The 60,948-nt window shown below is 42.5% G+C and overlaps 4 protein-coding genes across 4 annotated transcripts; all 4 read left to right on the top strand.

Moving 5' to 3' along the window:
- Positions 1 to 3,058: 3,058 nt before the first annotated feature.
- Positions 3,059 to 6,494, top strand: LOC130137808 (loganic acid O-methyltransferase-like). Its single transcript, XM_056310086.1, has 3 exons — positions 3,059 to 3,160; positions 4,752 to 5,423; positions 6,084 to 6,494. Exons 1-3 carry the CDS (start codon positions 3,068 to 3,070, stop codon positions 6,441 to 6,443), a joined length of 1,125 nt encoding a protein of 374 aa, XP_056166061.1. The 5' UTR covers positions 3,059 to 3,067; the 3' UTR covers positions 6,444 to 6,494.
- A 13,053-nt stretch (positions 6,495 to 19,547) lies between these two features.
- LOC130137826 (loganic acid O-methyltransferase-like) lies at positions 19,548 to 22,981 on the top strand. Its single transcript, XM_056310153.1, has 3 exons — positions 19,548 to 19,652; positions 21,238 to 21,909; positions 22,568 to 22,981. Exons 1-3 carry the CDS (start codon positions 19,560 to 19,562, stop codon positions 22,925 to 22,927), a joined length of 1,125 nt encoding a protein of 374 aa, XP_056166128.1. The 5' UTR covers positions 19,548 to 19,559; the 3' UTR covers positions 22,928 to 22,981.
- Positions 22,982 to 26,440: 3,459 nt separating this feature from the next.
- On the top strand, positions 26,441 to 27,239 carry LOC130137844 (uncharacterized). Its single transcript, XM_056310327.1, has 2 exons — positions 26,441 to 26,536; positions 26,636 to 27,239. The coding sequence occupies exons 1-2, from the start codon at positions 26,441 to 26,443 to the stop codon at positions 27,104 to 27,106; spliced, it is 567 nt and encodes a 188-aa protein (XP_056166302.1). The 3' UTR covers positions 27,107 to 27,239.
- Positions 27,240 to 27,489: 250 nt separating this feature from the next.
- LOC130137706 (uncharacterized) lies at positions 27,490 to 28,246 on the top strand. Its single transcript, XM_056309637.1, has 2 exons — positions 27,490 to 28,016; positions 28,099 to 28,246. Exons 1-2 carry the CDS (start codon positions 27,490 to 27,492, stop codon positions 28,244 to 28,246), a joined length of 675 nt encoding a protein of 224 aa, XP_056165612.1.
- The last annotated feature ends 32,702 nt before the right edge of the window (positions 28,247 to 60,948 follow it).

Here is a 60,948-nt window from a genome sequence, read left to right as displayed (position 1 = left end):
GGAACAATGGTTGCTCCTGGAACTGGAGGTGCGGTGCATATTTCAAGGGAATCGTTCGAGGCTAACCCACAGGTTTACTTTGCTGGTCTCCATGAGACCTCCAAGGGTAAGAAATGAGAGAGCTTGTTGATGAGATGATCTGAAGTAAGATGTAGGAGTGGTGGATCAAGTTTGAAATTAAATAAAGACTTTTATCTTTTAATTAAGTCTCTCTCTCTCTCTCTCTCTCTCTCTCTCTCTCTCTCTCTCTCTCTCTCTCTCTCTCTAGTATATGGTTCATCAAGTTTGTTATTTGCAATTGTATGTTTCATTTTCTTTTGCGGAATTAGATGCAATGTAGGTAGTGGGATTGTATCATCGGTTTGAACCGGAGTTTTGGGCCTTTTCTTCAATGCTACGAAATCAATTCTAACATTGAGCAAAAGAAAGCAAATTTAATCCTTCGAATTTCGTAAGCAAAATCCTTTTAACAATATTCCTAAGAATTGGATGGCCGGTGGCCCTAGTGATTATGAAATACAAATATTAGCGGTATGGATACCTTCTGCTCTTCTAATTCTCGTATTTCACTTCAACGAAGACTTGTCCGGGTTATGTAACTTGGGAATAGTCAATTCCGGTTGAGATGGATGGTGATTATCCTTTTACGGAGTCCTTTATAGATTAAACAATAATATCTAGAGCAAATAGCTCGTAAAAACCTAATTTTTTTGTTGATGCAGAGAAAAAGGTTATTTCTGCTTAGAGAAAGGCATTTTCAGAATTTTGAAAATTTAGCAAGAGTAAAATTGGAAAAATAAAAAATGTATCGACATTCCGAAAATGCTAAAGCCCAAAATTGCTATAAATCTATGTTGGCCTACGAGACTTAAATTGGAAATGCATTGCATTTCCCCAAATCTCCTTAAGGACCTTTAGAGACCCACAGGCCTTTGGGAAAGCCATTCCCAAACGCAGCTGATATCGGTGAACAGAATGCTGTTTGACTTTATTCTTAAGAATTGGATGGCTTAGTGATTATAGGATACACTAATACACACCTCCTGTTCGATTTCACTTGACCGAGGACTTGTCCTGGTTACGTGACTTGGCAATGGTCAAATCTGGTCGATATTAACGATGATCAGCCCTTGTTATGTGGAGTCGTTATTTAAAGATCAAACAATTTTATGAAGAGCAAAAAGCTGACTTTCTTTTGGATATACATTGGATTACTAAAATGATGTTAAGTATTTTTGTGCATGGCTAGCCTGAGCTTTACTTCTGAGTTGGTAATCTCACTTGCTAAATATGGTAAGATCTGATGCACGTTTCACGTTCTTACCTTGGCTTTTGATGTCCCCCTACCAAATCCGCCTCCAAAGTAAACTCAAAATGTCCTCAAATTAATGATTCTTTTAGTTAAGATTTTGACCAGATACGAAATAATCGGTGCTCGATCTAGTGGTACTTTTATGAGGATTCTATTTATCGTTGTAGAATTCCTATTTGTGATCATGTAGTTCCTCTTCGGGTGGCTGTAAGACGGACGACCGCCTATAGATGGTAGGGTAGGGTGAGTGAACAAATGCCGTGCATTTAAACTATTTACATATCTCCTCGATCATTAAGTAAACCAATATGTTTAACTTCTCGCACATGATTAACCAAAGTTATCGATCACAAAAGGACTCTTAAGATCGGCGGGAAAAGTGTCAGGAAAGTCTTAAACCTTTTGCATTGGTGCTAATTGAGTCTTAAACTTTTTTTTTATGCCAATTGTATCCTAAACCTTTTGTTTTTATGCCAATTCAATCATTCCGGCTAATTTTGGCCGGATTTTGCTGACGTGGACGCCAGCTGGCCGTCGGCGCTGACGTATACAACTTTTAATAATATTTTAATATTTTTTCCTTTTTTTTTCCCTCCCCTCCCTCTTCCTCCAGCCTCGCTGGCCGGCCGCGAGGGCGAAGGGCGTGATCTCGCCACCTCTGGCGAGGGCCGGGCGAGTCTCGCCCAGCCATGGCAAGGCTCCAACCCTCGCCAAAGGCCGTGAGGGCAAAGGCTGTGACCTCGCCACCTCTAGCGAGGGCCGGGCGAGCCTCGCCCAACCATGGCAAGGCTCACCTTCACCATCGCTGGCGAGGGCAAGCCTCGCCAGTGGCCAGTGTGGCTCGCCAAAGGCCGGTGAGGTGGCCTCTGGCTCTGACCGGTCGCCAGGAAGAGGGAGGGGAGGGAGAAAAAAAGGAAAAAACTAAATAAAAATTCAAAAAATATTAAAATATTATTAAAAGTTGTATACGTCAACACCGTCGGCCGGCGTCCACATCAACAAAATCCAACCAAAATTAGCCGGAGGGACTGAATTGGCACAAAAATAAAAAGTTAAGGACTCAATCGGCATTAATGCAAAAGGTTTAGGACTTTTTTAGCACTTTTTGGTCGAAATATCATTCACTTACTAAAATTATGAATTTTTATGGCTAGATCATGTGGTGTGCCATTTCCAATTACTTCTTTGCAATTCAAAATCGAGAAATTACACTCGCCAATTTCCTAGGTCTCTCCGACCCCAAAAAAAAATTCCTAGGAGTCCAAAGGGACACGGCTATTTTGCGTGACCATTGTTAGAGAGGACACTTCGGTCAAAAGGCCATATTTGCCCTTGCACTGCTCCCCGAGTATTGTCACCTCATATCCCACCGTCCGTGCCCAAGATCGCCCGATGCAGTTGTGAAAATCCACGCCGGATCGACACATGTCACTTCCTCGCCCTATCCACGAAGGTATTCACCATCATACCAACTCACACTTTCGGAAAAAATATTGAGTAGGCCTATCTTATCACGAAAGTCGTGTGTTATGTCATTCATTAATCGCGACGTGTCCAATGATAAATCACTTGTCAAATTTTTTCTCTTAAATCTCTCTCCTCCGTTACCCCCCTCTCTCTCTAAGCTCGCTCTTTGCAACAACATCTTTGCAACAACACTAGCCTCTCTCTCTTTCCTCCTCTTCTTATTGCTCCTCTCTCTCCTTCGCCCTTCGGCCCTCTTCCTCACCTACACGTCCCAGAGAGAGAGAGAGAATGGAGGATGAGAGGACGATTAGCATCTCTGAATCAATGGCCATGAACGGAGGGAACGGACCTCATAGTTATGCCCAGAACTCCTCCTATCAGGTATTTCCTATCCAAGATGAATATAATTTATAATGTCTGTAGATCGTTTTGTTCGTGTCACTTTTTATAATTCTTAAAGCGTCACACGGTAGATTGAATTCCGTTAAAAAGTTTTAGCCCGCTTAACGTTTCTCTTATTTATTCTACTAGCTGTGAAAAGAATACAAACTCTTGTTTAAATGTTGCATCGACTGAAGAACTAGAACAGAAAGCTCGAGTATAAACTGCTTTCATTGACAAAGCGCTTCTATATGCGTCCCAACATAGTACTAATTTGATGATATATCTTTCAAGGGGTAGATGATCATTTTCCACTGCCTAAAGATATGGATGCACTGGCGAGAGGCTGAGGCCGGCAACCGGCGACCGGCGAGAGGCTGAGGCCGGCGAGGGCCAGCCTCGCCGTCGCCGGGCGAGCTCAACCTCTCCCGGCGACGGCGAGTTCTCGCCCGATCTGGGCGGCCTCGCCGTCGCCGGGCGAGGCCTCCCTCGGTCATGGCGAGGTCGGCCTCGCCCGGCGACGGCGAGGCCGCCTAGATCTGGCGAGGTGGACCTCGCCGTCGCCGGGCGAGGTCGAGTCTCGCCATGGCCGGGCAAGGTCGAGCTCGCCAAGCGACGGGGAGGTCTCGCCAGATCGAGGCCCACCTCGCCGGCCTCAGCCTCTAGCCGGTCGCCGGTCGCCGGACCGGCAGCCGGGGAAGAAGATAGGCGAAAAAAAAAAGAAAGTGAAAAAAATAAACATTAAATTCGAAAAATAATAATAAAATATTAAAAATTACCACGTTAGCGCCGGCCGGCCAAAAGTGACCGGATGAACTGAATTGACACAATTACAAAAGGTTTAGGACTGAGTTAGCCTAAAAAAAAGGTTTAGGACTGAATTGGCACAATTGCAAAAGGTTTAGGACTTTTTTGGTAATTTTCCCGAGATAACTAGCTTAAACTTTAGGTGGAATAGACAAATGATTTTTTTAGTACGATAATATGGTTCACTAAAATGTTCCTAAATATTTTATTATAATTTGGTTCACCAACCTCAAAATTCCCTTGATCTCATAATTTCGTGCGAGTTTCATTATCAGATTGTCCTATCTCAGCCTTTCTTTAACATCCACTTTGGCTCTCTCTTCTTTTGTCCACTTCTACTCACTATTATCTCAGAATTTATAACCTTTATTTGGCGAATTTTCTCTCTTATCGCGCAAGTTTGCTAGATTTTGAGATGCTACTCGGGCTTGCAAATTTAGTGTTTTCCGATATTCATGTCATCGCCTGGTTCTGCTGCATCAAACGCTATCACTGTCATAAAATCATTTGCAAAGACTCAACTTGATCCATCAAGTAAGGCAAACCTTAAAAGGTGTACTCAAGCGGTGACTAATTATGGGGTGGACCTCCACTTATCAATCACTTCATGAGGTAGTGCATGTGTTAGATGTTAAGTGAATCATTGCATCTCGTACATTGTTAGAGTGGCTGGACAATCGACGATCCATCTACAAAACATATGGATGTGTTTTGGAAGAGTCTTGATTGGACATATGGAAATAAGTATTGCAAAAGTAATCGCCAATATTGCCCTATTCTACAGAAAGGAGTCGCTGCAGCAGCCATGAGAATGATCAAGGAAGCTTTACCCACAACCCTTGATCTCAATCACCTCTCTTCATCCTCTCCAAACCCCATCATCAGAATAGCAGACTTTGGTTGCTCCACAGGACTCACATCCATTCAAGCCATTGAAACCATAATACAGTGCCTCTTAGACCTCACCAAACCCATCAAACAACCTCAATTTCGTACCATCGAGTTCCAAGCCATCTTCAACGACCTCCCCACCAATGACTTCAACATGCTTTTCGCCAACCTCCAGCCCGAGAGGCAGCGGTACTACACCATGGCGGCCCCGGGGTCGTTCCATGGCCGTCTCCTCCCGACCGCATCCCTACACTTTGCGTACTCATCCTGCGCGCTCCACTGGCTGTCCTGCGTTCCGCAAGAGATATTGGACAAGTCTTGCCGTGCTTGGAATGGAGAGAGAATTTACTATGTGAGCTCGCCCGCCGAGGTCATCGGGGCTTACTCCGCTCAGTTCGGGAGAGACCTGGAAGCGTTTCTCAGTGCGAGAGCGGAGGAGATGGTCAGTGGAGGATTGATATTTATGGTCGTGCCTGGTGAGCCGGATTTTGTTCATGATTCTCAGACCACCATCGGGTCAGGGCTCGAGCTGCTAGGTTCTTGCCTTGTGGACATGGCCAATACGGTACGTAATTGCATGCATGGGGTAACACTTGATGTATAAGATCGTACGCAAGAATAAGATTAGAGAGATTGCAATTATGCATTTCAGGACGATTAACAAAATTTGGCGATGCTAATTATACCAAACTTCGCTTTACTAATGCTTGTTTCATGAAGGATAGCGGTAGCGTGTTTAGCTTGGATGTACTAATTATTCCAACTTAGTACATTCACAAGAGTCATTTCAGAGGAGATCTCCTTAAATAAGTAACCATGTGGTTCAATAGATCATTTTGGAGTGTAAAATTTTGAAAGTGGCAATACTTTGTCTACAAATACATGCTACAAAGAATGCAATGACTTTCATGAAAAATAACTTCTCCAAGTGAAAACCATGGAGTGTGACATATTGTTGGTTGTTTCCGCTGTCTATCCCAAGATGAAAAAAATAATTTTTATTTCGATGATGTTAATATTTGTTGGATTTGTGCAGTTGAAATCTATTTATGAAACGATTAAACATCAGTTTGAAACATGGTGAGATACTGACATTGCACGTGAAAATTATAAAAAAAAAAATTAAAAATGGGGAAAATCACTATTTGGCTGGCGAAAACCACTATTTGGTTCTAAGAACTAAGCAGGGTTATTATCACTTTGAAAATGAATTTTGGGGACGCAGGGGATCATAAGCAAGGCCAAAGTAGAGAGCTTCAACTTGCCAATGTATTTCCCATCAGAAAAGGAGCTGAAACAAGTGGTCAGTCGAAACAGATTCTTCCACATCGAGAGGATTCAGACCCTGAGCCACCCCAAAATGCAAGTCGCTTTTTCCACCCCTGAATTGCTCTCCCTAGGCTTAAGAGCCGCATTTGAGGGATTATTGCTCCATCATTTCGGCGATGAACTGATCATCGACGACTTGTTCCACCGGTACTCACTGAAAGTGGCGAAATCTCCCTTTTTCCTGAAGCCAGAAAGCCATGAATCCATCACATTCTTTGTGGTCCTCAAGCGTAAAAAGTCTGAAGAGGATATGTAGTGATTCCACTGGTACAAACTGTTCGTTGTTTCATGGTGTGAAAATGCCTAGGATAAATTTTCTGGAAGAGGGAATTGACTAGGAGCAGATATCTGAGTTCAAGTCAACGAGGCCGTTAACTGGATGTCCCCAACTCAAACAAGTTTGTGCTGAATCCTTCATGTAGTGTGCTTCTTTTTCATATCGGAGTGAATATAACTAATCACAGTACTGTACTGTAATGGTTTTTGTTAAAACTCTGTCGATTCACATTTGCTTGCTCTATCTTAAAGAACACGCTATATATGCTCATTGTCTAATCATTGCTGGAATGTTTAGTTGTTCAACCTTCTCTGTCAAGATATCATGTCTTGATACCGCGAGATCTGCAAATATTAGGTAATTCTAGTTCTAGAGGGTTGCATTTTTTTGGTGCTCGAGAAGCAAGGGAAACCATCAATTCCATATAAAAACAAAAAAGGCAAGATTGAGACCATACAATGTAGTCAAAATGGACGGCCTATTACATTTCAGACTACAGAAATAAATTACCCGGGGAGTGTCTTAAGCTTTTCAATGCTGCTAAGATCCCGACGGCAATGGCCGGATCTCGATGAGGGCTCGACGGTGGTGAAGAGATGGACTACGGAGAGAGAGAGAGATTGTGCCGTGAGTGAGTTCTTGGAGAGCAAGGGTCCAATCCGCAAGTTGTTGGGGGTGATGTCGACGGAGGTGAGTCATGGGCGGATGTGGTTGACAATGGGGGCAGGCTGTTGGATGTCGATCGTTTTACATGGCACGTCCAGCGCTGACATAGATATTTTTTAATAATATATTAATAACTTTTTGAGTTTAATGGTATTTTCCTTTTCTTTACTTGTTTTTTTGGATTGAGGGCTGGCGACCCTCACCAGTATTGGACGCCTTCACTGGCCACTAGGCGAGGGCTAACGACCCACGTTGTGGCTGGCCCCAAGCCCTTGCTGGCCAAAGTGAAGGCGCACGAACCCTTGACCAGGGTCCGTTGAGGGCTACCAAGCCCTCGCCTGGAGAAAGGCATTTTCAAAAATTTCGAAAATTTAGCAAGAGTAAAATTGGAAAAATAAAAAATGTATCGACATTTCGAAAATGCTAAAGCCCAAACCAATGTTTTGTGGAGTCGTTATTTAAAGATCAAACAATTTATGAAGAGCAAAAAGCTCACTTTCTTTTGGATATACATTCGATTACTAAAATGATGTTAAGTATTTTTGTGCATGGCTAGCCTGAGCTTTACTTCTGAGTCGGTAACCTCACTTGCTAAATATGGTAAAATCTGATGCACGTTTCACGTTCTTACCTTGGCTTTTGATGTCCCCCTACCAAATCCGCCTCCAAAAGTAAACTCAAAATGTCCTCAAATTAATGATTCTTTTAGTTGAGATTTTGCCCAGATACGAAATAATCGGTGCTCGATCTAGTGGTACTTTTATGAGGATTCTATTTATCGTTGTAGAATTCCTATTTGTGATCATGTAGTTGCTCTTCGGGTGGCTGTAAGACGGACTGCCGCCTATAGATGGTAGGGTAGGGTGAGTGAACAAAATGCCGTGCATTTAAACTATTTATATATCTCCTCGATCATTAAGTAAACCAATATGTTTAACTTCTCGCATGTGATTAACCAAAGTTATCGATCTCAAAAGGACTCTTAAGATCGGCGGGAAAAGTGTCAGGAAAGTCCTAAACCTTTTGCATTGTTGCCAATTGAGTCATAAACATTTTTTTTTATGCCAATTGTATCCTAAATCTTTTATTTTTATGCCAATCATTCCGCCGCCACCGACGAGACTAGGCCGAGGCTAGAAGAAGTGGAGGGGTTCCCCCTGGCGGAGTACAAGCACAGGCTGGCCGTGTGCAGGTCAAGGAGGCCTCCGTTGGAGACCATAAAGGAGTAGGCCGTTCTATCAAGGTGAAGAAGCATATGGAGAGATTTTACCTTAGTCTGCTGCTCTGATGCAACTTTTTGGCTTAGCTAGAGGAAGGAAATTTACTCAAGTGGGACTTGGAGATCAATCTCTCTCCATGTACATATAAAATTTTCAACTTTTATCCTTTTGGGTGTGCAGTGAATCGCATTGGCTGTACGCACAAAGAGCAAAGGGAAAGACATTAGGATGTTTTCGCGTGTTATAGTTGAACAGTTGAACTCTTATCTAATCAAATGATTATCATTCCCACTCGGTTACTTGTTTGCTGAAGATTCTTCTCATTCCAACTGTCTGTTTTGTTCGGCGAATGTTATTCTAACTTGTCTTTATTGTCTAAACACAAGAAAAAGAAGAGATTCCATTTTGTAATCTTTCTTTATCTTTTATTCTTTTTGGGGTTCTAGTTAGCATCTTTGATAATGAAATCCGAGACTTTTACGAGAACGGAAGACAGCGGAAAAGTATGAGTATGAGAGAGTTGTCCAAAGTTGACCGTAAAAGGAAGCTTCGGTTAAGACCACGCGGGGGCCGGCTGTCCGCGGACGCTACCCGGAGGAAGCCCCACTTGCTTTGCTTGGGGCTTTGACTAGGACTGAGTAGGAACACGTTTTGGAAAAAAATTTTGGAGTCCGAAAAGTACCGAAACAACCCCAATATGCACCGACGGATGAGCTGTGGTTTACGGGGGTGAAGTGTCACTCGAACCCACGCTGTTAACTGACCGGTGAGAATTAGTGGGATTGAAGCTACAGCGTCATCATTTGCGGGAATCAAAATATTTGCAAGATCAGGCTCACAGTCGAGCTCCCTTATGCCTTTGCACTCGAGGGCCAATCTCCGTCTGGCCAAGGAAAACTTTTGCACGCCTCCGTTACTTTTTGGGAGGCCTACGCTGCTTCTTCTATCACCCAAATAGAAATCTTTAGAGGCTGTCAAAACCCTATACTTATTTGTTACCAAATTAATTAATCGAACGAGGATGAATTTTTTTTTTCTTTGAATCATCCTATCGACGGGGCTTCGTGGGTCAAATTTATTGTTACGACCTTCATGATCGATGGGCTTGTTTAAGCATTCTGTTGGGTGAGCCTTATGGGTTAATTGTATTGTTATAGCTTGATTTGGGCCATTCGTTTCTTTATGTTTAGGCTTAGATTTTGGGCCGACGTCTGACGTAGCTAGCAATGATCATCTAGAGGAGGGTGAATAGGTGATCTAAAACTTTTGATCAATTTTTAAAGCGAAAACAAATGATCAAGATTAAAATCTGAAAGACATTTAGATTTTGAGCAGACTTTATAGACGATGTGCTAGTGTGCAGTATAAAAGATAGAACAAGAGTTTAGGGATAGAGAAACTGCACACAAGAAATTATAGTGGTTCGGCTTAGATCAAACCTACATCCACTCTCCCACGCTGACAGCTTACCGGCTGGATTTCACTATGTGATAAAAAAATGATTACAAGTTCTGAGTAATATCACTCGGTGAATGATAGAACTCTCTATTTCACACAATCACTCTTACAAAATATCCCTCAAGATTTCAGTGTTTGCTCAGGAACGACAAGTAGTAGAATCGGAGTATGCTTAGACTTAGACTTGTTGATTCTTGATTTCGTTCATTACCTTCTACTCCTCGTTAATCTTTTTTTATACTCCTTCACTTCCAAACTAGCCGTTGGACAGTCTTTAGAGGATCATCTTCTAATCTTCAACTTGAACAGATTTGCATAAAATTGATTGAGTAGCCGTTAATTGACAAAAATCTGAATCCCGCTGAATTTGGTCGCCCATACAATTAAAATCTTGGTTTCCATAAGTAGAGCTTTATCTGTTGTGAGATATATACACACACACACACCTGCCTTAATATTTGATTGTCAATCAATTATATCATTTTAAGATTGAGTCAATCAAAATTTTCCTTCTGTGAAATTCACGCCAAATCACTAGCCGTTATGTTCGTTCCGAATAATTTCTAGTTCTTGCTTCACATTTAGAACTTAAGTCAGTGTGCATCTTAAGTAAGGTTTGATCCTTTTAAAAATAGAGTCTGAAGTTCTTCATCTACTTAATGTATCGTCTGAGTGACTTTTTCAGTAAAGTCTGAATTTCTCGTTCTGAAAGCCGTAAAGTTTGAAATTTTCCTTCTTGTCCTTGTAAAGTCTGAGCGTCTAGAAAGTTTAGTTCTCTCGAAATAACTATTTCCAGAATATATCTACCTGAATCAAAATACTTCAGAGCACGCGTCAGACTTACAATATTAACATGGATAGTTTTGTCAACTTTAAAATCTATTAGGAAGTTTCCTCAATAGCGTCAACAGGTGGTAAGGGTCGAATTTTGAAAAGTGGCCAAAAATATGTCAAAAAAGTGAATTTCGAGGCCGAAAACAGCCTCCCCTCGATCTCTGGATGAGCTTTTGAAATTGTTCTTACAAGTTTCGTAACTTTTAATCTAGATCAAAAGTTATAATCCTTGAAGTTGAGGTGCGAGATATTCATTTGTTCGAATGTAATTTGTAGATTCGAAGGCAGTAACATGTTAATGACATTAGAAATATAATAACAAGTATGGTAGTTTTTTTTTTGGTAAGGTTAATAACAAGTATGGTAGTTTTTCATTTCTGATAAGAAAAATAAAAGTTTGAGACCCGAACCGGAACGGTATATTTTGATCCGAACCGCTCTTTGAATGGCCCAGTCTTTGTCATGCTGAAAAACACCTCGAGGTCCGGCTAGTGTTCAGTCCTAACGTCACAATCATATATTCACGGATTTGCCTAACAAAGTTACCTTGACAAATATTCACTTATATCTCATTAATAGGAAGCATTACATTCTCGCCAATTTATTTACATGCTTGTTAATTTAAGTTGCCTTCGCACTATTTCCCAAACTCGAACGAATATAAAATGTAAGTATACATATCTACATGTAAGTTGATTCTATTTTTGAAATCTAACCGAGAACGAACAGATACGAGATGAGCCAATTTCCGCAACCCTTTCAATTTACTAAGCAAATCACCTCATAATCGCAAAATTTGACCGACCATTTATTAAGGTTTGCTCGTATTTTCCAGATCTCAAGCTCCGCTTCTTGTTCTCAAAGAAACATGCAAAAAAAGAGAATGAAAATCTTTGCTCTCAATGAAGTTGTCTTTATTCGTTGGTGTTTCTTGATATATACCTATTGTGAAATGCTAAGCAAACTACTAAACCTTCTAAAAATGTTTTTATATTCCTTATAAGTTATTTTAACTGAGAAAATAGTTTGTATTTGACAAGTTATGCGAATCAGTATAACCGTCATTCTACAATAAACAAGTCGATTATGTACCTAATATACTGTTGTTATAGATTATTTGAAAAGATAAATTATTACAGTCATATTGCACAACTATCAATCAAATTATGCATGAAAAGCGAGTTCAGTGGCTAGTTGGATATATGATCTTTCAAAATTCTCATGCGGAAAAGTTGAAGAATGTAATTGAAAAAATGACGTACTTTACATAGAGGATAAAAATTAAGCCGACGAGTTTCAATGCAAGATATACCACGCCAAATCTCGATAATAAGCATACTGCTTAAAAGAAAAACCAGTCATCTCGAATGAATGAGGCCATGTATGCAGAGCAAGATACATCGATATGAGCATTTTGGAAGACGTGCTATTTTTCACATAACGTAATGTTCTACGAATTTGCTGGATTTATGAATGAAATGAATCAAGAGACTCATCTTCTGCATCACCGCATTTGTTCTCGGACGACAGCATCATCATCATCATCATCTCCCCTGACATTTCACTCTCGTCGACGCTCCTCTGTTGTCCTGTATGAGATTAGGTATCTGTTCAGATACATCAACTCCAGCAGATCCACGGACGAGCGAAACCCTCTTGGCTAAGCAAGTAGGCATGCATGAAAAGGGAACAAATGGTCGGTAATTTGAACGTCACATCGCGTTCTTCGAGCTCGTTCTAAATGACACTCTTAAAGTCTCGCGGATAACCCCACACAGATGGTTGCTTAATTAATGTTGTTTAGCAGATTCTCATGACTCGGTAACATGCGTACGTAGTTAATTACTCCCGTTTTTCTGTTCTCTGCTCCTGTAAATCCTCTTATTCCTATCCTCCATGCACGCATGCGTAGAGCTTTCATGACGGTGGAATGTTCGAGGATGACCCAACAAACACAGAAATCACAGTCACGAAATTACTAACCGCGGCTCTATAAATAGCGGCTCATGCGCTTGGCCTCTTCACTCATTCACATATAGCCTCTCTTTAGAACCCACAGAAGATCCCAACTAGCTAGTCATCACCCGATAGAAGAAGAAGACATGGGCGGCAAAGGAGGCGGAGGCGGTGGCGGCAAGGGCGGCGGCGGGGGTGGCGGAAAGGGCGGTGGTGGTAGCGGAGGAGGAGCGAGAGGTGGTGGCGGGGCTGGGAAAGGAGGCGGCGGCAGCCGCGGCATGATGGTGGCGCCGGGAAGTGGGGGTTCGGAGCATATTTCGAGGGGTTGGTTCGAGAGTAACCCGCAGGGTTACTTCGCTGGTCTCCACGACAGCTCCAAGGGGAACAAATGAGAGAGATTACGATGATCAGTTGACTAAAGTTTGATCTAGGAGTGTTGAAACAAGTTTGAATATAATAAATCAACACCTTTATCTCTTTATCAAGTCTCGCTCTCTCTCTGAGTTACAGGGTTCTTCATCAAGCTTTCTATTAGCGATTGAACCTGAGTTTTTGGTCATGATCATAAATCTTACGAAATTAATTTAAACTTTTTTACCTAATCAAGTGAATTTAGTAGATGATTATCGTTTGTTATAGGGTGTATTTCTTTAAAGATTGAACAATATGAAGAGGAAAAAATTTACAGAAAGCTGATTTTCTTAGGATTATTAAGAATGATTTATTGAGAATAAAAAAACAGTTGACAAACTGTTCGGTTTCGAATTGTTCAACAAGTGCCCTTTGAACACTTAACTAATAGAGTTCGCTTTTCTTTAAAGGCGGGTTAGGTCCACAAATTATGTCCGTCCTCAAGGCTCGGTCCAAAATGAGCCCGTTCAAAGATCACCTTCAATTAAAAAGTGTTTTGTTAATCCATGCCTATGTTGGCATACGATTAAAATTTCTTAATAACGAAATTAAAACACCTTCTAGTGACTTGGCAAATATTATTATGTATATTGGCTGTTAAAATCTTATCTTTCCATTACCAAACCGGTCAACCTAAAAGGATGAATTTCTATACTTGACTATACGTATTTATATTTCTAATACTATTTATACACATTATAAGGATGCTAGTTTTTCTATAGAGAGACTGGTGAGTATCAGATAGGCCATGTACCTTTTTGGATCGATCGCTGCCTCGATGAGACTGCCATTACCTTGCCGTGCGCCTGTACGTGTGTGCATGTGCGCGTGAGAGAGATATTTAGTGGGCATTTTTGTTTTGAAAGATTTTAAAATGAGAAACAATGTAAATAAATGACATTTTCTGTTTAGTTTCCATCCTGGTGATGCTTTCAAGAATGGGGCCATGGCTAGTAATCTGAAAAGGGGATTGAAAAAGTTTAGGCTTGGACCTCACAAGCGGTATGCGAATCGCTGTAACTATGATTCTACAATAATGTAATTGATCAAGTATCGAATATACTGTTGCGGTCGATTGTTTCATAACATAGATTATTATAAGTCATATTAAACGACTATAATAAAATTCCGCATGAAGAGCGAGTTTAGTGGCTAGCTGGATAATGACCTCTCAAATTCTATTGCGCAAAAGTTGAAGAACCAAATCGAGAAAGCGGGCGTACTTTATATTAGAGGATAAGAATTAAACCGACGAGTTTCGAGGCAAAATATATCATGCCAAACCTCAATAACAAGCCTACTGCTTACAATAAAAACCTTTTATCTTGAATGAGCGTGGGCATGTGTACAAAGCAAGATATATCGATATGAACAATATAAGACACGCTATTTTTCCATGTTTCACTTTCTTTTGAGGAACGAGATGCAATGTAGTGTAGTTAGTGGGATTGCATTATCGGTTTGAACCTGAGTTTTTGGGTATCGTCTTCACTCCTACGAAATCAATTCTATATTTTAACCAAAAGTAAGTAAATTTAATCCTTCGATTTTCCTTCGCAAAATCATTTCAACTATAGTAATTTGACGAAGACTTGTCCTTGTTATTTGCTCTTCATATTATTATTTATTCTTTAAAGAACAACACTACGTAGAAAACCATCATTAAGCTCAACCAGGTTTAACTATTGCCAAGTCAAATAACAAGGACAAGTCTTCGTTAAAGTGTAGGTATCGATATCGCCGATCAGTGTGTTTCACAACAACTAGTAATTTGTGCGTAGGCGACTGGAAAACCGGGTACATGCGCTAGAGTCCTGTGTATGGCTTTGATAGACCTCGATCCGAGCGCTGGAAGTCAATGCAATGGCACTTGGATCCCAAGTGTGGCCTTGATAGACCTGAGCGTGGGCACCGTGCTCCCGGACCTAGCCTCGATGGATCTGGGCATGGCATTTGTGGACACAAGCCCGGGTGTTGGGGATCCGTGCTCGAGTACTGGGATCTCAGGCTTGGGTGCCGTGGCATTGGGCCCAGGCACCGAGTTTTTTGGCCCTACCTCAATGGACCCGAGCGTGAGAGCTGGGGGCCCGGGCTTAGCCTCGATGGACTTGGGCACGAGCGTTGTGGATTTAGGCACGGGCACTAGAGTCCTAGGCCTGGCATCGATGGATCGAGGCCCAAGCGCCGGAGACCTAGTCCTGGATGTCGGGGACCCATGAACCAGCATTGGGGTTTTCGTGCTCAAACGTAAAGTTTCGGGTCTAAGCGCTGATATCTAGTCATATTTTAGAAAATGATTTCCAATTTTATAAAAATCATTTTCCTAAATTTAAGCATGGGTTTTTCATTGACTAGAAAAACATTTTCCATTAGCTCATTTTTCTAAGTGAACCAAAGGCTGAAACATGTTTTCCCAGAAAATATTTTTCGCGAAACAAATAGAGCCTTAGTTTCCGTCCTCATGATGCTTCCAAGGAGGGGCCATGGCTAGTAATCTGAAAAGGGGCCTGGAATAGACCCACGTCGGGATTTTGGGCTCATTTAATTTTTCTGATATGGGCCTTTGGGCAATTAAACCGACGAGTTTCCATGCAAAATATATCGAGCCAAATCTCAATAACAAACATACTGCTTACATGAAAAACCCTTCATCTAGAATGAATGTGGACATGTGTACAAAGCAAGATATATCGATACGAACAATATAAGACGGGGCTATTTTTCGGATGTCATATTTTTATGCGGTTGGCGAGATTATGAATGAAACGATTATAAGACTATTGTGCCAATCAAACTCATCTCCTACATCACCACACATCCTCGCCCACGACTCCATCCACTAACTCCCCCGTATCTTTATGGAGGACGACATCGTCATCTTCCCTGACACTTCTTTCTCGTCGACCTTCCTCTTTGTCCTGCATGGAACTTAGGTATATTTTCAGAGACACTAACTCCGGCAGATCCACGGACTGGCGAACCATGTTGGCTAAGCAAGTACGCATGCATGGAAAGGGAACAAATGGTCGGTAATTTTAACGTCGCCTCGCATTCTACGAGCTCGTTATAAATGACACTCTTAAAGTCTCGCGGATAACCCCACGGATGGTTGCTTGATTAATGTTGTTTAGCAGATTCTCCTGACTCGGTAACATGCGTACGTAGTTAATCACTCCCGTTTTTTCTGTTCTCTGTTCCTGTAAATCCTTATATTCATATCCTCCATGCACGCATGCGTTGAGCATTTATGACGGTTGAATCTTCGAGGATGACCCAACAAACAAAGTAATCACAATCCCGAAATTATCAACCGCGGCTCTATAAATAGCGGCTCATGCGCTCGGCCTCTTCACTCATTCGCATATAGTCTCTCATTAGATTCCACAGGAGATCACAACTAGCCAGTCGATAACCGGTCGAAGGCATGGACGGCCAAGCAGGTGGTGGCGCTAAGGGCGGCGTCAAAGGTGATGAAAAGGGCAGTGGTGGTGGCGGAGTTGGACCAACAGGCGCAGGCGGTGGTGGCGGGGTTGGACCAACAGGCGCAGGCGGTGGTGGCGGGGCTGCAACAGAAGGTGGTGGCAGTGGAGGAACAATGGTTGCTCCTGGAACTGGAGGTGCGGTGCATATTTCAAGGGAATCGTTCGAGGCTAACCCACAGGGTTACTTTGCTGGTCTCCATGAGACCTCCAAGGGTAATAAATGAGAGCTTGTTGATGAGATGATCTGAAGTAAGATGTAGGAGTGGTGGATCAAGTTTGAAATTAAATAAAGACTTTTATCTTTTAATTAAGTCTCTCTCTCTCTCTCTCTCTCTCTCTCTCTCTAGTATATGGTTCATCAAGTTTGTTATTTGCAATTGTATGTTTCATTTTCTTTTGCGGAATTAGATGCAATGTACGTAGTGGGATTGTATCATCGGTTTGAACCGGAGTTTTGGGCCTTTTCTTCAATGCTACGAAATCAATTCTAACATTGAGCAAAAGAAAGCAAATTTAATCCTTCGAATTTCGTAAGCAAAATCCTTTTAACAATATTCCTAAGAATTGGATGGCCGGTGGCCCTAGTGATTATGAAATACACATATTAGCGGTATGGATACCTTCTGCTCTTCTAATTCTCGTATTTCACTTCAACGAAGACTTGTCCGGGTTATGTAACTTGAGGATAGTCAATTCCGGTTGAGATGGATGGTGATTATCCTTTTACGGAGTCCTTTATAGATTAAACAATAATATCTAGAGCAAATAGCTCGTAAAAACCTAATTTTTTTGTTGATGTGGAGAAAAAAGTTATTTCTGCTTAGAGAAAGGCATTTTCAGAATTTTGAAAATTTAGCAAGAGTAAAATTGGAAAAATAAAAAATGTATCGACATTCTGAAAATGCTAAAGCCCAAAATTGCTATAAACCTATGTTGGCCTAAGAGACTTAAATTGGAAATGCAATGCATTTCCCGAAATCTCCTTAAGAATTGGATGGCTTAATGATTATATATAGGATACACTAATACACACCTCCTGTTCAATTTCACTTTACCGAGGACATGTCCTGGTTACGTGACTTGGCAATGGTCAAATCTGGTCGATATTAACGATGATCAGCCCTTGTTATGTGGAGTCGTTATTTAAAGATCAAACAATTTTATGAAGAGCAAAAAGCTGACTTTCTTTTGGATATACATTGGATTACTAAAATGATGTTAAGTATTTTTGTGCATGGCTAGCCTGAGCTTTACTTCTGAGTTGGTAATCTCACTTGCTAAATATGGTAAGATCTGATGCACGTTTCACGTTCTTACCTTGGCTTTTGATGTCCCCCTACCAAATCCGCCTCCAAAGTAAACTCAAAATGTCCTCAAATTAATGATTCTTTTAGTTAAGATTTTGACCAGATACGAAATAATCGGTGCTCGATCTAGTGGTACTTTTATGAGGATTCTATCTATCGTTGTAGAATTCCTATTTGTGATCATGTAGTTCCTCTTCGGGTGGCTGTAAGACGGACGGCCGCCTATAGATGGTAGGGTAGGGTGAGTGAACAAATGCCGTGCATTTAAACTATTTACATATCTCCTCGATCATTAAGTAAACCAATATATTTAACTTCTCGCACATGATTAACCAAAGTTATCGATCTCAAAAGGACTCTTAAGATCGGCGGGAAAAGTGTCAGGAAAGTCTTAAACCTTTTGCATTGGTGCTAATTGAGTCCTAAACTTTTTTTTATGCCAATTGTATCCTAAACATTTTGTTTTTATGCCAATTCAATCATTCCGGCTAATTTTGGCCGGATTTTGCTGTCGTGGACGCCAGCTGGCCGTCGGCGCTAACGTGTACAACTTTTAATAATATTTTAATATTTTTTTGAATTTTTAATATTTTTTCCTTTTTTTTTCCCTCCCCTCCCTCTTCCTCCAGCCTCGCTGGCTGGCCGCGAGGGCGAAGGGCGTGATCTCGCCGCCTCTGGCGAGGGCTGGGCGAGTCTCGCCCAGCCATGGCAAGGCTCCAGCCCTCGCCAAAGGCCGTGAGGGCAAAGGCTGTGACCTCGCCACCTCTAGTGAGGGCCGAGCGAGCCTCGCCCAACCATGGCAAGGCTCACCTTCACCATCGCTGGCGAGGGCAAGCCTCGCCAGTGGCCAGTGTGGCTCGCCAAAGGCCGGTGAGGTGGCCTCTGGCCTCTGACCGGTCGCCGGGAAGAGGGAGGGGAGGGAGAAAAAAAGGAAAAAACTAAATAAAAATTCAAAAAATATTAAAATATTATTAAAAGTTGTATACGTCAACACCGGCGGCTGGCGTCCACATCAACAAAATCCAACCAAAATTAGCCGGAGGGACTGAATTGGCACAAAAATAAAAAGTTAAGGACTCAATCGGCATTAATGCAAAAGGTTTAGGACTTTTTTAGCACTTTTTGGTCGAAATATCATTCGCTTACTAAAATTATGAATTTTTATGGCTAGATCATGTGGTGTGCCATTTCCAATTACCTCTTTGCAATTCAAAATCGAGAAATTACACTCGCCAATTTCCTAGGTGTCTCCGACCCCAAAAAAAAATTCCTAGGAGTCCAAAGGGACACGGCTATTTTGCGTGACCATTGTTAGAGAGGACACTTCGGTCAAAAGGCCATATTTGCCCTTGCCCTGCTCCCCGAGTATTGTCACCTCATATCCCACCGTCCGTGCCCAAGATCGCCGATGCAGTTGTGAAAATCCACGCCGGATCGACACATGTCACTTCCTCGCCCTATCCACGAAGGTATTCACCATCATACCAACTCACACTTTCGGAAAAAATATTGAGTAGGCCTATCTTATCACGAAAGTCGTGTGTTATTTCATTCATTAATCGCGACGTGTCCAATGATAAATCACTTGTCAAATTTTTTCTCTTAAATCTCTCTCCTCCGTTACCCCCCTCTCTCTCTAAGCTCGCTCTTTGCAACAACACTAGCCTCTCTCTCTTTCCTCCTCTTCTTATTGCTCCTCTCTCTCCTTCTCCCTTCGGCCCTCTTCCTCACCTACACATCCCAGAGAGAGAGAGAGAGAGAATGGAGGATGAGAGGACGATTAGCATCTCTGAATCAATGGCCATGAACGGAGGGAACGGACCTCATAGTTATGCCCAGAACTCCTCCTATCAGGTATTTCCTATCCAAGATGAATATAATTCATAATGTCTGTAGATCGTTTTGGTCGTGTCACTTTTTATAATTCTTAAAGCGTCACACGGTAGATTGAATTTCGTAAAAAAGTTTTAGCCCGCTTAACGTTTCTCTTCTTTATTCTACTAGCTGTGAAAAGAATACAAACTCTTGTTTAAATGTTGCATCGACTGAAGAACTAGAACAGAAAGCTCGTGTATAAACTGCTTTCATTGACAAAGCGCTTCTATATGCGTCCCAACATAGTACTAATTTGATGATATATCTTTCAAGGGGTAGATGATCATTTTCCACTGCCTAAAGATATGGATGCACTGGCGAGAGGCTGAGGCCGGCAACCGGCGACCGGCGAGAGGCTGAGGCCGGCGAGGGCCAGCCTCGCCGTCGCCGGACGAGCTCGACCTCGCCCGGCGACGGCGAGTTCTCGCCAGATCTGGGCGGCCTCGCCGTCGCCGGGCGACCCGGTCATGGCGAGGTCGGCCTCACCCGACGACGGCGAGGCCGCCTAGATCTGGCGAGGTGGACCTCGCCGTCGCCGGGCGAGGTCGAGTCTCGCCATGGCCGGGCAAGGTCGAGCTCGCCAGGCGACGGGGAGGTCTCGCCAGATCGAGGCCCACCTCGCCGGCCTCAGCCTCTAGCCGGTCGCCGGTCGCCGGACCGGCAGCCGGGGAAGAAGATAGGCGAAAAAAATAAAGAAAGGGAAAAAAATAAAAATTAAATTCGAAAAATAATAATAAAATATTAAAAATTACCACGTTAGCGCCGGCCGGCCAAAAGTGACCGGATGAACTGAATTGACACAATTACAAAAGGTTTAGGACTGAGTTAGCCGAAAAAAAAGGTTTAGGACTGAATTGGCACAATTGCAAAAGGTTTAGGACTTTTTTGGTAATTTTCCCGAGATAACTAGCTTAAACATTAGGTGGAATAGACAAATGATTTTTTTAGTACGATAATATGGTTCACTAAAATTTTCCTAAATATTTTATTATAATTTGGTTCACCAACCTCAAAATTCCCTTGATCTCATAATTTCGTGCGAGTTTCATTATCAGATTGTCCTATCTCAGCCTTTCTTTAACATCCACTTTGGCTCTCTCTTCTTTTGTCCACTTCTACTCACTATTATCTCAGAATTTATAACCTTTATTTGGCGAATTTTCTCTCTTATCGCGCAAGTTTGCTAGATTTTGAGATGCTACTCGGGCTTGCAAATTTAGTGTTTTCCGATATTCATGTCATCGCCTGGTTCTGCTGCATCAAACGCTATCACTGTCATAAAATCATTTGCAAAGACTCAACTTGATCCATCAAGTAAGGCAAACCTTAAAAGGTGTACTCAAGCGGTGACTAATTATGGGGTGGACCTCCACTTATCAATCACTTCATGAGGTAGTGCATGTGTTAGATGTTAAGTGAATCATTGCATCTCGTACATTGTTAGAGTGGCTGGACAATCGACGATCCATCTACAAAACATATGGATGTGTTTTGGAAGAGTCTTGATTGGACATATGGAAATAAGTATTGCAAAAGTAATCGCCAATATTGCCCTATTCTACAGAAAGGAGTCGCTGCAGCAGCCATGAGAATGATCAAGGAAGCTTTACCCACAACCCTTGATCTCAATCACCTCTCTTCATCCTCTCCAAACCCCATCATCAGAATAGCAGACTTTGGTTGCTCCACAGGACTCACATCCATTCAAGCCATTGAAACCATAATACAGTGCCTCTTAGACCTCACCAAACCCATCAAACAACCTCAATTTCGTACCATCGAGTTCCAAGCCATCTTCAACGACCTCCCCACCAATGACTTCAACATGCTTTTCGCCAACCTCCAGCCCGAGAGGCAGCGGTACTACACCACGGCGGCCCCGGGGTCGTTCCATGGCCGTCTCCTCCCGACCGCATCCCTACACTTTGCGTACTCATCCTACGCGCTCCACTGGCTTTCCTGCGTTCCGCAAGAGATATTGGACAAGTCTTCCCGTGCTTGGAATGGAGAGAGAATTTACTATGTGAGCTCGCCTGCCGAGGTCATCGGGGCTTACTCCGCTCAGTTCGGGAGAGACCTGGAAGCGTTTCTCAGTGCGAGAGCGGAGGAGATCGTCAGTGGAGGATTGATATTTATGGTCGTGCCTGGTGAGCCGGATTTGGTTCATGATTCTCAGACCACCATAGGGTCAGGGCTCGAGCTGCTAGGTTCTTGCCTTGTGGACATGGCCAATACGGTACGTAATTGCATGCATGGGGTAACACTTGATGTATAAGATCGTACGCAAGAATAAGATTAGAGAGATTGCAATTATGCATTTCGGGACGATTAACAAAATTTGGCGATGCTAATTATACCAAACTTCGCTTTACTAATGCTTGTTTCATGAAGGATAGCGGTAGCGTGTTTAGCTTGGATGTACTAATTATTCCAACTTAGTACATTCACAAGAGTCATTTCAGAGGAGATCTCCTTAAATAAGTAACCATGTGGTTCAATAGATCATTTTGGAGTGTAAAATTTTGAAAGTGGCAATACTTTGTCTACAAATACATGCTACAAAGAATGCAATGACTTTCATGAAAAATAACTTCTCCAAGTGAAAACCATGGAGTGTGACATATTGTTGGTTGTTTCCGCTGTCTATCCCAAGATGAAAAAAATAATTTTTATTTCGATGATGTTAATATTTGTTGGATTTGTGTAGTTGAAATCTATTTATGAAACGATTAAACATCAGTTTGAAACATTGTGAGATACTGACATTGCACGTGAAAATTATAAAAAAAAATTAAAAATGGGGAAAATCACTATTTGGCTGGCGAAAACCACTATTTGGTTCTAAGAACTAAGCAGGGTTATTATCACTTTGAAAATGAATTTTGGGGATGCAGGGGATCATAAGCAAGGCCAAAGTAGAGAGCTTCAACTTGCCAATGTATTTCCCATCAGAAAAGGAGCTGAAACAAGTGGTCAGTCGAAACAGATTCTTCCACATCGAGAGGATTCAGACCCTGAGCCACCCCAAAATGCAAGTCGCTTTTTCCACCCCTGAATTGCTCTCCCTAGGCTTAAGAGCCGCATTTGAGGGATTATTGCTCCATCATTTCGGCGATGAACTGATCATCGAAGACTTGTTCCACCGGTACTCACTGAAAGTGGCGAAATCTCCCTTTTTCCTGAAGCCAGAAAGCCATGAATCCATCACATTCTTTGTGGTCCTCAAGCGTAAAAAGTCTGAAGAGGATATGTAGTGATTCCACTGGTACAAACTGTTCGTTGTTTCATGGTGTGAAAATGCCTAGGATAAATTTTCTGGAAGAGGGAATTGACTAGGAGCAGATATCTGAGTTCAAGTCAACGAGGCCGTTAACTGGATGTCCCCAACTCAAACAAGTTTGTGCTGAATCCTTCATGTAGTGTGCTTCTTTTTCATATCGGAGTGAATATAACTAATCACAGTACTGTACTGTAATGGTTTTTGTTAAAACTCTGTCGATTCACATTTGCTTGCTCTATCTTAAAGAACACGCTATATATGCTCATTGTCTAATCATTGCTGGAATGTTTAGTTGTTCAACCTTCTCTGTCAAGATATCATGTCTTGATACCGCGAGATCTGCAAATATTATGTAATTCTAGTTCTAGAGGGTTGCATTTTTTTGGTGCTCGAGAAGCAAGGGAAACCATCAATTCCATATAAAAACAAAAAAGGCAAGATTGAGACCATACAATGTAGTCAAAATGGACGGCCTATTACATTTCAGACTACAGAAATAAATTACCCGGGGAGTGTCTTAAGCTTTTCAATGCTGCTAAGATCCCGACGGCAATGGCCGGATCTCGATGAGGGCTCGACGGTGGTGAAGAGATGGACTACGGAGAGAGAGAGAGATTGTGCCGTGAGTGAGTTCTTGGAGAGCAAGGGTCCAATCCGCAAGTTGTTGGGGGTGATGTCGACGGAGGTGAGTCATGGTCGGATGTGGTTGACAATGGGGGCAGGCTGTTGGATGTCGATTGTTTTACATGGCACGTCCAGCGCTGACATAGATATTTTTTAATAATATATTAATAACTTTTTGAGTTTAATGGAATTTTCCTTTTCTTTACTTGTTTTTTTGGACTGAGGACTGGCGACCCTCACCAGTATTGGACGCCTTCACTGGCCACTAGGCGAGGGCTAACGACCCACGTTGTGGCTGGCCCCAAGCCCTTGCTGGCCAAAGTGAAGGCACACGAACCCTTGACCAGGGTCCGTTGAGGGCTACCAAGCCCTCGCCTGGTCCAAATCTGGTAAGGGCGTCGACCCTCACCATATCTGGGGGAGGGCTCGTGCGCCTACGCTTTGGTCGGTGAGGGCATCTCAACCCTCAAAGGCCACAGGGACGGTCGTCGGCCCTCACTTCAAAAAGCAATAAAAAGTAAAAGAAAAGGAAAGAATAAAAACCAAATAAATTATAAAATATTAAAATATTATTGAAAATTGCCTATGTTAGCGCCGATCGTGTCATGTAGGACGGTAGGCATCCATGTTAACGATTTTTGGCCAAAATTAGTTGGATGGACTCAATTGACAAAACGTGAAAATGATCATGACTCAATTGTCACAATTAAAAGATTTGTGACTAAATTAGCAAAAGTGCGTGCATGACTTTTTTGGTAATTTTCTCACAAAATTAGTATACTGACCAATGCGATGGATAGTCTTTTGTTAGATATTAATAGGACCTACACACTTAGGTAGCGTTTGGTAACATTTCTACTTCTCTATTTTTCTGTTCTTTTGTTCCCCGGAACAAAAAAAAAGGAGAAATCCGTTTGGTAACGTCAATTAATTTTTCTATTTTTCGGAATAGAAAATAGCCAGGAAAAATATTTGGAATAGAAATAAGAAGTAGAAAAAATCTACTTCTTTGTTCCCAGAAACAAAAATAGAAATAGAAAGGTAGAAAGAGAAACCCTAAAATTTACTTCTTACCTCTTCTTCCCTTTCAAGCCACGGCTTCATCTCCTCCTCCATCCTCCGTCGTCTGTAGACCATCTCAAAGCCCCGGCCACCACCCTCGTCACTCGCGGCGAAGCCCCGGCCAGTTGAAATCCGTCGGTACGCCTTTCTGTTCTCATCTCTGTTTGGTATTGTGTGGCTATTGTGGCGTGGGCGACCCTCACCGCTGTCGAGCGAGGGCCGCCCTCGTCGATCTCGTCGACCGAGGGTCGCCTATGCCTAGATCGGCGAGGGCGACCCGATCTGGGTGCAGTGAATGTGGTAAATGTGGGGTTAATTCTTCTCTTGCTTTAAGATGATCTGCTTTTAGAACTCATAATCACATTGTAAAAGAGGCAGAGGAAATTCTAATGATGATTCATGGATTAAAGTTGTCAATCCGCCGGAATTACTGTGGTGAGGTTCTAGAATAATCAGAGTAATGTATGTTCTCTTGTCCATTAAAAGGAAGAAGCAATATGTCGTTTAATTGGTTTCAATCAGGAACCTTTTGCAAATTTTGCAGCTTTGGATGAGTAACACATCTTGATGGTTGATCCTCATATGTATCTTCCGTTAACTTGGCAGGTACCCTTATATCTACAATAGGGAGGGTATTGAATTGCACTGTCTTAAGGTTAGTATTTTGTTTTCGAGTAATACCTAAATACATGTATCAACTTTTTGTGGCATTTATTGTTTTATTTAATAAATTAGTTAATTTGTTGTCATGTTGTAGATGACTTTCCTCCATCCTTGTGTATTGTTATTTGGGATTCGTTTTTTGCTGGTTAACACATTTAAAGGGCTAGAAATTCATAGAATCGGTTCTTTCATGACACTAGATGAAAAATGTTTTGTCAGTATCCATGTGGCACTTACATTTTCTGGCTGCCAAGTATCTCTATCACAATAGCTTTCCTACATGAGATATTTGAGTATTTCTAGGTTCCCCTTGTACATGATATTGCTTGTCCTTGTTTTTTTTCTTGTGAATACTATTGTCATATGAAATTGGTGAATTTCAAAGCAAAAATTTGAAGTTCAAGCTTTGGGTAACCAACATTGCATAGCATGATTACCACCAAATAAGTAAAGCAACTGAAAGCAAATCAGGTCAGATCAAATTATGTCTTCTGCTTACCACTTGTCTTTTTCTCTCTTACTTTTCTTATGGCCCAGGAGTGGCTTTGGATATCATATTTGAAAATAGGTGTTGCTCTGGCTCTAGTATTCTGGTATTGGCAGCATATCACTATGATAGGGTCACATATATCACTTTTGCTTGTTAAAAAAAAATGTGAGGCCCTGTCTACTTTTAATAAACTTAGACATATGCACACTCAGAAAAATATCACACAAGAATAAAACAATAATAGAAATCCTATTGATGAAATTCACTTCCATTTAAATTCCTTTTGAGGGGCAACTATGGTGGCCAATATTGGGTGGTTACAATGTTATAATTATGTTATGATTTAATGTAGTATTGCGTGTAATTCCTATATGACTATGGTATGATTTAATGCATGGCTTATATGATGCTCAACTAGTCAAGGTTAAATGACATCACAGAAAGAGGTATTCAATGCAAAGTGGACAAAGCCTTTAACCAACCTGTTTATAAGTTTGTTAGTAGAAGAGGTCAAAAAGGGAAATCGCACCTCTTCTACTTATAACAAAGCAGGGTGGAATAACATACGGGCCGAATTCAATAATCAAATAGGGCTCCAATATAACCAAGTATAGTTGAAGAACAAGGTAAACAAACTGAAAAAACAGTATGGTAAATTTAAGAAGCTTCTTTCACAATCCGAATTTGGCTGGGATAATAACAGTTGTTGTCGATGATCCAAGCATATGGGAACCTCTCATCAAGGTATCATTTAACTTTTGGTCCTTTTGTGATCATTGTAGATGTAAGTTTTAAGATGTTTGATTATATTGCTAACGTTTGTCATCATTGTGAGAATTGCAGGATAATAGTGAGTGGGCAAAATTCAAGAAGGATGGGTTTTCTCAGTATCCCAACCTGTGTATTGTATTTGGTGATACATATGCTACCGGGGAGCATGCAGCAGGAAATGCTGAAGACTTGATGTTGTCAGATGATGACGAAGGAGTATTCAATCGTGGTGGTGATGCAAACGGTGATCCAGAAGACATCAGTGAACACCACCTTGATGAGGGAATATTTACATCTGACAAGATAGCTACTCCAGTTCATGACAAGCATAAGTTGGATAGGACTCCAAATACGAAGAGGAGAAGAGCGAGTAACTCATTCAATGTTGCTAGCACCTATAAAGCCATACAGAAGATGATCAAAGCTAGGGCTAGTCGATCTGTGACTGGCTCTATCACTTCACAGGTCGCATCACCACCTGTAAAGCCCTACTCTATATCTACTGTGATTGATATCCTAGTTAGCATGCCTGACTTGGAGTAGAATCTGTACAACAAAGCAGTGGAACGAGCATGCGCTAGTGCTAGATGGAGTGAGGCTTTCATCAAATCCCCAACTGAAAGGAGAAATGGACTTCTCCAATCTCTTAACTAGATGTTGGGAATTGTACCGTGGATTGCGTAGGATATTCATGACTTTGTGTTTCATTTTACTCTATGACTTATGGTATTGGTTATTATTTGGTTTTTAAAGATATTCATGCCGAGACTATTGTATTTGTGTGGTGGCATGGGTGTCATGGATTGCGTGGAATTTTTATATTTGGTTTGCTTTCACTCTACTACTTATGTTATTAGTTGTTGTTGTTTTTTTTTCTCCAGATATCCATATTGATGTTCTTTTATTTGTGTGATGGCATAGGTACTATGGAAGGGGGAACAAATAGTGTGTCTAATGGGGAGATAGCACCGGTTGAAAAGTATTTGGATAAGTTTGATAATGACATGATAATAGCATGGTTGTGCACTTTTTCAATGGACATGTTCGTACATATGAGAGAACCTATCAGGGACAGCAAATTGTCAGGACCCGAATGGGTAAGAGAGATTGTTTATGGACATTCAGATAGAATATATGAAGCATTTAGAATGGAGAGACATGTTTTTCTGAACCTATGTGATTTAATGAGGGCAAGAGGTTGGTTGAAAGATAGTCGGTATGTTAGGATAGATGAACAAGTTGGGATCTTCTTATCTTTGGTTGGTCACAAGAACTCCGTTAGAGATATATGTGAGAGATTCCAACATTCGGAAGAAATAATTAGCAAGTATTTTATCGTAGTGTTGAAAGTCATTATGAAACTATCAAAAGAGGTTATCAAGCCACCTTCTTTTGATGTTGTCTTAGAGGAGATTCTAATGGATCATAACCATAAACTCTACTTCAAGATATGATTTTCATGTCGATTTTACTCCATCAAATACATCTGTTGATAATATTGTATAACACTAGACTTTCATAAAATCACAGGGCTACGTAGGTGCTATTAATGGCACCCACATTAATGCTTCTGTGCTTGTGTCAAAGAAAATCCCATTTAGAGGCAGGAAAGGGATCACCACCCAGAATGTCTTGTTTGTTTGTTCATTTGATATGAAATTTACTTTCGTATATGCTGGGTGAGAAGGATCTGCCAATGATTGTTGGGTGCTCTCAGGAGCACTCGAGACTCCTAGACTGCAATTTCCTCGACCACCACCCGGTATTTACTTTATCTATAAAGAGTAATTTTCTGTATGATTATATTGCGTTGAATGTCATAACAAATTTATATATACCTTATTATAGGAAAATACTACGTGGTAGATTCTGGCTATGCAGCACTTCCTGGATTTTTAACTCCATTTAAAGGTGAATGGTATCATCGGAATGGTTATAGGGGTAGGGAGAGATGGCCCAGAACAGCAAGAGAATTGTTCAACCATAGGCATTCTTCATTAAGGAATGTCATTGAGAGGTCATTTGGGGTATTAAATAATCGCTTCTTCATTTTGAGACACATGCCTCCATTTACAATTCGAAAGCAAGCATGTATTGTAATTGCATATTGTGCTATACATAATTACATTTGTGACCAAGACAAGATGGATAGAAAATTTTCCCTATATGGAGATCCGGAGCATCCATTTGGACCTACACAAGTGGAGAATGCAGATGAGAAGCATGAGGAGGCAGTTGAGACAAACATGCTTAGGAAAAATATTGCAAATCAAATGGCAAGGGATCACAATATGCCTGAGATTCTATGACTTTGTGTTTCTAACTTATGTAATGTTGTTTATAAATATTTGGCAACATTTTGTTAATTAGCGGGTATTATTATCGTTGTATTTTTCAAATCCAAAGCATGTGCAGCATTTCAAACGGAGGTTTGGCAAGCTTTGAATATTTGGCAAAGCATGAGTCGATGGGATATTTAAGTACTCGGAGTATATAAAATCTCTTTGGAGTGTTTGAATGTTCTTTATATATATATATAGTGGCAAGGAACTCTATGCATCATTGGAAGGAGTTCATAAAGAGAAAGAAAGGTATAATCTTCCTAAGTGACAAAAATGAGTGACGTCAACTGTTGTATATTATAGCACTATCAAGGTTGTTGACACCTATTTTTAATTTGCCCAAAATTAATTGCACAAAATTTAGGAATTAATTTTCTTTAATTCCTAAAACAAAAATATTTCAATTTAAATGCATTGCATATAGAAATTAGGTACATTTGCACTAATAGAGTCTATTATAGAGTTTATTTAAAAAAAAAAAAAAAATCGAGTCGGGCCGGGTCGGAGCTGGGCCGACCCGGCCCATTTCTTTTTTTTCTTTTATTCTTTTTTCCCCCCGGGCCCGGCCCCTTTTCCTTTTCTTTTCTCCCCTTTCGCGCGGGCCCGGCCCGTTTTCCTTTCTTTTCTTCTTTCCCCCCCAGCTGGGCCCAGCCCGGCCCAGCTTCCTTTCCTTCTCTTCCCCCTGCGCCGGTCGCTCTCCTCGCCCCTGCTCTCCCCTGTTCGCGACGGAAGCGTGACGCACGGCGGCGCCGCTTCTCGCCGTCGCTGTCTGGCTAGAGGAGGGCCGGATGAGCACGCCGACGGGACTGGCATTAATGGCCAGTCCTGTCCTCCCCATTTCCCCTCTCCCTTATCCCCTCCTCCCTCTCGGTTCCCTGTTCCTCTCTGCCCCCCCTTCTGCTCTGCTCTGCACCGGCCTGCTATGGCCGCGAAAGTCGCGGGGCAGATAGGCCGGTGCAGGCCATCGTCACGCCGACGCGGGGAGGCACAGGCTCACCGTCGCCGCCTATAAAAAGCCAGAGAGAGAGAGAGAGAGAGCCCGGTCGGCCATTTTTGAGAAAAATACAGAGGGAGCGTGAGAGCGTGAGCCGGGAGAGACAGGAAGCCTCCGGCAGCCACCGCGCCTCAGCCATCCATCCCCGTCGCCGAGCCGACGGCGGCGACACAGAGAGAGAGAGAGTGGGTCGGCCATTTCAGACAAAAACAGAGTGAGAGAGAGAAACCGAGAGAGACCGAGAGAGAATAGAGAGTGAAACAGAGAAGAGAGAGGGAGCCGAGAGTCCGCCGGAGCTAAAGAAGAACCAGCAGCGGTCGTCGACGCCGCCAGACCTGCCGGAAGCCATCCAGACGCGCCGTCGACCGGTGAGCCCCCCTCGGCCGAGAAGCTCCCCTGTTTTCCCCTGTTTTTTGCCTCGGTTTGGCCGGGACTCGCGCCGGCCGTTTCGCGCGAATCCCGGCCCATACCGTCGTCGGTCCCGATCCCTAGTCGCCGTCGGAGGTGAACCCAAGCCGCCGGAGTCGACCGGATCGCCGGAGGAGGTCGGAATCCCTCGTTTTTCTACGCACCCGCCAGGCGTTCGACGAAATGCCTCAACCAGGCTGGTTTTGTTTCATCGCCGGCCGGCGAACGGTGGTCCTACGGCGGCTCGGGTGAGTGGCACGGCCCACGGGCGATCCTAGTCGGGCGATTTGAGGGCGGCGCTGGCCTGGGTCAGCCGGCGGACGGCCAATTTTGGCCTCTCCGGCGCCCCCCTCCCCGCGGGTCTGTTTGTTCGGGTCGGATTCGACCCGAATCAACAGATCCGACCCGGGTCAACGCCCGGGTCGGATCCGTTGACTCGGGTCGGTTCCGACCGACCCGGATTAACAGTTCCGACCCGGGTCAACGCCCGGGTCGGATCCGTTGACCCGGGTCGGTTCCGACCCGATCCGGATTGACCGATCCGACCCGGGTCAACTCCCGGGTCGGATCCGTTGACCCGGGTCGGTTTCGACCCGGCCCGGATCCGCAACCCGACCCGGTTTAATATTATATTAATATTTTTATTTTTATTTTATTTTAAAAAAATAAAATTTTAAAAAAATTTTAATTTTTTTTTATTTTTTTATTTATTATTTTTTTTTCTTTCTTCTGTACTATTATTTATATATATATATATATATATTTTTTTTTTTCGAAAAAAAAAAATTCAAAAAAAAAAAGTTTTTTAAAAATTATGTTATATCTAAGTGTTTTAATTTATTGTTGTATTATTATGCATGTTATTGTCTTGTTTAAATTAGACAATTCTGAGGTTGTGCGGTAGTATTTTGCATGTTAATTTTATTACTGTTATGCATGTTTTTAATACAATTCCATGCGCTGTTGTGTTTTTGAATGTCATCTGACTCAGTTAAGGTTAGAACCTTAGGCTGCATGAATTGTTGTGTTCCTGACTGCTGATCGTTTCTGATTATGCACTCGCTTGATCACCTCACATGTTAGGAGAAAGGTCCTAAAATCAATCCAAATTGCCTGACAAATGTTTTCAAAAATGAACAGGGTAAAAGGGTACCGAAAGGGCATTAGTTATCCAACTAGTGTAACCAAGTCCCCGAATTCAGTTAATCTCTGGTTCGCAGGAATAGGGTGATTCTCCCATCACCCTATTTGGGTTTCTAATCGACCTACCCTAAATCGATTAGTGGCGACTCCTCGATATAAACCACTTGCATGTTAAAAACTTAAACCCTAAGTCGCGATATGGTATGGGCTTGGGAGAGCCCGAGTTAAGTCCCGAACCTAGACTTAGCACGTACCAGACGAGCCCCCCTTTTTTGCGTGTTGTTTAAAAAAGGGCTCGGGAGTTTGGTTGCGACAGACTGGCGACTCCGCTGGGGAAGTGCATTTTTTTTAAAAAAAAAAAAGTGGACTTAAGCCAAAAAATTTTATCCTGTTCAAAAATAATTTTTGTTTGGCAGCGAGGATTCCAGGTATGACACTGACATTAAGGTGTTATTTGTTCTTGCAGGTTCAAATTGATTGTTTATAAATTGTTGTGCATGCTTTAATGATTTAGCACTACACTGTCGCACACACAACCACGCTGCTGGACCTGGGCCGCAATAGGGCATTTTAGGATGGTGTTAAGAAAGATACGACCTCGAACGCGAGCCCGCGATGTAGAGGTTGCCTTTCTTTTCCCCGAAATTTATTTCTAAAAATCGTAAAGAAGTATCTTTAGCCGCTATTCGCGTGACTTTAAGATATTTTTTTCGATTTGGCCGAGGTTAAAAGGACTTGACACCAACGCGAGATTGCGACGGTCAGGCACCCTTTTAATTTCATTTTGCTGAACCAGTCTAAATAGAAATCGAACCTCACTCCTCATGCGCATGTCTCTGTGATTGCCATGGTTCCTGGTAAAGTAAGTTTTCTATTCATGCACTTTGCAATTTATTTATTTTTATATATCCCGGTCGGTCCATGATTAGTCTAGGTTAGTTGTGGATTTAATACCGTAATCGTTTTGGAAGAAATAGTTACTAAAATTTTTTTTAGAATACTTACTTCCAATTCGTACCTTTATTTTTATAAGTACATTACAAATCACTGTTCTCCTATACGTTTTCTTGTCATTTTCAAAAGGGAGAAAATTTGTTATAAATATTTGTTTTGCGCTTTAATGACACCACCGTGGCCTTCGGCCCAGTGGTATCCGGGATGAGCAAAACGGTCCGAGGCGACCGGGGTTCGAACCCCGGGGACGCCGTTTGTAATGTTAATATAAATAAAAACCTTTTTTGCTTCCCTTATTATTTTTTTTTTTTGCAAATAAAGAAAATATGTGATAGACAGATGCAATACTAGACTCAGTCATGGACTGATCATTTATGAGATTTTATACTCATTCGTTGCCATTTTTTTAACAGGTAATTACGAATTATACCAACCCGCCAAGTAAAAATGGCTGAAAAAGATATGACAACTCGTGTGGCGGACATGGAGACCGAAATGAAGCAAGTCTTCGCCTTTCTTCGACAACTCTCAAAACAAGTGGAACATCTGTCAGTCCGTTTAGACCAACTCACCATGACTCCGCTTTGCTATCCAAGACCAGGGATGATAATTCAAATGGAGCCCTCCAGTGTCAACCAAAAGGGTAAAGACGTCATAGCTGACAATGTCCACGAGTCCCCTGATCCTAAAGAATTGAGCATTCTATGCCCAAAGTTCATGCAACATGAACAATACAAACCCAGTATCCCTCCATCACAAAAGCGAAACAACCGGAGACAGTTCACTCCCCTCCCAGGACCTCCGTCTCAGATGCTGGCAATACTCCGGAAGAAAGGGCTGCTCTCCACTGAACCAAAGCGACCTAATCCTGAGAGCTTTTCAAACTACAATCCGTCTAAAAAATGTGATTATCACATGGGCGAGGTGGGACATTCAACTGATGGGTGCTATACTCTTAAGCACCGAATTCAAAACCTGCTGGATACCAAGACTTTCTCATTCGAGACCAGTGAAGGGAATGGGCGCAAGCCCGCTTGAGTAGAACTCCTCTCATCCTTTTGCATGAATCCCTGGAAAAGGGGCTATCCTTGCATTTTGTTTTTTGTAGTCATTTCTGCTGGAAGAAATGTCTTTTTGAATTCACCCTCTTTTGAGGTTGTAAATCCGTGTATTGTAAATAAATAATGTTTTGAGGGCCTGAGGAAGTATCCCAAACCGGCCCGTTGATGATATCCAGCCACGAAAAGGAAAGTGTTCTGAGGCCCGGGCTTCCTCATGCTTCCTTGTCTCTAAGCTTTTGAAAATAAAACAAACGTTTTATCATTTTTCAAAAGGACCGAAAAAGAACGGTGGTGAAAAAGCATGCATGCTCATAGACCTGTTTGTCTTTCTAACTCGCTCACTTCGTGTCTCAGAGCATACTCCCTTTTGATTTATTATTACGAAAGGAACATTTGGAAATGACACAAGCCGAAGAGCACATCAGACCCTGGTGATGATAGCGGACCAACTCATCTGATAGGGGCAGTCCGAGCGAAGATCATCCAATCTTCAAATGAAACATGGGGCAAATCTCACTACTACCAGTGGGTGATATCAACCCCAGAAAGTCAAAGAGAATGCTGACCATTCCTTGACCCCATGATGAACGAAACATCATTTTGTACAAAAGTCGGGGGCAGATCAAGAAAAGATTACCCCTTTTGAAAGAAAAAGGTATGTCTTATTCCTTAACAAATTTTGGAAATGACATTCTATCCCTTTTCTTTTGCAGATAATGAATTAGGGAACATGCTAGACTCTGACGTGCTAGCGAGCCGGATAGAGCACCAATGTCGGGACCTATCGAATGAAGCATGACGAAGGAGTGCTTAATTGGGAGAGCAGACTATGGGGCATACAATCCCCCAGTCCATCAAAAAGGGTGTATTTCGTTCCTAAAGTTCATCCACTTTAGCATAGAAATGACACATTCTTTCTTTTTATGTAGGACAAATTTGAGTAAAGATCCTGTGCAAGCAGCTGGAAAAGACTTCGCACATGACAAAATGGCGTCAAGGCCGATCCTGACAACCACGGAAGTCTCAATGGTAGTCATGCCCATGTTCGTCAAAGACCTTTAAAGTAGAGATTAGCTTTGCTGCGAAGTTCTCCACGCAAGCAATTGCACATGCCTGTGCAGTCGAGAATCGGAGCATTCACAAGAAACTTCTCAACATGCTGGAACCGCATTGACACAGCATGCGCTGACAATAGAACCCTCTATTCGGGAGCACCCCTGATTATAGAGGATTTCATTCGAGCTTCGAGACCAAGAGTATGGAGGAGCAGACTGAGTCAGAGAAGGCTGAACAAAGTAAAGAGGAGAAAAGACTCTGCTAGCTTTAAAGGCAAAATGGAAGAAGGGTAATTTGTATCGTTCTCAATTTACCCTCAATCCTCTCATTTCTAACATAAGCTCATGTTTTTGTTAGGAGGGAATTATCGACATCCGAGGAAACTCAAGGAGCTGTCAATCTAATCTCAAATGAAGGGAATTACGAAGGGTAATGTTGTATCGTTCCCAATTCCTGTCCCTCAATGAGCAGGTCATTAACACGGTCTTTCTTATTACCTGGCAGGTTTGTCTCGCCGCCATTGCAGCATAGGTAAGTATCTCTTTCCCTTAAAACTCTTCTTTAAGAGTTGAAAGAAACAAAAGAAGGAGGAAACATGTTAAAGCAAACAAATGTTTAACCTTCCCCCAAGTGCATTGCATGTCTTTTGGAAAGAATTTCGCATGGTAATTTTACCTGTTTAATTCACCAATTCCCTGTGAAAATTTTGACAATTCGACGAATGGTGTCGAACTGCTCCGAGGTATTGAACAAGGTGTGTCAGGATGATGAGAGGCAATCCTTAGCCTAAACACATTCTCAAGTACCAAACCCTTGCAAGATGAGCGAAAAGGTTCACTTCTACAAGGTAAAGAGATTTCTCGCATAAGGTACGGTAGCCAAAATGACGAGAGGCAGATCATTTCTCTGCCCCATACACTACCATTAATCCTTTGCTTGACCATTTGAGCCCATACACTTGGAGGTTCTTTTTAAATCACCCCTGTTAAGAACCACCCCACATTGGGGCAGCTTGAGGTAAATCAGCATCACAGGGAGAATTCAAATTCAGAGGAAGCAAGAAGAGCGTCCCTCCCTTTCGATCACCGCCCCTGTGGCTTTGGCCTCGTCATCTTCACGGGTCCGGCGGTCCTCGACAGAGTCTTCCAAGACAAGCACACCATCGACGGCCGGACAGCCGAGGCTAAGAGGGCTTTGTCAAGAGAGAAGCAGCAAACTAAAACTTGTCCAAAATGCCAATATCTTATTGATAACAGTGATGAGCAAGACAAGAAGGATGAGGAGTTTGTAATATCTAAAATTTTCTATGATCATCAGCTGCAACAGCTCGCACAAGGTGAAAAGATGAATAGAAATTTTCTTGCTATCATTTGCATTAATCTTTGAGTGTTTTTATTGCAGATGAACTCTCACAATAATTTAAGTGCCCTAGGATGACGAAGAGCGGTTTTTCTTCTATCCCATACACTCATATCCCTTGCTAGCCCAATTGAGCCGACGATTTCATTTCGTGCCAACCCAGTTGGTGATCATCCCCTACACCGGGGCAAGGCAAAAGTCACCACAGCTTGAGCATCAGGGTCGAAAGTACTGAATCAAAATGAAGACTCCAAGAGCCTAACAACATTGTTCTGCTCAAATTTGTTTAGGCTAGTCCTGACAACACCAAAAGAGCAGCAATAAAATGCTGAAAACTAGGGGCATGAAAAAGCAGTGTGCCTGGTAAAAGCAAGGCCAATGCCCATGAATAAAAAAACAAAGAAAAAGAAAAAGGAGAAGAAGAAAAACGACGAAAAGATGACCCCAAAGGGTTAAACTTGAGTTCTTCTTCGATACAAATTCCTACTTTAGGAACTCTGTCTTGACAAAGATCTGTCACATGATAGATAAAGACAAGCCTATTCTTGAGAAAGCAATTGGAACAGGGATAGAATGGTATCCAGGAAAATGCTTGACGCAGAAGCTCCTCAAGAAAAAGTTGTCAAAGAAGCTAAACACGGGATTACCCAGGGAGTTGTCCAAGAGGATCCTGATGATGAAGAAAAAGACAGGTGACAATGCCAAGATGATCACCAACTCTCACCCTTACACACATTTTTGAGCCTAACGATCCTTTCGTTTCTCAACCTGTGAACCGAGCCCACGTTACGTCCCTCATGAAGTCTCTTTTGACTAGGACACTTGATTTAACGTGGAATTTCAAATGTTTATAAACAACGCTCGAGGAAGTGCGAGCAAGACTATTTCTATCTCGTTTTGCAGGGCTCTTGACTTGTAAACCCGGAGATGATTGCAGAATATTTTCTTTCATGGCCTTGACTCGGACAGTCTCCTTCGTTAAGCCATTGACCAAGCCTACATTACGACCCTGAAAAAGACCTCTCAGATTGGCAGCGTCATACCGCTTGCGAGAAAACTCAGACCCTTGCGGATGTGATAGCGGTCAGATTGAGTGTTTTCGATGTTCCCGCATTAATGGACGGGACAAATAGCCCTTTTCAATGAGAGCGAGTGGAAAGTCCTTTCTGACCGAGGATCCCTCGTTCAGCATCTCGAGAAGTCCACCTTGCGAGCGAATATCGTCTTGATTGATAATTACCCTCGGTGGATGTTTGGTGATGCAAACATGGCAAAATCATCATGCATGAACTTTCAAATACACATTCTGGGATGGCCTAGCTTGTCTATCCTCGATGAATGCATACATGTCTGCGCTAACCCTCTTTGACAGGTAAAATATCCTCAAAGACTCAAAGAACATATGACCTTTGGAGCGTCTCCAAAGATGTCACAGAAAATTTCTTCCGCTCCCCAAGTGGAATTGACACAGCATGCTTTTGCTGCTCAGAGTTCTAATCCCCAATGATAGAACACGAAAATTCGGGCGCTGGAGAAGCCCTCATTATCATCACAAAAGAGATGCCCCGAAAAAAGTCGGTTATTCAGCAGATGATACATCAAACCTCCGGGTAAGAAATCCCAGGTATTTCATCAGATTTCTTTTCAAACTACCCAGAAGGTAAACGGGGTGTTTCTTTGAAAAAGAAAAGCATCTTGACTAGCTGGTCAAGATATTTCATACGATATTCAAGAATAGCCTCAATTGTCTATTTTTTCGATGAATACGTATGTCTTTGTACAAAGAAAAACTTGTCTGACAGGAGACACGCTCTTAAGAGGCAGGAACGTGCCCAGGTAAGTACATTTTACCCATGCCGGTTCCAAAAATCCAGGTACCTATGATTGTTATGGTACCCCCCTCTGAACATCGGATTGACCCCGTTGTTCACCCTCTGAACATCGGATTGACCCCGTTGTTCACCCTCCTGAGCATGGGACTAACCCCATGTTCACATCAAATCCTCGGGCGAGGACCCCCAGGTGCTCATCGTTTGAGTCTTTTCAAGACCTGCTGGCGAGGACCCACCAGGCAAACAATCAAATCCTCGGGCGAGGACCCCCAGGTGCTCATCGTTTGAGCCTTTTCAAGACCTGCTGGCGAGGACCCACCAGGCAAACCGTCAAACCCTCGGGCGAGGATCCCCAAGTACTTAGATATACAAAATCCAGTCAGTCAAGGCGACCGAAGAAAGGTTCGGGTCCTAGACAGGCAAAATCCAGTCAGTCAAGGCGACCGAAGAAAGGTTCGGGTCCTAGGCAGACAAAATCCAGTCAGTCAAGGCGACCGAAGAAAGGTTCGGGTCCTAGACAGACCAAATGAAATCCAGTCAAGGCGACCGAAGAAAGGTTCGGGTCCTAGGCAAGCGATTTCCCCAGTCGAGGCAACCGAAGGTAGATTCGGGTCCGAGACAAATGAAATCCAGTCAAGGCGACCGAAGATAGGTTCGGGTCCTAGGCAAACGATTTCCCCAGTCAAGGCGACCGAAGAAAGGTTCGGGTCCTAGACAAATGAAATCCAGTCAAGGCGACCGAAGATAGGTTCGGGTCCTAGGCAAGCGATTTCCCCAGTCAAGGCGACCGAAGAAAGGTTCGGGTCCTAGACAAAAATAATCCCCGTCAAGGCGACCGAAGATAGGTTCGGGTCCTAGACAAACCATTTTTTCCGTCAAGGCGACCGAAGACAGGTTCGGGTCCTCGACACACAATATCAACTATCTGGAATTACTCTACCCTTCGGCAAGGTAAGTAGCCCCATGTATGTTTTTATTTGCTTTAGCATGCATCATCTTATATCGCATCATAAAAATGGGACACCAGTCTAACCAACAATAGCATTCATCGAACATGCATGGGCCAAATATAGGTGCCATTTTATCTTTGAACGTAACCTCTGCGAGCTCAATCTCTGCGAGCTCACCTTCAAAGAGGGGCAGCTGTTGACACCTATTTTTAATTTGCCCAAAATTAATTGCACAAAATTTAGGAATTAATTTTCTTTAATTCCTAAAACAAAAATATTTCAATTTAAATGCATTGCATATAGAAATTAGGTACATTTGCACTAATAGAGTCTATTATAGAGTTTATTTAAAAAAAAAAAAAATCGAGTCGGGCCGGGTCGGAGCTGGACCGACTCGGCCCATTTCTTTTTTTTCTTTTATTCTTTTTTCCCCCCGGGCCCGGCCCCTTTTCCTTTTCTTTTCTCCCCTTTCGCGCGGGCCCGGCCCGTTTTCCTTTCTTTTCTTCTTTCCCCCCCAGCTGGGCCCAGCCCGGCCCAGCTTCCTTTCCTTCTCTTCCCCCTGCGCCGGTCGCTCTCCTCGCCCCTGCTCTCCCCTGTTCGCGACGGAAGCGTGACGCACGGCGGCGCCGCTTCTCGCCGTCGCTGTCTGGCCAGAGGAGGGCCGGATGAGCACGCCGACGGGACTGGCATTAATGGCCAGTCCCGTCCTCCCCATTTCCCCTCTCCCTTATCCCCTCCTCCCTCTCGGTTCCCTGTTCCTCTCTGCCCCCCCTTCTGCTCTGCTCTGCACCGGCCTGCTATGGCCGCGAAAGTCGCGGGGCAGATAGGCCGGTGCAGGCCATCGTCACGCCGACGCGGGGAGGCACAGGCTCACCGTCGCCGCCTATAAAAAGCCAGAGAGAGAGAGAGAGAGCCCGGTCGGCCATTTTTGAGAAAAATACAGAGGGAGCGTGAGAGCGTGAGCCGGGAGAGACAGGAAGCCTCCGGCAGCCACCGCGCCTCAGCCATCCATCCCCGTCGCCGAGCCGACGGCGGCGACACAGAGAGAGAGAGAGTGGGTCGGCCATTTCAGACAAAAACAGAGTGAGAGAGAGAAACCGAGAGAGACCGAGAGAGAATAGAGAGTGAAACAGAGAAGAGAGAGGGAGCCGAGAGTCCGCCGGAGCTAAAGAAGAACCAGCAGCGGTCGTCGACGCCGCCAGACCTGCCGGAAGCCATCCAGACGCGCTGCCGACCAAGGTGAGCCCCCTCGCCGAGAAGCTCCCCCGTTTTCCCTCGTTTTTTTGCCTCGGTTTGGCCGGGACTCGCGCCGGCCGTTTCGCGCGAATCCCGGCCCATACCGTCGTCGGTCCCGATCCCTAGTCGCCGTCGGAGGTGAACCCAAGCCGCCGGAGTCGACCGGATCGCCGGAGGAGGTCGGAATCCCTCGTTTTTCTACGCACCCGCCAGGCGTTCGACGAAATGCCTCAACCAGGCTGGTTTTTGTTTCATCGCCGGCCGGCGAACGGTGGTCCTACGGCGGCTCAGGTGAGTGGCACAGCCCACAGGCGATCCTAGTCGGGCGATTTGAGGGCGGCGCTGGCCTGGGTCAGCCGGCGGACGGCCAATTTTGGCCTCTCCGGCGCCCCCCTCCCCGCGGGTCTGTTTGTTCGGGTCGGATCCGTTGACTCGGGTCGGTTCCGACCGACCCGGATTAACACTTCCGACCCGGGTCAACGCCCGGGTCAGATCCGTTGACCCGGGTCGGTTCCGACCCGATCCGGATTGACCGATCCGACCCGGGTCAACTCCCGGGTCGGATCCGTTGACCCGGGTCGGTTTCGACCCGGCCCGGATCCGCAACCCGACCCGGTTTAATATTATATTAATATTAATATTTTTATTTTATTTTAAAAAAATAAAATTTTAAAAAAATTTTAATTTTTTTTTATTTTTTTATTTATTATTTTTTTTTCTTTCTTCTGTACTATTATTTATATATATATATATATATATTTTTTTTTTTCGAAAAAAAAAAATTCAAAAAAAAAAAGTTTTTTAAAAATTATGCTATATCTAAGTGTTTTAATTTATTGTTGTATTATTATGCATGTTATTGTCTTGTTTAAATTAGACAATTCTGAGGTTGTGCGGTAGTATTTTGCATGTTAATTTTATTACTGTTATGCATGTTTTTAATACAATTCCATGCGCTGTTGTGTTTTTGAATGTCATCTGACTCAGTTAAGGTTAGAACCTTAGGCTGCATGAATTGTTGTGTTCCTGACTGCTGATCGTTTCTGATTATGCACTCGCTTGATCACCTCACATGTTAAGAGAAAGGTCCTAAAATCAATCCAAATTGCCTGACAAATGTTTTCAAAAATGAACAGGGTAAAAAGGTACCGAAAGGGCATTAGTTATCCAACTAGTGTAACCAAGTCCCCGAATTCAGTTAATCTCTGGTTCGCAGGAATAGGGTGATTCTCCCATCACCCTATTTGGGTTTCTAATCGACCCACCCTAAATCGATTAGTGGCGACTCCTCGATATAAACCACTTGCATGTTAAAAACTTAAACCCTAAGTCGCGATATGGTATGGGCTTGGGAGAGCCCGAGTTAAGTCCCGAACCTAGACTTAGCACGTACCAGACGAGCCCCCCTTTTTTGCATGTTGTTTAAAAAAGGGCTCGGGAGTTCGGTCGCGACAAAGGTCGACCCAGAGAGTTCTTCACAATCGTAGAATGAGTTCTCGTTTTATTTATTTATTGGTAATAAAAAGAATTAACACATGGTTAAGATGTAAGTATTCTTTTTTATCTTTTGGTAATTTAATATGAGAATAAATAGTATTTATAATAGCGGTTGTGAAGAAACTTTTGAAATAGATAAATATGGTATTCAGAATAACAAAAAGATTAAGAAAATTAATTTTATCCCTGAACAGCATGCTAAAGATAGATAGATATATATATATATATATATATATATATATATATAAGTAGTGTAAGTTAAAAAGAATTAGACAAACCAATAAACAATGCTTATTGGTTTTTTTCACTTATAACTTGTATTTATAGTTAAATAAAAGATATAGACTTGAATGTAAAAATTGGGAATATAAATTTTTTTTGTTGTACCAAACGCATTTCTGTTCTTTTTGTATTCCAGGAAATAGAAATAGAAAAAACTATTTCTGAAAAAAAAATTATTCCCATAAACAGAAACGTTACCAAATGCGTTCTTAATGTGTTCACTCGCTACTCTTTGTAACGAAGTCTTTGATAAGGAAGGTGTGGAGCTTTGATTTCGACCTATAGTTGGAATTTCATGGCTCAAACCAATAAATGAACATCGCCCCCGCTAATCAGCCCTTTCCATTATCTTTCTTTTTCCATTAGCCGAACTCTTATTCCGATCGATATTTCTTTCAAAAAGGAAAAAGCTCTCGAAAAAATCATGTAATCGCAGCCATTACCACTTACACATAACTTCCGAATTCGCCGTTTCACGTAATAAAAAACAAGAAGATGCTCAATTTGCTCATAGCCACAGAACCTCGATTATCTCAAAAAGTAATTAAAAAAAAAAAACAAATGAACTCAGGGCCAAACCGTGGGCTTCTTGGCCCGTCTTAATTCGAAGCTGCACATAGATATAGATAGGTCAAGGCCGAGACGTCATGAGCCGTGAAGCGCTCACTTTTCCTCGTCCACGCCGAGTGGGAAGTGTGGCCCCCACCAATGTCTTTCCGACACCCACCAAGACCAAAACCCCGAACAAATCCGTAACTAATCCGCAAATCCGATATTAATTGTAACGAAAAGACATCGATCCCCCCCCCCCCCCACAAACCTTAATTCCAAAATTCGAGCCGTTTCCTCCCCGAATCCGACCTTATAAGCTCCGTTCGCCATAGCTAGATCGGAGAAATTCCTCTCTCTCTCTCTCTCTCTCTCTCTCTCTCTCTCTCTCTCTCTCTCTCTCTCTCTCTCTCTCTCTCTCTCTCTCTCTCTCTCTCTCGCGGGATCCGCTTCCATGTCTTGGATAGCTGCGATCCTGTTGTTCGCGAATCTGGCGCTGCTGAGCTCCCACCGAGCGGCGGCGGCGGGGGGCGGCGACGGATCGCGCTCGATCCTGATGTAGTAAGTGTGGCTAGATTATTCTTTAAGGAAGTGGTTCGTTTGCATAGTGTGCCCAAGTCTATTACCTCATATAGGGATAACAAATTTCTGGGACATTTTTGGCGGACTTTATGGAAGCTGTTTGATTCATCTTTGAATTTCAGTAGCACTGCTCACCCGCAGACTGATGGGCAAACAGAGGTGGTTAATAGAACTCTGGGAAACTTGATTCGAATCATTTGTGGAGATAAGCCGAAGCAATGGGATGTTGCTTTATCACAAGCAGAGTTTGCTTATAATAATGCAGTTCATAGTTCTATTGGTAGGTCACATTTTTCTGTTGTTTATACAAAGGCGCCTCAGCATACTCTGGATTTGGTACGGTTGCCTAAGCAAGCGAATAAAAGTGTAGCAGCGGATCATATGGCTAAACAGATTGTGGAAGTGCATCATGAAGTCAAACAGAAGCTGGAGGAAGCTAATCAGAAGTATAAAGCCGCAGCAGACAAACACAAGCGGAAGCAGATGTTTGCGGTAAGTGATCAAGTCATGATTTTTCTTCGTAAAGAGCGATTACCAGCTGAATTTTACAGTAAATTACCGCCAAAGAAGTATGGACCTTACGCTGTCAGCAAGAAGATCAACAATAATGCTTATGTTATAGACCTTCCACATAGCATGGGCATATCCAACACTTTTAATGTTGCTGATTTGTCACCGTTTCATGAGTCCACAGAGCCGTTATATCCAGATCCTGATTTTAACTCGAGGACGAGTTCTTTTCAAGTGGAGAAGAATAATGCGGAATTTATTAGTAGCGCGTTTCTGGACCGATTGGACAAACAGAAGTCCAAACGGAAAGCGAAACGGTGATGCGATTAGATGGTTTTTTTCTATTATTTTAGTATTTTTTTTATGAGTTAATTTTAAGGGTCGTTTTTGTAATTTTGCTATTCGATGCTTATTAACTTTCCTATTATGATTAGATTTCCTATTATGATTAGGTTTCCAATTCAGATTAGGTAACTTTCCTATTATGATTAGGTTTCCTATTATAATTAGGTTTAACCCTTATAAAAGGGTGTTTAGGATTTGTTTTGAAGAGATAACATTATTATCATCAATATTGAATTTCGATATTTTTCTCTCTAAGCAAGGTTTTGTTTGAATTACTCGCTGAACGCTGCGTCACAATTTCTGCATCCCTTTGAATTTACTAAGCAAATCACCTCATAATTGCAAAATTTGACCGACCATTTATCAAGGTTTGCTCGTATTTTCCAGCTCTCAAGCTCCGCTTCTTGTTCTCAAAGAAACATGCAAAAAAAGAGAATGAAAATCTTTGCTCTGAATGAAGTTGTCTTTATTCGTTGGTGTTTCTTGATATATACCTATTGTGAAATGCTAAGCAAACTACTAAACCTTCTAAAAATGTTTTTATATTCCTTATAAGTTATTTTAACTGAGAAAATAGTTTGTATTTGACAAGTTATGCGAATCAGTATAACCGTCATTCTACAATAAACAAGTCGATTATGTACCTAATATACTGTTGTTATAGATTATTTGAAAAGATAAATTATTACAGTCATATTGCACAACTATCAATCAAATTATGCATGAAAAGCGAGTTCAGTGGCTAGTTGGATATATGATCTTTCAAAATTCTCTTGCGGAAAAGTTGAAGAAAAGTTGAAGAATGTAATTGAAAAAATGACGTACTTTACATAGAGGATAAAAATTGAGCCGACGAGTTTCAATGCAAGATATACCACGCCAAATCTCGATAATAAGCATACTGCTTAAAAGAAAAACCAGTCATCTCGAATGAATGAGGCCATGTATGCAGAGCAAGATACATCGATATGAGCATTTTGGAAGACGTGCTATTTTTCACATAACGTAATGTTCTACGAAGCTGCTGGATTTATGAATGAAATGAATCAAGAGACTCATCTTCTACATCACCGCATTTGTTCTCGGACGACAGCATCATCATCATCATCATCTCCCCTGACATTTCACTCTCGTTGACGCTCCTCTGTTGTCCTGTATGAGATTAGGTATCTGTTCAGATACATTAACTCCAGCAGATCCACGGACGAGCGAACCCTGTGGGCTAAGCAAGTAGGCACGCATGAAAAGGGAACAAATGGTCGGTAATTTGAACGTCACCTCGCGTTCTTCGAGCTCGTTCTAAATGACACTCTTAAAGTCTCGCGGATAACCCCACACAGATGGTTGCTTAATTAATGTTGTTTAGCAGATTCTCATGACTCGGTAACATGCGTACGTAGCTAATTACTCCCGTTTTTCTGTTCTCTGCTCCTGTAAATCCTCTTATTCCTATCCTCCATGCACGCATGCGTAGAGCTTTCATGACGGTGGAATCTTCGAGGATGACCCAACAAACACAGAAATCACAGTCACGAAATTACTAACCGCGGCTCTATAAATAGCGGCTCATGCGCTTGGCCTCTTCACTCATTCACATATAGCCTCTCTTTAGAACCCACAGAAGATCCCAACTAGCTAGTCATCACCCGATAGAAGAAGAAGACATGGGCGGCAAAGGAGGCGGAGGCGGTGGCGGCAAGGGCGGCGGCGGGGGTGGCGGAAAGGGCGGTGGTGGTAGCGGAGGAGGAGCGAGAGGTGGAGGCGGGGCTGGGAAAGGAGGCGGCGGCAGCCGCGGCATGATGGTGGCGCCGGGAAGTGGGGGTTCGGAGCATATTTCGAGGGGTTGGTTCGAGAGTAACCCGCAGGGTTACTTCGCTGGTCTCCACGACAGCTCCAAGGGGAACAAATGAGAGAGATTACGATGATCAGTTGACTAAAGTTTGATCTAGGAGTGTTGAAACAAGTTTGAATATAATAAATCAACACCTTTATCTCTTTATCAAGTCTCGCTCTCTCTTTGTGTTACAGGGTTCTTCATCAAGCTTTCTATTAGCGATTGAACCTGAGTTTTTGGTCATGATCATAAATCTTACGAAATTAATTTAAACTTTTTTACCTAATCAAGTGAATTTAGTAGATGATTATCGTTTGTTATAGGGTGTATTTCTTTAAAGATTGAACAATATGAAGAGGAAAAAATTGACAGAAAGCTGATTTTCTTAGGATTATTAAGAATGATTTATTGAGAATAAAAAAACAGTTGACAAACTGTTCGGTTTCGAATTGTTCAACAAGTGCCCTTTGAACACTTAACTAATAGAGTTCGCTTTTCTTTAAAGGCGGGTTAGGGCAACAAATTATGTCCGGCCTCAAGGCTCGGTCCAAAATGAGCCCGTTCAAAGATCATGATGCACCTAACCTAAGGGGGACCGGCGGACCCGTTATGCGACTAGACGAATCGGCGGGTTTGAAGTCAACGAAGTCGGATTGAGCTCAAATTTGGTCGGTTGAAGTGAAACGGCGTGCTGATCAATACTCAAGCCTTTGGCTATGACTAACGATGGATTTTCGCGATTCAAGATTGTTTAGATGGGTTTTTCTATTTTTTTAGTATTTTTTTATGGGTTAATTTAGTAAAGGGTAGTTTCGTAATTTTACGTTTTGATGTTTCCTAATCCTAGTAGGGCTTCGTTTGGGGTTATATAAACTTGTTTTAGGGTTTCTTTTCAGTAGACTTGGATATTTTTGATTTGATAATCATATTTGGAGGACGAATTGTTCTTCTGATGAATTTTCTTGTTCAGTCAATTTTTCTATCGCGCTTCGGCATCAATTGGTATCAGAGCCAGGTTGCTTGAATTAATGGCTGAACAGAATCGTGGTCGTGGACGGCGGGCTCGTGGTGGCCGGGGGCGTGGAGGCGTTCCTGAAGCAGACGATCAACCGCGTCTAAGAGATCTGCGAGACGTAGAAATTGAAGAACAGAGAAGACGAATCCAGGATTTGGAGCGACAACTTGCGGAGGCGAGGTTGGGCGTTCAATCCGAAGAAGGAGCGGAATCTGAGGATTCATCCGATGATGAAGAGGAGGACGTAAACCCTTTTGGGGTTCTGAACCAGGGGCAGAATCGAGGAGTACGACCTGGAAATCAGCGTTCTTCACAAAATTTCGGAATGAAGATCGAGATTCCTGAGTTTAATGGTAAGGCTCATCCTGATGAGTTTATTGATTGGTTGCATACGGTAGAACGGATTTTTGATCTTAAAGACCTAACTGAGGGGCAAAAAGTGAAGTTAGTGGCTATCAGGCTGCGAAAACATGCTTCGATTTGGTGGGAACACGTAAAAAAGCAACGCGCTAGAGAAGGCAAGCCGAAGGTGGATCGCTGGGAGAAGATGAAAAAGTTATTGCAAAAAAATTTTTTGCCTACCCATTATAGGCAAGAGGCGTTTATCGAATATCATAACGTCAAGCAAGATGATAAGACAGTTGAGGAATTCACAGAAGAATTTGATCGCTTGCGGATGCGTTGTGATGTGGCAGAGGAAGACGAGCAGACGATTGCACGATATCTGGCAGGGCTGCGATATGAGATCTCTGATGTTGTCCAATTGCAGCAGTATTGGACATATGAGGATGTGTCGACTAGCCCAAAAGGTGGAGGGCGCTTTAAAAGAAAAGCAAAGTCCAAGTGGTCTAGCAATGGTTCTAAGTGGACAGCAAGGTTCCAAGTGGACAGAGATAAAGAGTCCCGGGGGAAAGCAGGGAGTTCTTCAGCTCCGGCAGCAGTTAAGGGCGCTGGTTCAAAATCTGCAACAAAAGGAGAGCAGGGTAGTGCTGGATCTAGCAGGGGAGGAGCTGCAAGCAAGCGATGTTTTAAGTGTCAAGGACTCGGGCATTTTACTGCTGATTGTCCGAACCGACAGTTTGTGATACTTGTAGATAATCCAACTTTTGATGAAGACCCAATTTATGATGAATCTGAAGGCGAGCAAGCAGATGCAGATCCAAATCCGGAGGACATTGTTTATGCCGATTCTGGTGAGTCTTTAGTTGTGCGTCGGGTTTTAAATATTGCTGAGGTAGATGATGAATCGTGGCTCAGGCATAATATATTTCATACTAAGTGCACTAGTGGGAGAAAGGTGTGCAGTATGATCATTGATGGGGGAAGTTGTGAGAATGTAATATCTACCATTATGGTAGAAAAGTTGGGGTTGAAAACTGTCGAACATCCTCAGCCATATAAGCTGTCATGGCTTAGGAAGGGGAATGAGGTAAAAGTGAGCAAGAGGTGCTTAGTGCAGTTCTCGATTGGGAAGAAATATACTGATGAAGTGTGGGGTGACGTAGTTCCAATGGATGCTTGTCATATTCTGTTGGGGAGGCCTTGGCAGTTTGACAGGAAAACACAGCATGATGGATTCAAAAATACATACACCTTCAAGAAGGATGGCCGGACCATTACTCTGGGTCCTTCAGATTTGAGAAAAGAAGGGAAAAGTAATATGCTTTCCAAATCAGAGTTCCAGGAGGAGGCGGTAAATGCCCCAGAGCTTTTTGCTGTCGTAGTCGTGGAGCAGAATCTTGATAGTCCAGAAATTTCAACTCAAGTTCTGCCTATACTTGAGGAGTTTGCTGATGTCGTACCAGAGGAATTGCCACCTGGATTGCCATCCATGAGGGACATTCAGCATTGTATAGATCTCGTTCCAGGAGCTACTATTCCTAACAAGGCAGCTTACAGAATGAATCCTAAGGAGCATGAGGAGATGCAGAGGCAAGTGCATGAACTATTAGAAAAAGGTGCAATTCGAGAGAGCATGAGCCCTTGTGCGGTGCCGCCTTTGTTGGTTCCTAAGAAGGACGGGTCGTGGAGAATGTGCGTGGACAGCAGAGCTGTTAACAAGATCACGATCAGGTATCGCTTTCCTATTCCGAGGTTTGATGATTTAATTGATCAACTGCATGGAGCGACTATCTTTTCGAAGATAGACTTGAGGAGTGGATATCATCAGATTAGGGTGCGTCCTGGAGATGAGTGGAAGACCGCTTTTAAAACTCGAGATGGTCTGTATGAGTGGATGGTGATGCCTTTCGGGTTGTCTAACGCACCGAGCACCTTTATGAGATTGATGAATCAGGTGTTTCGTCCTTTTATTGGCCAGTTTGTCGTCGTATATTTCGATGATATTTTGGTTTATAGTGTATCGACTGATCAACACTTGCAGCATTTGAGAATGGTGTTCGAGACATTGAGGGAACAGAAATTATACGCTAATACCAAGAAGTGTCACTTCTTGACTGATCGTGTGACCTTTTTGGGCTATATAGTAACTAAGGAAGGCATTCATATGGACCCAACTAAGGTTGAGGCTATTACAAATTGGGAGATTCCGAAAAATATTCATGAGGTACGTAGCTTTCATGGGCTTGCGTCTTTTTATCGGAGATTTATTTGGGATTTCAGTACTATTATTGCACCTCTGATGGATTGTCTGAAAGGAAGTAAATTTGTGTGGACTAAGGAGGCAGAAGCTGCCTTTCAATTATTAAAGAAGAAGGTGACTGAAGCACCTGTTCTCGTGCTTCCTGATTTTAATGAGATTTTTGAGGTGCATTGTGATGCTTCAGGTGTTGGTATTGGGGGTGTCCTAAGTCAAAATGTAAACCTGTGGCATTCTTTAGTGAGAAGTTGAATGAGGCGAAAAGGAAATATTCAACTTATGATAAAGAATTTTATGCTATTGTGAGGAGTTTGGAGCATTAGAGGCACTACCTTATTTCGAAAGAGTTTATCTTATTTTCTGATCATGAAGCCTTGAAATATATCAATGGGCAGCACAAATTGAATGCAAGGCATGCAAAGTGGGTGGAGTTCCTTCAAGTTTTCAGTTTTTCCATCAAGCATAAGGCAGGAGTGCTAAATAGTGTGGCAGATGCATTGAGCCGAAAACACTCTTTGCTGTCTACGATGAAGGTAAAAGTTCTAGGCTTTGACACTTTTAAAGATTTATATGTTGATGATCCTCATTTTGGGGATATCTGGAGGAAGAGCAAAACGGAGCCTTTTCAGCAATTTCAGATTGTGAAGGGTTACCTATTTAAAGGTAACAGATTGTGCATTCCTCAATGTTCTTTGAGGGAATCTATTATTATTGAGGGACATGCGGGTGGTTTAGCTGGGCACTTTGGCGTGGATAAGACGAAGGCCTTGTTGAGTGAACACTTTTATTGGCCTCGGATGGAGCGTGACGTGACACGTTTTATAGAGAGGTGCAGGGTATGTCATGTGGCAAAGACCAAGAGTACTAATGCAGGATTGTATATGTCTCTACCTGTTCCAGTTGCGCCGTGGGAGGATGTCAGTCTTGACTTTGTCTTGGGTTTACCAAGAACGCAACGGAGTAAGGATTCAATAATGGTGGTTGTTGATAGATTCTCGAAGATGGCCCACTTTGTCCCGTGTAGCAAGTCCTATGATGCTTCACAGGTTGCTCGATTATTTCTGCAGGAAATTGTTAAGCTGCATGGAATTCCTAAGTCCATTACCTCAGATCGTGATGTGAAATTCGTGAGTCACTTCTGGCGCACTCTTTGGAGGTACATGGGTACAAGTTTGAAATTTAGTTCATCTCATCATCCACAGACTGATGGTCAAACAGAAGTTGTCAATCGAAGCTTAGGGAATTTGCTGCGGAGTTTGATTGGAGATAATCCGCGACAGTGGGACTTGGCATTGCCTCAGGCGGAATTTGCATATAACAGGTCAGAGAACCGAACTACTGGCAAGACTCCTTTTGAAGTGGTTTATGGGCGTAATCCAATTACTCCCTTAGATCTTACACCGATACCAGTTCTCAAGCAATTTAGTTCGGAAGCTGAAGAACATGCAAAGCATATCAAAGAGCTGCATTCCCAGGTCCATAATCAGATCAACAGGCAGAACATGAAGTATAAGCAACGCGTGGATATGCGCAGGAAAAGAGTTGTCTTCAAGGAAGGTGATCTAGTTTGGATTCACCTTAGGAAGGAACGATTTCTAGCGGATAGGTTTGGCAAGCTTCAACCTAGAGCTGATGGACCTTTCAGAGTTTTGGAGCGAATTAGTGACAATGCTTACAAGATCGAATTGCCGGGTAAGTATAATGTATCCGGAACTTTTAATGTAGCAGATTTGTCACCTTACTACCCTGAAGAGGAAGAAGATCCTGAGGAGATTGACGACAACAATGATGGCGAAGCATATTCGAGGACGAATCTTTCTCTAGCAGGGGAGGATGATGCACCTAACCTAAGGGGGACCGGCGGACCCGTTATGCGACTAGACGAATCGGCGGGTTTGAAGTCAACGAAGTCGGATTGAGCTCAAATTTGGTCGGCTGAAGCGAAACGGCGTGCTGATCAATACTCATGCCTTTGGCTATGACTAACGATGGATTTTTGCGATTCGAGATTGTTTAGATGGGTTTTTCTATTTTTTTAGTATTTTTTTATGGGTTAATTTAGTAAAGGGTAATTCGTAATTTTACGTTTTGATGTTTCCTAATCCTAGTAGGGCTTCGTTTGGGGTTATATAAACTTGTTTTAGGGTTTCTTTTCAGTAGACTTGGATATTTTTGATTTGATAATCATATTTGGAGGACGAATTGTTCTTCTGACGAATTTTCTTGTTCAGTCAATTTTTCTATCGCGCTTCGGCATCAGATCACCTTCAATTAAAAAGTGTTTTGTTAATCCATGCCTATGTTGGCATACGATTAAAATTTCTTAATAACGAAATTAAAACACCTTCTAGTGACTTGGCAAATATTATTATGTATATCGGCTGTTAAATCTTATCTTTCCATTACCAAACCGGTCAACCTAAAAGGATGAATTTCTATACTTGACTATACGTATTTATATTTCTAATACTATTTATAGACATTATAAGGATGCTAGTTTTTCTATAGAGAGACTGGTGAGTATCAGATAGGCCATGTACCTTTTCGGATCGATCGCTGCCTCCATGAGACTGCCATTACCTTGCCGTGCGCCTGTACGTGTGTGCATGTGCGCGTGAGAGAGATATTTAGTGGACATTTTTGTTTTGAAAGATTTTAAAATGAGAAACAATGTAAATAAATGACATTTTCTGTTTAGTTTCCATCATGGTGATGCTTTCAAGAATGGGGCCATGGCTAGTAATCTGAAAAGGGGATTGAAAAAGTTTAGGCTCGGACCTCACAAGCGGTATGCGAATCGCTGTAACTATGATTCTACAATAATGTAATTGATCAAGTATCGAATATACTGTTGCGGTCGATTGTTTCATAACATAGATTATTATAAGTCATATTAAACGACTATAATAAAATTCCGCATGAAGAGCGAGTTTAGTGGCTAGCTGGATAATGACCTCTCAAATTCTATTGCGCAAAAGTTGAAGAACCAAATCGAGAAAGCGGGCGTACTTTATATTAGAGGATAAGAATTAAACCGACGAGTTTCGAGGCAAAATATATCATGCCAAACCTCAATAACAAGCCTACTGCTTACAATAAAAACCTTTTATCTTGAATGAGCGTGGGCATGTGTACAAAGCAAGATATATCGATATGAACAATATAAGACACGCTATTTTTCCAAGCATACTTCTTCGAGTTTGTTAAAAATGACACTCTTAGAGTCTCGCGGATAACCCCACACAGATGGTAGCTTAATTAATGTTGTTTAGCAGATTCTCATTACTCGGTAAAATGCGTACGTAGTTAATCACTCTCGTTTTTTCTTCTCTGTTCCTGTAAATCCTCTTATCCCTATCCTCTATGCACGCATGCGTAGAGCTTTTATGAAGGTTGAATCTTCGAGGATGACCAACAAACAAAGAAATCACCATCACGAAATTATCAACCCCGGCTCTATAAATAGCTGCTCTTGCGCTTGGCCTCTTCACTCATTCGCATATAGTCTCTCTTCAGATTCCTCAGAAGATCACAACTAGTGAACTAGCTAGTCAGATACCCGGTCGAAGTAATGGACGGTCAAGTAGGCGGTGGCGCTAAGGGCAGCGGCGGAGGGGCCGGAAAGGGCAGTGGTGTTGGCGGAGGAGGACCAACAGATGCAGGCGGGGCTGCGAAAGGAGGCGGTGGCAGCGGAGGAACAATGGTTGCGCCGGGAACTGGGGGTGCGGTGAATATTTCGAGGGAATCGTTCGAGAGCAACCCACAGGTTTACTTTGCCGGTCTCCACGAGAGCTCCAAGGGAAAGAAATGAGAGAGCTTGTTGATGAGTTGATCTGAAGTAAGATGTAGGAGTGGTGGATCAAGTTTGAAATTAAATAAATAAAGACCTTTATCTTTTAATCAAGTCTCTCTCTCTCTCTCTCTCTCTCTCTCTCTCTCTCTCTCTCTCTCTCTCTCTCTAGTATATGGTTGATCAAGCTTGCTATTTGCAATTATATGTTTCACTTTCTTTTGCGGAACGAGATGCAATGTAGTGTAGTTAGTGGGATTGCATTATCGGTTTGAATCTGAGTTTTTGGGTATCGTCTTCACTCCTACGAAATCAATTCTATATTTTAACCAAAAGTAAGTAAATTTAATCCTTCGATTTTCCTTCGCAAAATCATTTCAACTATAGTAATTTGACGAAGACTTGTCCTTGTTATTTGCTCTTCATATTATTATTTATTCTTTAAAGAACAACACTACGTAGAAAACTATCATTAAGCTCAACCAGGTTTAACTATTGCCAAGTCAAATAACAAGGACAAGTCTTCGTTAAAGTGTAGGTATTGATACCGCCGATCAGTGTGTTTCGCAACAACTAGTAATTTGTGCGTAGGCGACTGGAAAACCGGGTACATGCGCTAGAGTCCTGTGTATGGCTTTGATAGACCTCGATCCGAGCGCTGGAAGTCAATGCAAGGGCACCTGGATCCCAAGTGTGGCCTTGATAGACCTGAGCGTGGGCACCGTGCTCCCGGACCTAGCCTCGATGGATCTGGGCATGGCATTTGTGGACACAGGCCCGGGTGTTGGGGATCCGTGCTCGAGTACTGGGATCTCGGGCTTGGGTGCCGTGGCATTGGGCACAGGCACCGAGTTTTTTGGCCCTACCTCAATGGACCCGAGCGTGAGAGCTGGGGACCCGGGCTTAGCCTCGATGGACTTGGGCACGAGCGTTGTGGATTTAGGCACGGGCACTAGAGTCCTAGGCCTAGCATTGATGGATCGAGGCCCGAGCACCGAAGACCTAGTCCTGAATGTCGGGGACCCATGAACCAGCATTGGGGTTTTCGTGCTCAAACGTAAAGTTTCGGGTCTAAGCGCCGATAGCTAGTCATATTTTAGAAAATGATTTCCGATTTTATAAAAATCATTTTCCTAAATTTAAGCATGAGTTTTTCATTGAATAGAAAAACATTTTCCATTGACTCATTTTTCTAAGTGAACCAAAGGCTGAAACATGTTTTCCCAGAAAATATTTTTCGCGAAATAAATAGAGCCTTAGTTTCCGTCCTCATGATGCTTCCAAGGAGGGGCCATGGCTAGTAATCTGAAAAGGGACCTGGAATAGACCCACGTCGGGATTTTGGGCTCATTTAATTTTTCTGATATGGGCCTTTGGGCAATTAAACCGACGAGTTTCCATGCAAAATATATCGAGCCAAATCTCAATAACAAACATACTGCTTACATGAAAAACCCTTCATCTAGAATGAATGTGGACATGTGTACAAAGCAAGATATATCGATATGAACAATATAAGACGGGGCTATTTTTCGGATGTCATATTTTTATGCGGTTGGCGAGATTATGAATGAAACGATTAAAAGACTATTGTCCCAATCAAACTCATCTCCTACATCACCACACATCCTCGCCCACGACTCCATCCACTAACTCCCCCGTATCTTTATGGAGGACGACATCGTCATCTTCCCTGACATTTCTTTCTCGTCGACCTTCCTCTTTGTCCTGCATGGAACTTAGGTATATTTTCAGAGACACTAACTCCGGCAGATCCACGGACTGGCGAACCATGTTGGCTAAGCAAGTACGCATGCATGGAAAGGGAACAAATGGTCGGTAATTTTAACGTCGCCTCGCATTCTACGAGCTCGTTCTAAATGACACTCTTAAAGTCTCGCGGATAACCCCACGGATGGTTGCTTGATTAATGTTGTTTAGCAGATTCTCATGACTCGGTAACATGCGTACGTAGTTAATCACTCCCGTTTTTTCTGTTCTCTGTTCCTGTAAATCCTTATATTCATATCCTCCATGCACGCATGCGTTGAGCATTTATGACGGTTGAATCTTCGAGGATGACCCAACAAACAAAGTAATCACAATCCCGAAATTATCAACCGCGGCTCTATAAATAGCGGCTCATGCGCTCGGCCTCTTCACTCATTCTCATATAGTCTCTCATCAGATTCCACAAGAGATCACAACTAGCCAGTCGATAACCGGTCGAAGGCATGGACGGCCAAGCAGGTGGTGGCGCTAAGGGCGGCGACAAAGGTGATGAAAAGGGCGGTGGTGGTGGCGGAGTTGGACCAACAGGCGCAGGCGGTGGTGGCGGGGCTGCAACAGGAGGTGGTGGCAGCGGAGGAACAATGGTTGCTCCTGGAACTGGAGGTGCGGTGCATATTTCAAGGGAATCGTTCGAGACTAACCCACAGGGTTACTTTGCTGGTCTCCATGAGACCTCCAAGGGTAAGAAATGAGAGAGCTTGTTGATGAGATGATCTGAAGTAAGATGTAGGAGTGGTGGATCAAGTTTGAAATTAAATAAAGACTTTTATCTTTTAATTAAGTCTCTCTCTCTCTCTCTCTCTCTCTCTCTCTCTCTCTCTAGTATATGGTTCATCAAGTTTGTTATTTGCAATTGTATGTTTCATTTTCTTTTGCGGAATTAGATGCAATGTAGGTAGTGGGATTTTTTCATCGGTTTGAACCGGAGTTTTGGGCCTTTTCTTCAATGCTACGAAATCAATTCTAACATTGAGCAAAAGAAAGCAAATTTAATCCTTCGAATTTCGTAAGCAAAATCCTTTTAACAATATTCCTAAGAATTGGATGGCCGGTGGCCCTAATGATTATGAAATACACATATTAGCGGTATGGATACCTTCTGCTCTTCTAATTCTCGTATTTCACTTCAACGAAGACTTGTCCGGGTTATGTAACTTGGGAATAGTCAATTCCGGTTGAGATGGATGGTGATTATCATTTTACGGAGTCCTTTATAGATTAAACAATAATATCTAGAGCAAATAGCTCGTAAAAACCTAATTTTTTTGTTGATGTGGAGAAAAAAGTTATTTCTGCTTAGAGAAAGGCATTTTCAGAATTTTGAAAATTTAGCAAGAGTAAAATTGGAAAAATAAAAAATGTATCGACATTCTGAAAATGCTAAAGCCCAAAATTGCTATAAACCTATGTTGGCCTAAGAGACTTAAATTGGAAATGCAATGCATTTCCCGAAATCTCCTTAAGAATTGGATGGCTTAATGATTATAGGATACACTAATACACACCTCCTGTTCAATTTCACTTTACCGAGGACATGTCCTGGTTACGTGACTTGGCAATGGTCAAATCTGGTCGATATTAACGATGATCATCCCTTGTTATGTGGAGTCGTTATTTAAAGATCAAACAATTTTATGAAGAGCAAAAAGCTGACTTTCTTTTGGATATACATTGGATTACTAAAATGATGTTAAGTATTTTTGTGCATGGCTAGCCTGAGCTTTACTTCTGAGTTGGTAATGTCACTTGCTAAATATGGTAAGATCTGATGCACGTTTCACGTTCTTACCTTGGCTTTTGATGTCCCCCTACCAAATCCGCCTCCAAAGTAAACTCAAAATGTCCTCAAATTAATGATTCTTTTAGTTAAGATTTTGACCAGATACGAAATAATCGGTGCTCGATCTAGTGGTACTTTTACGAGGATTCTATTTATCGTTGTAGAATTCCTATTTGTGATCATGTAGTTCCTATTCGGGTGGCTGTAAGACGGACGGCCGCCTATAGATGGTAGGGTAGGGTGAGTGAACAAAATGCCGTGCATTTAAACTATCACTACAAAAAAACTGAATTTTTGCCACGAAAATTTGCGACGAAAAACTTTTCGTTGCAAATTTGCGACAAATTTTCCAACGAAAAGTAAAATTCGTTGGAAATTTCCAACGAAAAATTTTTCGACGCAAATTTCGTTGGAAATTTCCAACGAAAAAATTTTCGTCGCAAAATTCGTTGGAAATTTCCAACGAAAAAAAATTCGTTGGAAATTTTCAACGAATTTTGCGACGAATTCAAAAAAACCCGTTATTGTTCGGCATTTTTTATATTTGTTGGAAAATTCGTTGGAAATTTCCAACGAATTTTCCAACGAATTTCAATTTTCCGGGCAATTATTTCAGTGTGTACAATTTTCGTTGGAAAATTCGTTGGAAATTTCCAACGAATTTTTTTTTCGTTGGAAATTTTCAACGATTTTTTTTTCGTTGGAAATTTCCAACGAATTTTCCAACGAATTACAAAAAAACCCGTTACTGTTCGGCATTTTTGATATTCGTTGGAAAATTCGTTGGAAATTTCCAACGAATTTTCCAACGAATTTCAATTTTCCGGACAATTATTTCAGTGTATACAATTTTCGTTGGAAAATTCGTTGGAAATTTCCAACGAATTTTTTTTCGTTGGAAATTTCCAACAAATTTTCCAACGAATTACAAAAAAACCCGTTACTATTCGGCATTTTTTATATTCGTTGGAAAATTCGTTGGAAATTTCCAACGAATTTTCCAACGAATTTCAATTTTCCGGACAATTATTTCAGTTTTTACAATTTTCGTTGGAAAATTCGTTGGAAATTTCCAACGAAAAAAAATAATTCGTTGGAAATTTCCAACGAATTTTCCAACGAATTACAAAAAAAACCCGATAATGTTCGGCATTTTTTATATTCGTTGGAAAATTCGTTGGAAATTTCCAACGAAAAAAATTCGTTGGAAATTTCCAACGAATTTTAATTTTCCGGGCTATTATTTTAATGTGTACAATTTTCGTTGCAAAATTCGTGAGAAATTTCCCACGAATTTTGCAACGAAAACCCTACTTCTTCCTTATTCAAAATTTTCGCGCTCATTATTCCCACAACTTTCAATTTCCACGTTCTCTCTCTCTCTCTCTCCTTCGCCTTCACCTTCTCCCTGCATCTCCCCCTCCGCCTCCCCCTCCGCCTCCTCCTCCGCCGCCCCCCCTCCTCCTCCGGCTCCGGCTCCGGCTCCGGCGCCATGGACACCTAGCCTACAAGCCTCTGACGCCCCCGACGGCCCCGACGCCCCCGACGCCACCAAGACTCGTCGCCGGCGAGGCTAGGAGACGACGACGGACTTGACGGGCGGCGGCCCCGAAGCCTGCTCCCGCCCCTGCTGCTGCTGCTGCTTCTTCTTCATCTTCGGCCATGGCGAGGGCCGAGCTCGCCATGGCCGGCGAGATCGAGCTCGCCCAGATCTGGGCGAGCTCGGTCCTCGCCGACGACGAGGCTTGCCCTCGCCGGCCATGGCGAGGGCCGAGCTCGCCATGGCCGGCGAGCTCGAGCTCGCCCAGATCTGGGCAAGCTCGGCCCTCGCCGGCGACGAGGCTGGCCCTCGCCGGCGGCGAGGGCTATTTTTCGATAAAAAAAAAAAATTTCGACCAAATTTTTTTTTTTTCGATGGAAAAAAAATTTCCACGATTTTTAATTTGACCAAAAAAAAATTTGTAGTTTCCAACGAAAAAAAATTCGTCGGAAAAAAAAATTCGTTTCCAACGAATTTAGCCACGAGTTTTCCAACAAATTTTCCAACGAAAAAAAATTTGTCGCAAATTTCCAACGAAAATTGAAATTTTTCGTTGGAAAAATTTGCGACGACTTATTACCAACGAATTTTTTTTCGTTGGAAAATTCGTTGGAAATTCGTTTTCCAACGAATTTTTTCAAATTTTTCGTTGGAAATTTCGTCGGAAAAAATACGTTTTTTTGTAGTGTATTTACATATCTCCTCGATCATTAAGTAAAGTGTTGGGGAGAACCGTGGCAACGATTCACTAAGAACCAAACCAATCCAGGATCAATATCTCTCCCGAAACTAAACCGACCAAAATCGACTTAATTCCAACAACAACCCACAATATTCCAGCAATATAAGCTCGCAATTATAAGGAAACAAATGCAACAATCGACACCAATATTTAACGTGGAAACCCAAAGCGGGAAAAACCACAGACCGCCCCAAAAACTTCCACTAATCACCAAGAATAGTAGGATACACCAAGTTCTTCTCCAGTCACACACTAGAGGCACAACATCAACATTACAACATCATTTTCATCATCGCGAATGTGGATTTACATAAAATGGAGAAGAAAACCCTAACCGTGAATGGACAGTTCAGAGGAGATTCTCAACGAACGAAACCGATCAACTTGTAGCCCTCGGTCTCACGAACAACATACTAAAATTTGAGCCAATTCCGACAACGTTTGGCCCTCGAATCGGGACCGCGAAGATGCGCCCCTTTTCTTCTCCCTTGTTCTCTCGCTCTCGGTGCTCTCTGCCTTTTTCTCTCTCTCTTCTCTGTGAGCTCCCATGACCGCACGAAGCTGCCCCTTTTCTTTTTGTTCTTTCTTTTTCACTTTTTGACTTTTGTTTTGTTTTGTTTTGTTTGTACTGGCTGGGCCCCACATAAGGTGGACCCAATCAACAAATCTCCCCCTCCACCTTATGTGGGAAGATCCATCATGCCCGCTTTGCTTCTACAAGAGTCAAGTTTCGTCACGGGCAAGGCTTTGGTCATCATATCAGATCCATTGTCATCGGTGTGGACTTTCTCGAGTTGAAAGAGCTTCTCTTCTAATTTTTCTCGGACCTAATGATACTTCACATCAATATGCTTCGATCTTGAATGCAACACCGGATTTTTGCTAAAATAGATAGCACTCATGTTATCACAATAAAGAACGGTCTTCTCTTGCTTCAAGCCCAACTCTTGTAGGAATTTCTGCATCCACAAGAGTTCCTTACCTCCTTCGGTAAGAGCGATATACTCTGCTTCAGTCGTAGACAAAGTAACACACTTTTGCAATCTTGACTGCCATGAAACCGCTCCCCCTGCAAAAATCATCATGTAACCCGATGTGGACTTTCGAGAGTCAACATCACCGGCATAGTCCGCATCTGAATAGCCACTCAACTCAGGTTTTCCATTTCCATAACACAAACAGAATCTGGAAGTGCCTCTAAGATACCTCAAAATCCATTTAACAGCAGCCCAATGCTCTTTACCTGGATTTGAGAGAAACCTACTCACAACACCAACTGCATGAGCAATGTCTGGTCTTGTACAAACCATGGCATACATCAAACTACCCACGGCCGATGCATAAGGAATTTTCATCATCTCTTCCTTTTCTTTCTCACTTGTAGGACACTTATCGCTACTCAACTTGAAATGACTAGCAAGTGGAGTACTTACCGGTTTACATGTACTCATGTTGAATCTTTCCAACACCTTGTCAATGTACTTCTCTTGAGATAGCCAAAATTTCTTGTTCAACCTGTCACGAGTAATTTTCATGCCAGGGATTTGCGTTGCTGAACCTAAATCCTTCATTGCAAAGCTATACTCAACTCATTTTTTAAACTATTGATTTTCTTAACATCATGCCCGACAATCAACATATCATTCACATAGAGTAGGAGGATAAGAAAATCATTATCCGAGAATCTTTTCATAAAGACACAAGAATCGGAATTGGTCTTACCATACCCGTGATCTTCCATGAATGATTCGAACTTCATAGACCATTGCCTTGGCGCTTGCTTGAGACCGTACAAACTTTTTCTCAATCTACATACAAGGTGCTCCTTGCCTTCGACTATAAAACCCTCCGGTTGCTCCATATATATTTCTTCCTCTAAATCTCCATGAAGAAAAGCCGTCTTTACATCAAGTTGTTCAATTTCTAAATTCAAGGTGGCGGTCAACCCAAGAACAACTCGAATAGAAGGCATTTTTACAACCGGTGAAAATATTTCTTCAAAGTCAATTCCTTTCTTTTGACGAAAACCCTTCACGACAAGCCTAGCCTTGTATCGTGGTTGCAAACTACTTTCTTCCGTCTTCAACTTGTACACCCACTTATTTGTGAGTGTTCTTTTGCCTTTAGGTAACTTCACCAATTCAAATGGGTGGTTCTCATGCAATGATTTGAGCTCTTCTTGCATGGCTTCATA

The sequence above is a fragment of the Syzygium oleosum genome, unplaced genomic scaffold, assembly GCF_021117445.2.
Source record: "Syzygium oleosum isolate NSW1041296 unplaced genomic scaffold, Sole_v2.1 Sole_v2.03, whole genome shotgun sequence".
Lineage (NCBI taxonomy): Eukaryota > Viridiplantae > Streptophyta > Magnoliopsida > Myrtales > Myrtaceae > Syzygium > Syzygium oleosum.
The sequence above is the reverse complement of the archived record's forward strand: the minus strand, read 5'-3'. Positions and strand labels throughout refer to the sequence as shown.

Bases quoted from the DNA above. Each gene is read 5' to 3' on its own strand.
- LOC130137808 (XM_056310086.1), top strand. From the start codon at position 3,068: ATGGAGGATGAGAGGACGATTAGCATCTCTGAATCAATGGCCATGAAC. The intron at 3,161-4,751 runs GTATTTCCTATC...CCTATTCTACAG, and splicing joins CCCAGAACTCCTCCTATCAG to AAAGGAGTCGCTGCAGCAGC. The intron at 5,424-6,083 runs GTACGTAATTGC...TTGGGGACGCAG, and splicing joins TTGTGGACATGGCCAATACG to GGGATCATAAGCAAGGCCAA.
- LOC130137826 (XM_056310153.1), top strand. From the start codon at position 19,560: ATGGAGGATGAGAGGACGATTAGCATCTCTGAATCAATGGCCATGAAC. The intron at 19,653-21,237 runs GTATTTCCTATC...CCTATTCTACAG, and splicing joins CCCAGAACTCCTCCTATCAG to AAAGGAGTCGCTGCAGCAGC. The intron at 21,910-22,567 runs GTACGTAATTGC...TTGGGGATGCAG, and splicing joins TTGTGGACATGGCCAATACG to GGGATCATAAGCAAGGCCAA.
- LOC130137844 (XM_056310327.1), top strand. From the start codon at position 26,441: ATGGTAAATTTAAGAAGCTTCTTTCACAATCCGAATTTGGCTGGGATA. The intron at 26,537-26,635 runs GTATCATTTAAC...TGAGAATTGCAG, and splicing joins TATGGGAACCTCTCATCAAG to GATAATAGTGAGTGGGCAAA.
- LOC130137706 (XM_056309637.1), top strand. From the start codon at position 27,490: ATGGAAGGGGGAACAAATAGTGTGTCTAATGGGGAGATAGCACCGGTT. The intron at 28,017-28,098 runs ATTTTCATGTCG...ATCACAGGGCTA, and splicing joins AAACTCTACTTCAAGATATG to CGTAGGTGCTATTAATGGCA.